The sequence below is a fragment of the Macrotis lagotis genome, chromosome 1, assembly GCF_037893015.1.
Source record: "Macrotis lagotis isolate mMagLag1 chromosome 1, bilby.v1.9.chrom.fasta, whole genome shotgun sequence".
NCBI classification, from domain to species: domain Eukaryota; kingdom Metazoa; phylum Chordata; class Mammalia; order Peramelemorphia; family Peramelidae; genus Macrotis; species Macrotis lagotis.
In genome coordinates this window covers 385703263-385775351 of record NC_133658.1, presented here as the reverse complement: position 1 = coordinate 385775351, position 72089 = coordinate 385703263, and the positions used below count along the sequence as shown (strand labels likewise).

At 35.5% G+C, this 72089-nt stretch overlaps 1 pseudogene; it reads left to right on the top strand.

Annotated features, from left to right (window-relative positions):
* Positions 1–37040: 37040 nt before the first annotated feature.
* Positions 37041–51085, top strand: LOC141501896 (COP9 signalosome complex subunit 1 pseudogene; annotated as a pseudogene).
* Positions 51086–72089: the final 21004 nt, after the last annotated feature.

Below are 72089 nucleotides of genomic sequence, written 5' to 3'. Positions count from 1 at the left end.
GTTAAGAAACTTATATTATCTTTAAAGTGTTAAAAGAGGAAAAGGGGGAGAGGGGGAATAAACAGAAGGAAGGAAATGAAGAAGGGGAAAAGGAAAAGGGGAAAAGGGGAGGGGTTTGGTCATAGGAGAGCAACCACAATGAAGGTGGTGGTACTCAGAAACAAAATACTGGCGAATATGGATAAAGGGAAAAAGGGGTGGAAATACAAACAGAAGGAAGATAACATGGAGGGTAATGAAGAGTTAGTAATTATAACTTTGAATGTGAAAGGGCTGAAATCTCCCTTAAAATATAAGAGAATATCAGAGTGGATCAAAAACAAGAATCCTTTTTTTTTAATAGGTTTTTTTTTTTGCAAGGCAATGGGGTTAAGTGGCTTGCCCAAGGCCACACAGCTATGTAATTATTAAGTGTCTGAGGCCGAATTTGAACCCAGGCACTCCTGACTCCAGGGCCAGTGCTTTATCCACTGTGCCACCTAGCCGCCCCCCCAAAACAAGAATCCTACAATATCCTACTTACAAGAAACTCATCTGAATCAGAGAGATATATATTTAGTATTGAAATTGCTTTATTACCTATGGTACCTTTTAGGAGGATATAGTTTACTTTCTTATCTCTTTTAATGTTTTCTATTATTGCAGCTGAAACAAAATATATTTTTCTCCAACCTTTTACCTTTACTATGCATGTATCCCTCTGCTTCATATGAATTCTTGCAAGCAGCATATTGTAGGATTCTGGTTTTTAATTCACTCTGATCTGCACTTACTTTTAAGGGAGAGTTCATGCCATTCACATTCAAAGTTATATTTATTAACTTTTTATTGTCCTCCAGGTTATCTTCCTTCTGTTTGTATTCCCCCCCTTTTTTCCATTATCAATATTCCCCAGAATTTTTTTCATTGTACTACCACCTGTAGTGTGTTTGCTGTCCTATATTGACCTCCTCCCCTTTGTATCCCCTTTCCCTTTTCCCCTTCTTCCCTCCCTACCTCTTGTGAGTTCCCATTTTTGTCTCCCTCCCTGAACCCTCCCTCCTATCTTCCCCTTTTAATACTTGAAATATAAGGTAAGTTTCTTAACCTAACTGAATGTTTGTGCAAGTTAAATTTAAGCCAAGTCTGATGAGAGGAAGATTCAGGTGTTTCTCAGTTCCTCTTTTTCTTCCCCTCTATTACAATAGGTCTTTTGTACTTTATACCTCTTTAATGTCATGAGATTTACCCCACTGCATATTTTTTATAGTTTTTGCAAGGCAATGGGGTTAGGTGGCTTGCCCAAGGTCACACAGCTAGGTAATTATTAAGTGTCTGAGGCCAGATTTGAACTCAGGTACTCCTGACTCCAGGGCTGGTGCTCTATCCACTGCGCCACCTAGCCACCCCTACTCCATTCAGTCTTCTCCATTTTTCCATCTCCTTACTCTCCCCTTTTAAAGGAGGTATTGATTTTAAATCATTTTGAGTCACAGAAAAATCATGAATGTCCAGCTCTACTAGCTAAGTATATTCTCTTTAATAGGGTTATAATTCTCAAGAGTTATGAGAATCTTTGTCCCAGGAGTAGATATGGTCAGTTTCATCTTATTGGATAGTGGTTTTTTTCTTTACCCCCTTTTTTTAAACCTTTGCCTGTGTCTCTTGAAGTTCTTAGTTGATGACCAAATTTTCTATTATACTCTGGTCTTTTCATCAGGAAATATTGGTAGTCTTCTATTTCATTAAATTTCTTTTGCCCTGGAAGAGAAGACTCAGGTTTGGCAGGTAGTGGATTCTTGGCTGTATTCCAAATTCTGTTGCTCTTCAGAATATCTCATTCTAGGCCCTTGATCCCTTAATGTTGTTGCAGCCAGGCCCTGTGGAATCCTTACTGTTGCTCCTTGATATCTAAATTGTTTCTTTCTGTATGATTGAAGGATTTTCTCTTTTAACTTATAGCTCTGTAATTAGGCTACAACATTCCTTGGTGTTTTCATTTGAGTATCTCTTTCTGGAGGGGATTGATGTATTCTTTCAATAACTATTTTTCCCTCTGGTTCCATGATATTAGGGCAGCTTTCCATTGCTAAATCCTATAATAGTAAGTCCAGGATTTTTTTTCTCTCTTCAATGTTTTGAAGAAGACCTGTAATTTTCAGGTTGTCCCTTTGGAAAAAAAATATTTATTCTTATTTTGTATAAATAATGTTTTTATACATTAATAAAATATCCTTGTTTAAGAGTAAACATAATGCTCCTCTCCCCCAAAATATAGACTCACATGAGGGATAAAGGAAAGGGGAGAAAAAATTAAAATTAATATTAAAAAAAATAACAGTATTAATTGTAGGTACGACTAGGTCGTGCAGTAGATGGAGCACTGGTCCAGGAGCCAAGCCCAAATCTGGCCCCATACACCCAACAATCACCCAGCTGTGTGAGCCAATGCAAGCCACCCCAACACCATTGCCCTGAAAAACCCCCCAAAACAAGAAGACCTAAAATAAAATGAAATGAAATGAAATGAAATGAAATGAAATGAAATGAAATGAAATGAAATGAAATGAAATAGTAAGTTAGAAGCAAGTCAAGTAGATTCAGGTGTGAAGTAAGAATTCCCAGTAGCACCACTATAATTCCAAATTATACCACAAAACTTAGCTTTAGCAATAAAATAGGAAAAAGAAACTAAATTAGAGGAATTGCAATAAACAAAGAGGAAACAAAACTACCATTTTTTCTAGATGATATATTGGTATGCTCAGAGAATCCTAGAAAATTTAAATAATAAAAAAATTAAATAATAAAAAGCTTATTGCCCTTCTAACAAATGTTAGAATAGTAACAAGATATAATTTCAGCTGACATAATTGAACAACATTTTAATATATAGTCAGTAAAGCCAAGTAGGAAAAAATAGAATGAAAAATTCCATTTAAAGTTACTGTACATAATAAAAATACTTGGCAATCTACCTAACAAGAAAAACCCAGGGACTGTGTGAATACAATTACACTTTTCATAAAAAATAAAATCAGACATAAGCAATTAGAAAAAAATGTAATTTCTTCATCTTTATCCAGAGTTGATATACTAAAAAATAACAACACTTTCTTAGTTTATTCAATACCTTCATATCAAGCAACCATAATGTTATTTCATAAAGTTAGATATTTTAATAGAAATATTTAATTTGAAGAACAAAAGTTCACGGATATCAAGGGAAATAAAGAAAAGAAATGCACAGTAATGTAACCTAGCTATACAAGATCTAAAATTTTATTATAAAGTTACAATGTTAAAAACTATTTGCTATTATCTAATAAAGAGGTATAATAGTGTCATAAACTAGATGCAAAAAAATGGTAGTAAAAAAGACACTACTAAAAATTTAGACTCTAGCTGCTAAGTCAAAAGCTCACTGTTTGACAATAACTTCTGGATAAACTGGAAAATGATAGAAACTATGAGTCCAAGATCTCATGTTGAATAGCAAGATGAAGTCAAAACTATTTAGAGATGAAGGATGATATCACTAACCTCTTAGGGAAGCAAGAAATAATTATCTGTCAGTTCTATGGACAAAGGAAGAATATATGGTCAAATAATGGATTGATAATATTATAAAGTGTAAAATAGAAAATTTAATTTAATTTTTGAAAACTTTTACATTAACAAAATCAATAAAACCAAAATTAGAGGGGAAGCTGAAACCTAGGAAATTGTCTTTAAAGTTATGTTTAACATTAAGTCATCAAGGGGAAGCTAGATGGCACAGTGGTCCTAGAGTCAGGAGGACCTGAGTTCAAATTCAGCCTCAGATACTCATTAATAATTACCTAACTGTGTGACCTTGAGCAGTTCATGTAACCCCATTGCCTTGCAAAAACCAAAAAAAAAAAATATCATCACTTGTAAATTGTATAGAGTTAAGACAAATTTATAAGAATGCAAGTATTACTTAATTGATAGATGGTCAAAGGTTATGGTCTGGAAATTTTCAGATGAAGAAGTCAAATATATTGGGAAAATCTTACTTCAATGAATGATGAATTAAGCAAGCAGAATCAGGAGAACATTGCATATATTAATAGTAATGATTTGTGATGATCAACTAAAATAGATTTTACTCTTTTCATAGATACAAGGACCAAAGAAAATGCCAAAAAACTTATGCTAAAATGCCATCCACATCCATACAAACAATTATGGAGTCTGAATACAGAACTACGTATATGCTTCACTTTTTAAAATTTCTTTTTTTTTTCTTTCCTTCTTGTCTCTTCTGATTCTGTTTTCACAACATGATTAAAATGGAAATATGTTTACCATGTTTAACATGATAGTACATGTGTAACCCTTATCCAATTATTTGTTGTCTTGGAAAGGAGGGGGAGAGAAAGGAGAGAAGAAACATTTTATAAAATGAATGTTGAAAACTATCTTTTACATTTATTTGGAAAAATGCCATTAACTAAAGATATAAAGAATGGGCAAAACTTGTGTGTTTATTACATGATATGCCACTATAATTGTATATTTATATACTATATGGTGAACATTTTTTTATAAAAAATTTATCTTTTCTCTTTTGTTTATGCTTTATTTTTAATTTTTGTTGTCATAGCTATTGAATAACCCATCAAAATAATCCCCTAAAATTTACCTATAAAACTTTCCTCATTATTTTTCAATTAAGTCAAACCAGGCCCGAATGACTCTCTGATAATTTGCAAATCTCTGTCTTTCCATTTTTAATTTCTAGAATGCTCTTTGTTCTCTCTTGCCCATGTTTCAAGGGGAGAGTTCGAAGTGCTGTTTTTGAAGCTTTCCATGACTAGTCCAAAGCTTTATTTCTGAACATGTAAATCTAAATCTTCATTTTATACCATTTAAAATTTGCATATTATGTGCATTTAATTGTATTCCTTTTATTCTCTGTTTGGATTTCAAACACACTAAGGAGAGTCTGATATATTTGTAAACAAGAATACTTTATATAGTATTCAAAGTAAAGGTTGGGTAAATAAATATTTATTGATTGGATTTCTTCTGTTGTATCAATTATATTAAGACAGAGAAAATATACAAAACATATGAAGTCTTTTATTCCTTATTTTTCCATAATGTGATATAAATGTCAAATCCTTATCTAACATCTGAGTGATGAGATTATATAATATCTTTATAGTAAAAATACTTAAAAATAAACTACTTATAATATACATTTGACCAAAGAATAAAATGTTGCTTAGTAAGTATTCTTCAACTTTTGTTGGGCATGTATGTTGCTGGTTAGTTGTTCTCCATGCCTCAATAAGATAGAAATGGCATCACTAGGTTAGGGTCAAGATACAGTGTCTAAGACAGTGATTGATCAGACCACTAGAGGTCTGGAAGTCTCAAACACAAGTAATGCACATATAGTTCATATAAATATTTGCAATGAGTATGTCTATAAATTGGCATATTTCACTCTTTTCAGTTAATGCAATTCTGCTTCACTCATAGAGTGCAGTCAATTATTTCACTACAATCTTCTCCTCCCCATATATCTGAGGTGTATACTATTTATTGTATTTCTAATTTGCCTATTGCATCGCCCTTCATGACTAAATCATGTACAAATTTTGAAATTATCTTGGTGTATGATTTCAGATACTAATTTACACATAGATTGTTCAATATTGTTTTTGCATTTTCCCAGCAGTTTTTGTTAGAATTCTTGCTAGTAATTTGGAAAGCAAATTTTCAAAGTACCACTTAATTAATAAAATACTAAACAAAATTCCCACAAAGAAAAACTGGTTACTACTAACAATGAAAAAGTGAGAAATTTGGTCTTATTAATTAACTGACTAGAGGAATTAAATAACTTGTTTAAATAATTTTAGACACAATATTGCCTAATTTTGTCTTTATAAAACTGTTTTTTCTTTTTTAATATTTTCAGTTGCATTTTGCTAAGGTGATACTCTTTACTATTCTTTCCACATTTAACTTAAATAGTTGAAATCTATCCAATAGCTGCTCTTTAAGTCAAAAAGTAGTAGAGTAATTTAATTAGATAAAGTATTGTGTAATTTAACTTTAAAAATATAATTTAAGATTGAAATTTTCTCACATGAATGCCTCTAACTTAAAGAATCACCATTAAAATTCTGCTAATATATGAACTTGTTTCATTTTAAAGGCTAATAAAGTAAGTCAGTAGAATATGAGGGTGAGAGAGAATTTTCTATTGTATATATTTTCATTTAACTTTAGAGGATAATATCTTTGTGCATCTACTACTCTTTTCTTACCGAATGCCTCCTTCTTCTTTTCCTCCTCTTGCTCCTATAACTGTCAGAACTAAATAAATGCAACTATAAAATGGAGAATAAATTTAAGGAGATTGATACTTTTTTAAAATTATCTATAATGTATTTTTATGGACAATTGAAAATGAATAGGAAGGCATACTCCATTTTCTTAACTGTACATATCAACAAAAATGGCCACATACTCAGATGTAAAAATCATAAAAACTCAAGCAAAATAGAAGAGATGCTAATAAACTTTTTTCCAATAATAATGAATTAAAAAGTATTTGAAAAGGACATTAAAATATGCTTTGAATTTTTTTAAATTGAGTAACCCAAATGTAATGCACTGAGTTCATAAAAGAATAACTATATAAAACACGATAACAATGATGGGATAACATTACAAATTTTTTAATGTATTCCATGGAAAATTTATATCGTTAAATATTTGCTATGAAATGGGCAAAAAAGAAAAAAAACAAAGAAAAATTTCCAATAGAACACTGAAATAGAGCTCTTGAAAAATCAAGTAATTTGTAAAATAGAAGATAAAACAACTGGAACAACCATTTTGAAATAATAAATAATATTATGAAATGTTTTCTAAAAGCAGTAATAACCATATAAATAAATACTACATATATATGAAATTTAATTTAGATTTAAAGGAAAATCTAACTATAAATATGAAAGAAATGAAAATCCAAAGCATCATCAAAGAAAATAAAATTAAATTTAGATATTAATCAAACTATCAATTTTAGTGAAATAATTAAAATACTAAATATATATGTATATAAATTGGTTCTGATAAAAGGTCTCATTTCTGAATTATATTGAGTTTTGCATCAGATTTATATGGTTACAAATCATTCCTAAATTTGTGAATGGTCGAAGGATATGAACAGGCAGTTTTCATATGAAGAAATTAAAGCTATTAAAAAAAAACTCTTCCAAATCATTAGTTATTAGAGAAATTCAAATCAAAACAAGTATGGGATTTTACCTTACACCTATCAGATTGAAAAAGATGACAAAAAGGAAAAATAATCAATGTTAGAGAGGCTGTGGGAAGATTGAGACATTAATGCATTCTTGGTAGAGTTGTGAACTAATTCAACCATTCTGGAGAAAAATATGAAACTAAGTCTAAAGGACAGTAAAACTGATCAAATCATTTGTTATGGAACTCTTACTACTAGACCTATAGCAAGAAGAAATCATTAAAAATGGCAAAAGACACACACATTCTAAAATATTCATAGTAATTCTTTCTGTTGAGGCAAAGAATTGGAAACTGAAGAGATGCCCATCATTTTGGAAATGACTGAACAAGTCATGGTATATGAATGTTATGGAATTCTGTTATTTTATAAGAAGCCATGAATGATGAGACTCTAGAAAAGCATGGAATGAAATATACTAACTGGTGCTGAGCAGAGGAAGCAGAACTTAGAAAACATTGTATGCATTAACAAGAAAATTATGAACTGATCAGCCTTGATGGGTACAGCTCCTCTCAGTAGTTCAGAGAGATAGGACAAGAGTAGATGAACTGCTATAGACAACACTATCCACATCCAGAGGATGAAAATCAAAACAAAGCAAAAACCCCCCAAAACCATATAAAATCTGAATAAAGAATATTTTCACTTTTTAAAAAAAATTCTCTTTTATTTTTCTTTCCTATCTCATGTTTTTCTTTCTTTTCCCTTTACAATGTTCCACACAAATGTGTATGTAAAATATTCACCAGACTGTTTGCCACTGAGGGGAATGGAGTGGGAAGGAAGGGTTGAAGGAAATTATTTAACTTAAAAATATGCATATACATGTGGATGACTAATGAAAAAATTTCAGAACATGTAATTGTAAAAATAAAATATCAATTAAAACATATTTTAAATTTTAATTTATATTTTTATTCATTTGCACATTATTAAAACAGTCTTGTAAGAATAAACATAATTCCCCTTCCCCATAAAAATAAAAAAAAAACTCATGAAAAATAAAGTTAAAAAAAGAGAAAAAAGTATGTTTCAGTCTGTGTTCTGATACCATCAGCTCTGTCTCTGGGATAGCTGTGCTTTATCATAAGTGCATTAGAGAAGTTACTTGCACATTTTTCCATGGTTTCTGTTGCTGATTGTAATTCCCTCAATCCATTCTTCCCTACCACCATATATAGTATTTTCCCTCTCCTATCACTCTATCCTTTTTTCAAAAATGTGCTATGGGACATTTTTGAGTGACACATCATTCAGAGCACTGGCCCTAGGACCAGGAAGCCCCAAGCCTACAACACACACCAGAGACCCAGAAACTACACAGTCATGGGGTCCCAGGCAGGTGACCCAATCACACCACCTTGAAAAATTAAAAACAAAAATGTGTTATATATGACTTAGCTCTCCTATGATATACCCTCTACTGTACCATCTACACCCCTTCCCTCCCCTTGTCCCCTTTCTCCCATCTCCTTTCTTTCCTTTTTCCCCTCTATATTTCTATACCCTATTAAGTCTGTATGTTTTTTTCCTCTCTGAACCATGTCCGATAAGAATGAAGGCTCCCTCATTCTTCCTCAACTTCCCCCCTTCCACACCATTGCAAAAGCTATATCTAGACTCTTTTACATGAAATATCTTAGCCTATTTTACCTCTCCTTTTCCTTTCTCTCAGTACATATTTCCCACTCATTAACTCCATTTTTACATGATATTATACCTTCAAATTAGATCTATCCTGAGCCTCATCTATGAAAGCGCCTTCTAACTGCTCTAATAAATAAGAAAGTTCATATGATTATTATAAATATCATCTTCCCATGAAAGAATACACTCATTTTATCATCATTAAAATCCTTCATAAGTTACCCTTCTCATCCACTGTCTCTATGCTTCACCTGAGGGCTATACATGGATATCAAACTTTCCGTTCAGTTGTCTGTTTCAACAGAAACATTTGAAAGTCCCCTATGTCATTGAAAATCCATCTTTTCCCCCGGAAGAGGATGTTCAGTTTTTCTGGCTAGTTTATTCTTGGTTGTAATCCAAGTATTTTTGCCTTCTGGAATATTATATAAAAAGCCCTATGAGCCCTTATTGTAGATGATGCTAAGTCCTATGCAATCCTGACTGTGGCTCCATGATATTTGAATTTTTACATTGTGGCTGCTTGCAATTTTTTCTCTTTGACTTGGAATTCTGGAATTTGGATGTAATATTCCTGGGGGTTATTTTTTGCAGATCTTTTTCAGGAGGAGATAGGTAGATTCTCTCAATTTCTCTTTTGTCCTCTGCTTCTAGGGCAATTTTCCTGTTAGAAATTCTTTAAAAATGAAATCAAGACTCTTTTCTTAAACTGACTTTCAGGTAACTGAATAATGCTTAAATTGTCTCTTCTGGATATGTTTCCAGGTCAATTGTTTTTTCAATGAGATATTTCACATTTTCTTCTACTTTTTCATTCTATTGGTATTATTTTATTATCTCTCTATCCCTTACAAAGTCATCGGTTTCCTCTAGTTCCATTTGACATTTGAAAGAGTTGTTTTCTTCAGAGAGTTTTCTTATCTCCTTTTCCATTTGACCAATTCTTCTTTTTAAGGTATTCTTTTGCTCATTAACTTTTTGACTAATTTTTATTTTCCAGTTTACCTAAACTGGATTTTTAACATGATGTTTTCTTTAGCATTTTGATTTTGGATCTCCTTGTCTAAACTGCTGACTTGGTTTTAATACTTTTCCTGGATATCTCTCATTTTTCTTCCCAATTTTTTTTCCTCTCTCTCTCCCTTACTTGATATTCAGAATCTTTATTTTGAGCTCTGTCACAGTTTGCACCCAATACCTATTATATTCTTGGAGGGTTTAGATTCACAAGCTTGGACTTTATCATATTCTGAGTATGTATTTTGATACCCCATGGGACCAAACTAATTGCCCATGGTCAGATTCCTTTTCTTTTCTATTTATTCATTTTCCCAGACTGTGCCCTGGTTTGGGGATACTCCTTGAGCTTTTGAGTATTATAGGGACACCCCTATAAGTACCTCAGTTCCTTCAATGTCTTATAAGAAGTTTTGCCTGCTCTCCTGCCCTGTGCTTTGGTCTGTGGATGACCATAATCAAACCCTTCTGTTAGGAGTGTCCTTGCTCCATTACGGCATTATGGGGGCCCAGACTGTGACCAGGGTCTGAATATCAACAAAGAACCAGTGTCTTGTCCAAGGGATGGAGGAGAGACCTTGTCAGTCTCCCCCACCCCTTACTTTTGGTTGACTGTATACTCTCAGAGCAATTGGTATGAGGCACTCTGCTGGGCAGTTCTGTGTGCCTGATTCTGTTTCCTGGGATCTGGGCTTCACTGAGGGCCATGGCTACATTGAGAGACAAGCTGGCCTTGTATCTACACTCACACTGGCAGAGGTCTCCCTGCTGATCTCCCAAGTTGTACTTGGAATTCCCTGGGTTGGCAGGTAAAGAAACTGGTTTTGCTGCCAGCAGCCTGTGCTCCTAGGGACCCAAGCACCATGCAAACTGGTCCCAGAAGGCTACTCCTTCAATCTGGCACAGTGATCCTATATGCACTGCAACCTCCTCCAACCTAGTGGAACAGGACTTTTCCATGACCTTCCAGGTTACCCTAGGCTGTAGAATTGCCTCAATGGATCTTTCTGCCACTTTTGGCTCTGGAAAATTTAGGTAGTCATAATTTTAAGGTTTTTGAAATATTTTGGAATTCTTAGGAAAGCTCATTTTCATGCCACCATCTTGGCTCCACCCCTCTAAAAATACATACATACAAACATGCACATATACATGTATATATATATATATATATATATATATATATATATATATATATACAATACATAATATGCCAATTTGTCTATCTTAGCCAAAGAAATTGTAAAATTATTAAATGATGTGCCAAATAAATTATTCCAAAGCTCAGATGGATTTACAAATAAATTCAACTGGACATTTAAAGGATTATTAATTATAATACTAACAGGAATTATTTTTAAAAATTATGAAAGGGTGTTATACCAAATTCCTTCAATGACATGAATAACATTTTAATGCATAAATCAGGAACATCAAATAAAAAAGAAACCTAAAGACTATCTTGCCTGAAGAATATTTATGGAAAATTTAATTTAAATATTTGCAAGTAGATTACAGAAATATTTAATTATGTTCACACAATATAATCAGCATTTATTTATACAAAGAATGCAAGTTCTGTTCAATTTTCAGAATGTTAGAAGCAAAATTGATCCTATAAATAACGAGGTTCATACCGTCACCTCAGTTGATGCAGAGGAAGCATTTAAAAGGTAAAACATTCTTATTTAAAAGCAAACAACCTAGAAATATTCTGAATAAATGAAACTTTTAAAAGATAACTAATATCTAGCTGAAATTAAGACTGATTAACTAGAAACTATCTCAATGGGATCAAATTTAAAACTAGTTAGTTCATTGTCACCATTTTATAAAATATAGTACTACATAGGAAACTTTTATCAATGAGAAAAAAATGAAAGTTTAATGATAGACAAATAAGAAACATTAATTATTTGAAAATGCATTCAAGTTGTACTTACAAAGCACTGAAAAAGAACCAACTAAAAACATTTAATTACAACCAAAATAGAAGTCCTGCTAATCAAAGGATTTGCTATTAATATTAAAAAAACAAAAATAAAACAAAAGCTCAAGAATATCAAATAAATCAATGAAAAGAAATAGATAGGAAGGTATCTAAGTGGTATCAAATTGTAAACTACTTTAAAATATGGTGATTATCAAAATTATCTCTTACTAGATAAAAAAATAGAATAGTTTTTTTTAGGAGAATAGAATAGGTATGAGATATACATTACAGACTGAGTGGAGTGATGTTAGGGACTCTTGTGTGTGAGAGCACTGTAGACTATTATCACTTGGTGCCCTTGAGCACCAGAACATTGTTTTGCTAAGTGCCACAGGAGTGGGAGTAGATTCTGCACTGGAGAGGATATTTAAACAGTTGTATTTTGGTAAATAAACAGAGACCTTGGAGTACTTGGAAATCTAGAAGACCTTGGTGCACAAAGGAAAACTTGTCTTCCTTGTCTCCCACCCCTTCAGTGCTCCCCTGGGGAAGATTGAGGGAGCCCAGAAATGGACTCAATATATGACCTCTGAAGAGGGACTCAACAGAGTGATGTAGTTCTCAATAAACATAAAGATATAAATATTTAAAACAAGAACTCACTATTTCACAAAAGCTAATGGGAAAATTGGAAAATTACAAACATCTAACAGCAACTATATATAAACTAACATTCACACCATATACCAAAAGAAGATCAAAATTGGTCTATAATTTAGACATAAAAGGCTATACCAATTAGGGGAAGATGGAAAAAATCCTCTTTGATGGATACATAAGAAAAAGAAAATATGACTAAGCAGGCAATAGAATCATGAATTTAAAATGTTTTTGCACAAAGTCTCCAATGCATCCATATTTTGAAAGGAGATAGAAAGCTGGGGAAATGCTTTAAGTTTTTCAAATAAAGGTATAATTTCTCAAATTTGAAAGACCCTGGGATAAATTTATAAAAATTAGAATCATTCCTAAATTGACAAATTAGGGATATTAATAGGCAGTTTTCAGATGAAGAAATCAGTCTACAATAATTATGGAAAATGTTCTAAATTACTCATACCTAGAGAGATTCCAATTAAAACAACTTTGAAGTATCTTTTTACAACTAACCTGAATAAATGAAAATGAAAACCATGTGATGGAATATGCAATAATGGGGATATTATGCATCTTTTTTGGAGTTATTCTCTAAGTCCAAACATTTTTCAAAATAGTTCAGAACTATTTTCCAAAGTCTATATATACCATATAAATACATCTTTACCCCAAGACAACACACTTTTTATGTATCTTAAAAGATCTCAAAAAAAAGAATAATAATTATAGAAAAAATATTTATACCAGTTTTTTCAGTGGTAGCAAATAATGGGAAACTGAGGGGATACCTATAAAAATGGAAAATATCTAAACAAGTTTTATACATAGTTGCAATGAAGGAATGGTTACAAATAATTGGAAAGACTTATCTAAACTGATGTAAAGGGAAATGTGCAAAACCAAGAGAACATTACACATACAATGGGAAATATTTTAAGAATGATGAATTGTAAACCGTTTAGTTATATTCAGCAATGTAATGATCAAAGATAATTTTAAAAGACTAGTGATGAAAAATACTATCTTTCTTCAAAGTGTTACCTGCTGAATTCCCAGGCCAGTTTGAAGTGTATTTTTATTTTTTTCCTGATTTTGAAACGTGGTAAATAAAGGTATATTATTTGCATGACTGTACATTTATAATAGGTTTTCAATAATAAAGATGTTTTCAGCATTTTTTACCAAGAATAGCAAAAAACAAAAACAAATCTAGTGAAAAGAATATTTCCTTCTTGAAGTTCTCAGGCAAAATGAATGAAAGGGGGGAAAACACTGAAGAAGCACAGGGAAAAATCAACAGCAAAGAATAATTATCAAAAATTTCTCTAAATGTGCATAAGGAAACAGGTTAAGGAAGTCGAGTTAAAATGAGAATAAAGAGATGAGATTTGAGTATTATAGAACAAATCTTGTAACATCCTGTTACAAGGGAATCACTGACTATTGGGGGATTTCATTACTAAATAAAAAAGATGACTATAAGGGTATTGGGAAGAGGAGGGTAGAAGGTAATGTGTTATTCCCAGGACAGATTGCGTTCATGCAATAAGGAGAAACATAGCTACCTTTTCCCAGGAAGAGTACAGCCTATAGGACAGAATGTAAAGAAGTGGGGGAAGTAAAGTAAATATGGAGAAAATGATAGACAGCTTTAATAGTGGAATTTGATAGTGGAAAGTGGTTCTACTGACAGATAAATATAGATATTTGCAAAGAGAGATAGGGATCATTAGCTATTTTCTAAGGAGATTTCGTATTTCTTTTTTCTTTTTTAATTGATAATTAATTTTATTTTTCCAGTTACAGGTTATGAAAAATTTTCAACATTCATTCATATGCATATTTATATTTTAACTTGCATAATTTCCTTTTTTCCCTCCTTTCCCAGTTCCCCACCCCCTAGTGGTAAACACTGAATTGAATATTCTATGTGCTCATGTGTGTGATTAACCATTTTTGGTATGAGAAATTAGATCAAGGAAAAAGAATGAAAAACTTGAAATAGTAAAGAAATTCATAAGAGAAACTTTTTCAATAAGTGAATGCACTGATCATTCAGATTCTGAAGGCATTTTTTTTTGTTTTGTTTGTTTTTGTTCCTCTGGATGGGGTTAGCATTGTACATAGTAGAACTCACAGGATTGTCCTGGGTCTCAGAACTGCTAAGAGAAACTGCATTCATCAAGGTTGATTAATTCACAATGTTCTTACCAAAGTGTGCAATCTTCTCTTGGTTCTGCTCCTTTCACTTAGCACCAGATCCTGTAATTCAATCATTTAGATTTCTTATAGAATTATAGTATTGTATTACATTCATTTACCAAAACATGTTGAGTAATTTCCCATTTGATGGGCATACACTCAGTTGCCAATTCTTTTGCACTACAAAAAACAATTGCTATGAATATTTTAGAACATTTGGGACTTTTCCCAATATTTTGATTTCTTCTGGATATAAGCCTAGTATTGGAATTTCTGAGTCTAATGATATGATCAGTTTTATTGCTCTTTGGGCACCATATTGCTCACCAAAATCATTGTATCAATTCACAGCAGCACTATCAGTGAATGAATGTCCTAATACACCCCAAACCTGACAAAATATTGATAGTTTGCCTTTTTTCTCATCTTAGTCTATCTGATAAGTTTTACATGATATCTCATAGTTGTTTTAATTTGCATTTCTCTAATAAGTAATGATTTGAAACAATTTTTCATATAATTACACATTGCTTTAATTTCTTACTTTGAAAACTGTTCATATCCTTTGACCATTTATCAATTTGGGGATGATTTCTCACCATATAAATTTGATGCAATTACATATATATTTGAGAAATAAGATCTTTATCTGAAGACCAAACTGTGAAAATTGTTTCCCAAGATTCTCCTTTTGTTTTAATTTTGGCAGGCTTGGTTTTTGTAGTGCAAAATAAATTTAATTTGATATACTCAAAATTTTCCATTTTGCAATTTACAATGTACACTATTTCTTGCTTGGTCATACCCTCCCCCCTTTCCATAGATCTGATAGAGTACTTCCATTTTTTTAGGTTTTTTTCAAGGCAAATGGGGGTAAGTGGCTTGCCCAAGACCACACAGCTAGGCAATTATTAAGTGTCTGAGGCCGAATTTGAACTCAGGTACTCCAGGGCCGGTGCTGTATCCACTGTGCCACCTGACTACCTCTAGAGTACTTCTTGATCTATTAGTTGTTCTATAGTGCTGCACGTTATATCTAAATCTGGCTCTCATTTTGACCTTATTTTGGAAAAGGTCTGAAATGTGGGTTGAAGCCAAGTTTTTTACATATAAGTTTCTGGTTTTCCCAATACTTTTGTCAAATAGAGAGCTTTAATTCCAGAAGCTAATGTCAAATAATGTCAAATAAATAACCTTTGTCAAATAATTACTGGAGTCATTTAATACTGTTTATTTTTAACTTATCCTAATCTATTGATCCATTACTCTATTTGTTATCCAGTACCAACAGTTTTGATGACTATCACTTTATAATATAGTTTTAGATCTGCTACAGCTAGGTCACCTTCCTTTACATTTTTTTTTTTTTCATCAGGTTCCTTGATATTCTCAAACATTATTTTGTTCCATATTAATTTTGTTCCTATTTTTTTCTAGCTCAGTAAAATAAATATTTGGCAGTTTAATTGGTATGACATTGCATAAGTAAGTTTATTTGGGTAAAATTACCATTTTTATTATTTTAGCTCAACCTAATCATGAACAATTGACATTTTTCTTAGTTTTTAGATGTGATTTTTCTTGTGCAAGAAATGCTTTGTGAGTTCATATGGTTTCTGGGTTTGACAGGGAAGGTCAATTACCAAGTACTAAATGATGTCTACAGTTACTTTAAATGGAATCTCTCTCTTTTTATCGCTTGGATTTTGTTATTTATACAAAGAAATGCTGATGATTTATTTGGGGTTGTATTATATCCTGCTATTTTGCTAAATCTGTTTAATGTTTAAAGTATATTTTTGATGATTTTTCTTGAGTTCTTTAAGTATAACATCATATCATCTCTAAAGAGTGAAAGCTTTGCTTCTTCATTGCCAATTCTGATTCCTTCAATTTATTTTTCTTCTCTTATTCATAAGCTGGAATTTCTTATATTATACAGAATAGTAATGGTGATAATGGCATCCTTGTTTCACCCTTGATTTTATTGGGAATGATTCCAGCTTATCCCCATTATATATGATGCATGTTGATCATTTCAGATAGATACTGCTTAATATTTTAAGGATCAATCCATTTATTTCTATGGTCTCTAATGTTTGTAGTAGGAATGGTTGCTTTGTTTTGTCAAAAAGTTTTTCCACATGTATGTAAACTATGATTTCTGTTAGGTTTGTTTTTGATATAGTCAAATATGCTAATAGTTTTCTTAATATTCCTAATTATATTCCAAGTTTAAAACCTGTTTTATCATAATGTGATCATATCATAGTGATAACTTGTATTCTCATTGAAAATATTTTATTTAAAATTTTTGCATCCAAACTCATTAGGAAAATTGGTTTATAAATTTCTTTCTTTGTTTTGACTCTTCTACTTTACATATCAGCACCAAATTGCTGTCATAGAAGGAATATGGCAGAGTTCCTTTTATACCTTTTTAAAAAATAGTTAATATAGAATAGGAACCAAATGTTCATTGAATGTCTGACAGAATTCGTTTGTGAATCCACCTGACAATGGAGATTTTATTTAGGGAATTTATTGATGTTAATTTCCTCTTCTTTTAACCTGAGCAATTTTTATTTTTGTAAATATTCAACCATATCACTTAGATTATCAAGTTTATCAGCTTAAAGTTTGTCAAAGGATTTCTGAATTATTACTATCATTTCCTTCTCTTTGATGGTAAATTCACTTTTTTCATTTTTAATATTAGTAATTTGGTTTTCTTCTTTCTTTTTAAATCAAATTAAGCAAAGATTTATCATTTCATTAAGTTTATTCATAAAAATATCCTTTGGTTTTATTTGTTAATTCCATAGTTTTCAATTTTATTAGTCTGAGCTTTACTTTTCAGAATTGCTAGATTGATATTTAATTGGGGAATTTTAATTTGTTCTTCTATAACTTTTTTAGTTTCATGTTAAGTTTATTGATTTCTTCTTTCTCTATTTTCTTCATGTAGATACTTAGAGATATACTTTATCCCCTTTTCTGCCCTAATATAAGGTCAATTTATGCCTTAATACATGGTGTCACAGATTAAAAAAAAAGTATAATCCTTTTTATCCACTTCAATTTTCTCCAGAAGTCTATAATAGCTAAGTTTTCTACCATTCTATTCACATCTTCAACTTCATTATTGTTTATTTTATGATTAGATTTATCTAATTCTGAGAGAGAGAGAGAGAGAGAGAGAGAGAGAGAGAGAGAGAGAGAGAGAGAGAGAGAGAGATTGAGGACCCCAGTAGTGGAGATTTGATGTCTATGTCTTCCTGTAACTCATTTAGTTTCTTCTCTAAGAATATGGATAATCTACTATTTGTTACATACCCATTTAGTATTGAAATTAATTCATTGTTTATGATGCCTTTTAGGAGGATATAGTTTCCTTCCTTATGTATTTTAATGAGATCTATTTTTGCAACTGCTTTGTTAGAGATAAAGTTTGCTAACCTTGGTTCTTTCACCTCTGGTGAAGCATAATATTTTCTGCCCCAGACTTTTATCTTTAATCTACATGTATCTCTGTATGTATTTCTTGTAAGCATCATATTGTGGAATTCTGTTTTTTTTTAATCCACACTACTATCCTCTTCCATCTTATGTGAATGTTCATCTATTCACATTCAAAATTATATTTACTAACTCTTCATTACCCTCCATGCTATCTCTCCTCCATTTGTATTTCCCCTTCTTTCACCTTATTCCACCTCCCCAGTACTGTTGTTTTGAATTCCACCTCCCTCAATGTGTATATCTTCTTCTATTCAGCCCTCCTTTTTCTTCCTCCCTTCTCTTTTCCCTTTATTCCTTCCCTCCCTTCTCTCAATCCCTCCTTCCATACCCCTCCTTTTCCTCCTAATACTTAAAAGATAAGATACATTTCTAAACTAAACTAAGTGTGTATATTAATCCCTTTTTAGTCAATTTGGATCATATACATATATATGTGTATATGTGTATCTACATAGATTTATCTTTTCATGGATCTCTTGAGTCTACTTTTTGAAGATCGAATTTTCTATTTAACTCTGTTCTCTTCATCAGGATAATTGGAAAGTCAACTATTTTCCTTAAATGTCCATCTTTTTCCCCTGAAAGAGAAGGCTCAATTTTTCTGGATAGTGGATTTTTGTTTGTAATCCAAGCTCCCATACTCTCTGGAATATAATATTCTAGATCTTCATTCCCTTAATGCTGATGCAGTCAGGTTCTGCTTAATACTGACTGTGCCTCCTTGATACTTGGATTGTTTCTTTCTGGCCACTTACAGGAGTTTCACCTTGATGTGAAAATTCTGGAGTTTGGTCGCAATATTTCTTTGTGTTTTCATTTTGGGATGCTTTTCAGGAGGGGATCAATGGATTTTTGCAATGACTATTTTGCTCTCTGGTTCCAAAATATTAGGGCAGTTCTTAACTATATTCGGAAATATGTAGCCCAGGCATCTTCTTATTTTTTTTTTTGTTCAAAGTTTTCAGGTAATCCTAAGATCTTAAAATTGTCTCTTGTGGATTTATGTGCCATGTCAGTTGTTTTACCAATGTAATTCTTTGATTTTTTTTTTTTAGTTTTTTAAAATTTTGTTTAACACATTCCTTGGTTTCATAAAGTCAATAGTTTCCACAGATTCAAGGCATGTATTAGAGGAGAAATTTCTTCATTTATGTTTTGCATCTTTTTTCCAATTGGAAGAAGTTTTTTCCAATTGAAGAAGTTGCTATGCTTTTCCATTTGCCCAATTGTGTTTTTAAGGGAATCAATTTCTTTTTGCAATTGTCCAACTGTATTTTTTAAAAGATGTTTACTTCTATGTTTTTGGGACACTGTATAATATACTCATGCATACAAATATACATACATACAAAAATACACTCAAATGTGATCATACACACACACACACACACAACCACACAACACACACACAATATGTAACTTTCAAATTGCTTTACTTATGACTCTTCTCCTTCCTTCTCTCTGAATACTTTTAGAAATACTACATTGATGATCTTTTAAAGAGGCATATCACAACTCACTAGCCAATTGTCCTTCTCCCCCACTTTCAGAGTAGAAAAATTCAGGTAAGAGATATGTGCATAAACAAAACAAAACAAATCAACATATTACGCTTAATTTAAAATCTGTGTCAGGTTTTGTATCCCAATGCTTCAAGTGAGTCAGTAAATATGCATTATGGATATATTATTTGCCAGGCAATATCATATGTACTAGGGATACAAAAACAGGCACGTGTAATTTTATGCCAACAAAAAAAGTAGAAGGGGGCTGTTTTTGGTTAATCATTTTGCTTATTTGCTTTTCCAACAATATCTAAGAATAGTTTTCACCAGTCACTTTTTTTAAAGTTTTGAATTCTACATTTTTCTCCTTTCCTCCCTTCCTTCCCCTGTCCCATGAAAGAGAGAAAGAAACCTAATATGGCCCAAAATGTGTAATTATGGTAAACATAGTTTCATATTAATCTTATTCCTAAAGAAGAATGAAATCCAAATGAAAGGGAAAACATCATTAGAGAGAAAATATGGCAGAATAGATAACACAATTTTAATTCTTTATTTTTTCTTATTTTTTCACATTACTACAATAGTCATGATGTAAATGTAAACATAACACCCTCCCCCCCAACAAAACAAGAGAAACCTGAAGAAAAATAAAGGGAAAGAAAAAGAAATATGCTTCAGTCTGTATTCAACTACCATAAGCTATGTCTTTAGAATGGATAGTACTCTCTATGATCAGTCCATCAGAGAAATTGTATCAATAATTTTCTCCCACAGTTGCTATTGATAGTTGTATTTCCCCCCATCCTATTCATTCCCATTCCAATTTATTCTATTTTTCTCTTTCCTTTCACCCTGTCTGTCCTCAAAAGTATGTTGCATCTCATTACCCCCTCCCAGAATCTTCCATCTCTTCTAACTCCTAAGGTTCCCCCTCCCATCTTCCCCCCTCCCCCTTTCTCCCATTCCTTTCCTCTCTTATTTTCATCTAGGGTAAGTTAGATTTCTATACCCAATTAAGAGTGCATGTTACTTCCTCTCCGAGTCACTTCCAATGACAGTGAAAACTCACTCATTCTCCCTTCCTTTCACTCCCCACTTCCACTCCATTTTAAAGTCATTTTCTTGCCCTTTTATGTGAAATAACTTATTTCATTATATCTCTCCTTTCTCTTTCTCCCAGTCCACTTTTTCTTGTCCATCAATTCCATCTTTAAAATATATTAAATATATGCTCCTTCTAACTGTCCTAATAACTTGGAAAGTTCATGTGAGTTATGAGTGTCATCTTGCCATGTAGGAATACAAGCAGCTCAACATTATTAAATCCCTGTCCTTATCCTTCCCATCTACACTGTCTATGCTTCACCTCAATCCTGTAGTTGAAGACCAAACTTCCTGTACAGCTCTGGTTGTTTCAACAGGAAAGTTTGAAAATTCCCTATTTCAATGAATGTTCATCTTTTCCCCTGAAAGCGTGTGTTCAGTTTTGCTAGGTAGTTGAACAAAGCACTTTGCTTGGCATTTGATATTCCATTGTAATCCAAGCTCTTTTACCTTCCAGAATACCATGTTCTAAGCCTTAGGAACTCTTAATGTAGATGCTTCTAAACCCTGTGTTATCCTGTGTTATCCTGACTGTAACTCCATCATATTAGAATTGTTTCTTTTTTTGACTGCTTGTAATATTTTCTCCTTGACTTGGGACTTCTGGCAGTTTTTAATTTGGAATCACTTTCAGGAGGTGATTGAGTGGATTTGCTCAATTTCTATTTTACTCTCCGTTTCTAGGATATCAGAGTAATTTTCCTAGAATATTTCTGGAAAAGTGAAGTCTAGGTTCTCTTCCTGATCATGACTTTCAGGTAGTCAGATAATGTTTAGGTTTTCTCTCCTGTATCTGTTTTCCAGGTCAGTTCTTTGTCAATGATATAGTTAACATTTTCTTCTAGCTTTTCATTCCTTTAATTTTGATTTGTTGCTTCTTGAATTCTCATAAAGTTATCATTTTCCCTTAGCTTCACTCTACATTAGAAAGAAGTATTTTTTCATAGAGTTTTGTATCTTTTTCCATCTGACCAATTCTGTTTTTTAAGCCATTCTCCTCATGGGCCTTTTGGGTTGTTTTTCCGTTTGATCTGAAATGGTTTTTAAGATGTCATTTTCTTCGGTATTTTTTATATCTCCTTCACCAAGCTGTTAACTTGGTTTTAATGATTTTTCTCATTGCTCATACATCTTGTCACAATGTTTCCTCTATTTTCCTTATGTGATTTTCAAAATTTTTTTAAGTTTTTCCATAGGCTGGTATCAATTCTCATTTTTCTTGGAAGCTTTGGATACAGAAGCCCTTAATTTTTTATCTTCTGAGTGTGTATATTTTGATTCTCCATGGGACCAAAGAATTTTTTAATGATTGGATTTATTTTTCTTCTGTTATTTGTTCACTTCTTCACCCTATGACTTGATTTTAACACTTTTTTATTTAATATTTATTCTCATTTTGTACAATTAATTTTTTTACATTAATAAAATATTCTTGTTTAAGAGTAAACTAAATACCCCTCCCCCATAAACATAGACTTGCTTGAACGATAAAGTACAGGGGAGAGATAAAAAATTAAAATTTAAAAAATAATAGTAATAACTGTAGGTATGTCCAGGTGACGCAATGGACAGAGCACCAGCCCTGGAGCCATGAGCACCCCAGCCCACATCTGTCCCTGTACACCCAACAATCACACAGCCATGTGACATGCAAGCCACCCAAACCCCACTGCCCTGCAACCCCCCCCAAAAAAAAGACCCAAAATAAAATAAAATAGTAATAATAGTAGGAGTGGCTGGGTGGCGGGCAGAGCATTGGCCCTTGATCCAGGAGCACCTGGGTCCAAACCTGGCCTCAGACACCCTGCTATGTGGCCCCAGGCAGGCCACCCAGCCCAATTTGCCCTGCCCCCCCAAATAATAATAATAATAATAATAATAATAATAATAATAATAATAATAATAAAATGTGCTTGAGTCTTTGTTCCAACGCCAAAATCTCTGTCAGGAGTGGATCACATTCTTTATGATAAGTCCATGGCAAAAGTTAATTCCATATTTTTCCGCCACTGCCATTGCTGATCGCAACTCCCTCCTTTCATATTTCTCCACTACCATGTACTATATTTTCTTGCTCATTTCACTCTTACTCTGCTGTAGGGTAGCTGAGTGGCACAGAAGACAGATCCCCGGCTCTGGGGGCAAGAGGCACCGAGCCCCCATACTGCCCATTACACCCAGCATCCACCTGGCCTATGGTCCTGGACAGGCCATCCAATCCCAGCCCCTTGCAAGAATTAAAAAAAGAAAATGTTATATCTGATCACTCTTCCCCTATGGTCCATCCTCTCCTCCATCACTCACATCCCCCCTTCCCCATCCCCCCTTCTTCTTACTCCAGAAGCCTATACCCCTTTAAGTATATATGCTGTTCTTCTCCTAACCACTTCTGATGAGAGTGAAGATTCCCTCATTCGCCCTTGCCTTCCTCCCTTCCATATCATTGCAATAACTCATTGTAATAAAGAAAAATTTTATTATATGAAATATTTTTGCCTACTTGCCCTCTCCTTTTATTTTTAGCATATGATGCTTTATTGGGTATGTGACAAACATTATTTCATTCCCAGAAAATGCATGAGATGTTAAGGTCTCACAAGAGTTCATTAACAAATACAGTAGAATAAAATATTCAGATACTCCATCAGTTCTCCCCACCCCCAAAGGGAATTTCAGTGGGATTTCTTTTTGGGCATTGTCATTCTGGTAAATTCATCTTTGCACAGAGTCCAACCTGTGTCCCTAAAACTCAAACTGTCATAATATGGTTTAGCCCTATCTCAAAAGCAAATATGCTCTGGAGCTTGCTGCCAAAGCCCCCTCCTCTTTATACTGATAATATTTTTTAAATTAATTTTTATTAAAGATATTATTTGAGTTTTACAATATTCCCCCCAATCTTACTTCCATCCCCCACCCCTCCATGGAAAGCAATCTGTCAGACTTTACTTTGATTCCATGTTGTACCTTGATCCCAACTGGGTGTGATGAGAGAGAAATCATATCCTTAGTGAAGAGACAAGAAGTCTAAGAGGGAACAATACCAGACAATAAAATATCTGTGTTTTTCTAAATTTAAGGGAATAGTCCTTGAACTTTCTTGAAACTCCACAGATTCTTATCTGGATACAGATGGCACTCTCCTTTGCAGACAGCCCAAAATTGCTCCCGATTGTTGCACTGATGGGATGAGGGAGTCCTCCAAGGTTAATCATCACTCCCATGTTGCTGTTAGGATATACAGTGTTTTTCTTGTTCTGCTCATTTCACTCAGCATCAGTTCATGCTAATCCCTCCAGGCTTCCCTGAAATTCCATCCCTCCTGCTTTCTAATAGAAGAATAGTGTTCCGTGACATGCATATACCACAGTTTGTTAAGCAATTCCCCAATTGAAGGATATTTCCTTGATTTCCAATTCTTTACCACAAACAGGGATGCAATAAATGTTTTTGTACAAGTAATGTTTTTACCCTTTTTCATCATCTCTTCATGATATAAACCCAGTAGTGGTATTGCTGTGTCAAAGGGTATGCACATTTTTGTTGTCCTTTGGCCATAGCTCCAAATGGCTCTCCAGAAGAATTGGATGAGTTCACAGCTCCACCAACAGGGAAATAGTGTGCCAGATTTCCCACAACCCTTCCAATAATGATCATTATCCTTTCTGGTCATATTGACCCATCTGAGAGGTTTGAGGTGGTACCTCAGAAAAGCTTTAATTTGCATTTCTGTAATAATTAATGATTTAGAGCATTTTTTCATATGGCTATGGATTGCTTTGATCTTGTCATCTATGAATTGCCTTTGCATATCCTTTGACCATTTGTCAATTGGGGAAATGGCTTTTTGTTTTAAAAATATGATTCAGTTCATTGTATATTTTGGAAATGCGTCCTTTGTCAGAATCATTAGTTGTAAAGATTGTTTCCCAATTTACTGCATTTCTTTTGATCTTGGTTACAGTGGTTTTATCTGTGCAAAAGCTTTTTATTTTAATATAATCGAAATCATCTAATTGGTTTTTAGCGATATTCTCCAACTCTTCCTTAGTCATAAACTGCTCCCCTTTCCATAGATCTGACAGGTAAATTAGTCCTTGATCTTCCAATTTGATTATAGTATTGTTTTTAATGTCTATGTCCAGTAACCATTTGGATCTTATCTTGGTAAAGGGTGTTAGGTGTTGGTCTAATCTCAGTTGCTTCCATACTAACTTCCAGTTATCCCAGCAGTTTTTATCAAAGAGGGAGTTTTTAAGTCAATAGCTGGGGTTGCCAAACAGCAGATTACTATAATTGTCTCCTGCTTTTACACCTAGTCTATTGCACTGGTCCAACACTCTATTTCTTAGCCAATACCAAACAGTTTTGATGACTGATTCTTTATAATATAATTTTGGATCAAGTAGGGCTAAGTCAACTTATTTTCCACTTTTTTCATTAAGTTCCTGGAAATTCTTGAGTTTTTATTTCTCCATATGAATTTACTACCAATTTTTTCTAGCTCATTAAAGTAAATTTTTGGAATTTTTATGGGTGGGCACTAAATGGATAGTTTAGTTTTGATAGAATTATCATTTTTATTATATTGGCTCTATCTATCCATGAGCAGTTGATATTTGCCCAGATATTTAAATCTGATTTAATTTGTGTGAGAAGTGTTTTATAATTATTTTCAAAAAATTCTGAGTTTGTCCTGGCAAATAAACTCCCAAGTATTTTATATTGTCTTAGGTTACTTTGAATGGGATTTATCTTTCTAGCTCTTCCTGCTGTACTGTGCTAGACATATATAGAAAAGTTGAGGATTCATGAGGGTTTATTTTATAACCAGCAACTTTGCTAAAATTGCTAATTGATTCCAGTAGTTTTTTAGATGATTTCTTGTTATTTTCTAGGTAGACCATCATGTCATCTGCAAAGAGTGAGAGTTTAGTCTCTTCCTTCCCAATTCTAAATCCTTCAATTTCTTTTTCTTCTCTAATTGCTGACAACATTTCTAATACATTATTAAATAGTCATAGTAATAATGTGCACCCTTGTTTCATCCCTGATCTTATTGGGATTGTCTCTAGCCTCTCCATTTTGAGTATAATGCTTGTTGATGGTTTAAGATAGATACTGCTAATTATTTTAAGGAACAGTCCATTTATTCCTACACTCTACTGTTTTTAATAGGAATGGATGCTGGATTTTGTCAAAAGCTTTTTCAGCATCTATTGATATGATCATATGATTTCTGATAGGTTTGTTTTTGATATAATTGAGTATACTAACAGTTTTCCTAATATTGAACCAACCCTGCATTCCTGGAATAAATACTACTTGATCATAATGTATTATGCTAGTTTTAACTTGTTGTAATTGTTTTGCTAAGATTTTATTTAAGGTTTTTGCATCTTTATTCTTCAGGGAAATAGGTCTATAATTTTCTTTCACTGTTTTAACTCTTCTTGCTTTAGGTAACAGCATCATATTGGTTTCATAGAAAGAGTTAGGTTGAGTTCTGTCTTTCCCTATTTTACCAAGGAGTTTATATAGAATTGCAAACAATTGTTCCTTAAATGTTTGGTTGAATTCACTTGTGAATCCATCAGGAATTGGAGAATTTTTTAGGGAGTGCAATGATTGCTTTTCTTATTTGTTTTTCTAAGATAGAGTTGTTTAGGTATTTAATCTGTTCTTCATTTCACCTGGGCGACTTATATTTTTGTAAATATTCAACCATTTCACTTAGATTATTAAATTTTTGGGATAGAGTTGGACAAAATAATTTTGAATTATTACTTTAATTTCCTCCTCATTGGTGGTGAGTTCACCTTTTTTCAATTATGATACTAGCAATTTGGTTTTCTTCTTTCTTTTTCTTTAATCAAATTGACCAGAGGGTTATCAATTTTACTGGGATTTTCAAAATACAAACTTTTGGTTTTATTTATTAATTCAATAGTTTTTTTGCTTTCAATTTTATTGATTTCTCCTTTAATTTTTAGAATTTCTAATTTCGTATTCAATTGGGGATTTTTGATTTGTACTTTCTCTAATCTTTTTTGGTTACATATTTAGTTCATTGATTTCCACATTCTCCAATTTATTCATGTAAGCATTTAATTATAGGACTTCCTTAAACCATTGAAGAGAAAAAAAGCCTATACTTAATATTACAGGATCTAGTGATGGAAAACTGCCCTGAAATCATGGAATCAGAGGGCAAAGTTGTTATTGAAAGAGTACATCGATCCCCACCAGAAAGAGATCCTAAAATGAAAACACCAAGGAATATTGTGGCCAAATTCCAGAACTATCAAATAAAAGAGAAAATCCTGTAAGCAGGCAGAAAGAAAAATTTAAATATCAAGGTGCCACAGTTTGGATCATGCAGGACCTGGCTGCATCAACATTAAGGGATCGAAGGGCCTGGAATGAGATATTTCGAAGAACAAGGGAGCTTGGAATGCAGCCGAGAATCTACTTTCCTGCCAAGCTGAGCATTCTCTTCCAGGGAAAAAGATGTAAATTTAACACAATGGAAGCATTCCAAAAATTCTTGATGAAAAGACCAGAGTTAACAGAAAATTTGGACATGAAACAAGAGGTTCAAGAGATGCATGAAAAGGTAAAAAAAGGGGGGGGGGGGGCAGCAAAAGGAAAAAAAACGCGATCCAGTAAGTTGAAACTGTCTCTATCCCATCATGGGGAAAAATATTCCCATAAATCTTGAGAAATGTAACTCTAACAGAGATAATATACCTAGCCAGAAATGAAGGACATTCATGACCTATCCATGAGACTGCTATCTAAAGAGATTTAACTGGCTTTAACACCACTTTGGAGAAAGACTCTAATAGCTCTCAGAAATTTTGATTCTATTCTATAGAAAATACTGAACTAGAAGGGATAGACACTCAGAATATTCTATGACTTAGATAGAATGATTAAAAAATCACTACCTCCTTAAAAAATCAGGACAGGAAAGAGACGGGAGGAGGGAGGGGATTGAATTCAGGTAAATCTCATTACACTAAGAGGTACAAAAAACCTATGGTAATAGAGGAGAAGAAGGGAGCAGATGAGAAATACCTGAATCTTCTTCTCATCAGACTTAGCTTAAAGTCAACCTACACATACTCAGTTAACTTATAAAACATCTTACCTTTCAATCATTAAAAGAGGAAAAGGGGAGGGGGGATGGAGAAAGGGAAGGGGAGTGGGGGAAAGAAGGGAAAATAACAAAAGGAAGGGAAGGGAAAGGAGAAAAAGAGAAAGGGGAAAGAAAGTGAAGGGTGTGATATATGAGAGCAAACACATGGGCGTATGGATAAAGGGGGGGAAAGGGGGAAAAATGCAAACAGAGGGAAGATAGCACGGAGGGCAATAAAGAATTAGTAATCATAACATTGAATGTGAATGGGATGTACTCTCCTTTAAAATGTAAGCAAATAGCAGAGTTGATTAAAAACCAGAATCCTACAATATGCTGCTTACAAGAAACCCATTTGAAGCAGAGAGATACATATAGAGTAAAGGTAAAAGGTTGGAGCAAAATATATTTTGCTTCAGCTGAAGTAAAAAAAACAGGGTTAGCAATCCATTATCTCAGACAAAGCAGCAGGAAAAATAGATAGCATTAAAAGAGATAAGGAAGGAAACTTTATCCTCCTAAAAGGTACCATAGACAATAAAGTCATTTCAATATTGAATATATATGCACCCAGTGGGACAGCACCCAAATTCTTAGAGGGGAAGCTGAAAGAACTACAGGAAGACATAGACACAAAACTCTACTAGTGGGAGACCTCAACCTCCCACTATCAGATCTAAATAAATCAAATCATAAAACAAACAAGAAATTAGGGAGGTAAATAGATTGTCAGAAAAATTACATGTGGTACAGGAAACTGAATGGGTATAGAAAGGAATATACTTTTTCTCTGCAATACATGTAATTTATACAATAATTGACCATGTACTATGACATAAAAACATAAGGATCAACTACAGAAAGGCAGAAATAGTGAATACATCTTTCTCAGATCACAATACAATAAATGTCATATGCAATACTAGGCCAAGGAGATATAGACCCAGAACAAACTGGAAACTGAATAACCTCATTTTAAAAAATGAGTGGACCAAAAAACAAATTATAGGAAGTATTAACCATTTTATCCTAGATAATGATTATAATGAAACAATATACCAAAACCTATGGGATTCATTGAAAGCAACTCTCAGGGGATATGTTATAGCTCTATATGCTTATATGAATAAATTCAAGAAAGAGAAAATCAAGGAACTAAACATGCAACTAATAAAAATTAGAGAAAGAACAAATCAAAAATCCCTAATTAAACACCAAATTAGAAATTCTAAAAATTACAAGAGGAAATTAATAAAATTGAAAGCAAAAAAAGCTATTGAATTAATAAATAAAACCAAAAGTTGGTATTTTGAAAAAAAATAAAATTCATAAAACTCTGGTTCATTTGATAAAAAAAAAGAAAAAAAGAAACCCAAATTGCTAGTATCATAATTGAAAAAGGTGAACTCACCACCAATGAGGAGGAAATTAAAGTAATAAATCAAAATTATTTTGCCCAACTCTATAATAAATAAATTTGATAATCTAAGGGAAATGGATGAATATTTACAAAAATATAAGTTGCCCAGATTAAATGAAGAAGAGATTAAGTACCTAAACAACCCTATCTCACAAAAGGAAATTCAACAAAACATTATTGAACTCCCTTAAAAAAAATCTCCAGGGCCTGATGGATTCACAAGTGAATTCTACCAAACATTTAAGGAACAATTGGTTCCAATCCTATATAAACTCTTTGGAAAAATAGGGAAAGATGGAACTCTGCCTAACTCTTTCTATGAAACAAATATGGTACTGTTACCTAAACCAGGAAGATATAAAACAGAGAAAGAAAATTATAGACCTATTTCCCTGATCAATATAACTGCAAAAATCCTAAATAAAATCTTAGCAAAACTATTGCAACAAGTCATCACTAGGATAATACATTATGATCTACTAGGATTTATTCCAGGAATGTAAGGTTGTTTCAATATGAGGAAAACTGTTAGTATGCTCAATTATATCAACAACAAACCTATCAGAAATCATATGATCATATCAATAGATGGTGAAAAAGCTTTTGACAAAATCCAGCATCCATTCCTATTAAAAACAGTAGAGTGTAGGAATAAATGGACTGTTCCTTAAAATAATTAGCAGTATCTATCTTAAACCATCAACAAGCATTATATTCAATGGGGAGAGGCTAGAGGAATTCCCAATAAGATCAGGGGTAAAACAAGGGTGCCCATTATCACCACTACTATTCAATATTGTATTAGAAATGTTAGCATCAGCAATTAGAGAAGGAAAATAAATTAAAGGAATTAGAATTGGGAAGGAAGATACAAAACTCTCACTCTTTGCAGATGACATGATGGTCTACCTAGAGAATCCCAAGAAATCATCTAAAAAACTACTGGAAACAATAAGCAATTTTAGCAGAGTTGCCGGTTATACAGTAAACCCTCATAAATCCTCAAATTTCTATATATGTCTAGCAAGAAACAGCAGGAAGAACTAGAAAGAGAAATCCCATTCAAAGTAACCTCAGACAATATAAAATATTTGGGAGTTTATTTTACAATACAGACTCAGAATCTTTTTGAAAACAATTATAAAACACTTCTCACACAAATTAAATCAGATTTAAATAACTGGGCAAATATCAACTGCTCATGGATAGGCAGAGCTAATATAGTAAAAATGACATTTCTCCCCAAACTAGAATATCTGTTTAGTGCCCTACCAATCACAATTCCAAAAAATTACTTTAATGGGTTAGAAAAATTATAAGTAAATTCATATGGAAAAATAAAAAGTCAATAATTGCCAGGAGCTTAATGAAAAAAAAGTGCAAAAGAAGGTGGCTTAGCCCTACCAGATCTAAAATTATATTATAAAGCATCAGTCATCAAAACTGTTTGGTATTGGCTATGAAACAGAGTGGTGGACCAGTGGAATAGACTAGGTGTAAAAGCAGGAGATGATTATAGTAATCTGCTGTTTGATAAACCCAAAGAGTCCATCCATTGGGATAAAAACTCCCTCTTTGATAAAACTTGCTGGGATAATTGGAAGTTAGAAAAAAAAGCATTTAATGCTATAATATTTCCCGGGATAGTCGCTTTGAATGAATCCGGCAAGGTTGGGTATGTAGTTTCATTACTATCATTATCTAGGATGAAATGGTTAATTCTTTCTATAATTTGTTTTTTGGTCCACTCATTCTTTAAAATGAGGTTATTCGGTTTCCAATTTGTTCTGGGTCTATTTCTCCTTGGCCAAATATTGCATATGACTTATTGCATTGTGATCTGAGAAAGATGTATTCACTATTTCTGCCTTTCTGCAGTTAATCATTAGGTTATTATGTCCTAGTACATGATCGATTTTTGTATAAGTTCCATGTGCTGCAGAGAAAAAGGTATATTCCTTTCCATCCCTGTTCAGTTTCCTTCATAAGTCTACCATATCTGATTTTTCTAACAATTTATTTACCTCCTTAACTTCTTTCTTGCTTATTTTATGATTCAGTTTATCTAGATCTGAGAGTGTGATGTTGAGGTGTCCCACTAGCAGAGTTTTGCTGTCTATGTCTTCCTGTAGTTCTTTCAGCTTCTCCTCTAAGAATTTGGGTGCTGTCCCACTGGGTGCATATATATTCAATATTGAAATGAATTTGTTGTCTATAATACCTTACAGGAGGATAAAGTTTCCTTCCTTATCTCTTTTAATGGTATCTAGTTTTGCTGCTGCTTTGTCTGAGATAAGGATTTCTACTCCTGCTTTTTTTCCCCTTCAGCTGAAGCAAAATATATTTGATCAAATGTTTTACCTTACTCTATATTTATCTCTCTACTTCAAATGAGTTTCTTTTAAGCAGCATATTGTAGGATTCTGGTTTTTAATCTACTTTGCTATTTGCTTACATCATAATGGAGAGTTCATCCCATTTACATTCAAAGTTATGATTACTTATTCTTTAATGCCCTCTGTGCTATCATCCCTCGGTTTGTGATTTCCCCCTTTTACCCCCTTTATCCATATTCTGAGTATTTTCTTTCTGAATACCCCCCCTTCAGTGTGTTTGCCCTCCTATATCACACCCTTCCTTTTCTTTCCCCTTTCCCTTTTTCCCCTTTCCCTTCCCTTCCTTTTGTTATTTCCCCTTATTTCCCCCACTCCCCTTCCCTGTCTCCATCCCCGCTCCCCTTTTCCCCTTTTAATACTTGAAAGGTTACATGTTTCATAAGTTAACTGAGTATGTGTAGGTTGACTTTAAGCCAAGTCTGATGAGAAGAAGATTCAGGTATTTCTCATCTGCTCCCTTCTTCTCCTCTATTACCATAGGTTTTTTGTACCTCTTAGTGTAATGAGATTTACCTGAATTCAATCCCCTCCCTCCTCCTGTCCCGCTTTTTTAAGGAGGTAGTGATGTTTTGATCATTCTATCTAAGTCTTAGAAAATTCTGAGTGTCTGTCCCTTCTAGTTCAGTATATTTTATTGAATAGAGTCAAAATTTCTGAGAGTTATTAGAGTCTTTCTCTGAAGCGGTGTTAAAGCCAGCAGTCTCATGGATAGGTCGTGAATGTCCTTCATTTCTGGCTAGGTATATTCTCTCTGTTAGAGTTACATTTCTCAAGATTTATGGGAATCTTTTTCTTCATGCTGCGATACAGACAGTTTCAACTTACTGGATCGCATTTTTTTTTCCTTTTGCTGCCCCCCTCTTTATTTTTACCTCTTCATGCATCTCTTGAACCTCCTGTTTAATGTCCAAATTCTATGTTAACTCTGGTCTTTTCATCAGGCATTTTTGCAATGCTTCCATTGTGTTAAATTCACATCTTTTCCCCTGGAAGCAAAGGCTCAGCTTTGCAAGAAAGTAGATTCTTGGCTACATTCCAAGCTCCCTTGCTCTTTGAAATATTTCATTCCAGGCCCTTCAATCCCTTAATGTTGATGCAGCCAGGTCCTGCATGATCCATACTGTGGCACCTTTACATTTAAATTTTTCTTTCTGCCTGCTTGCAGGATTTTCTCTTTTATTTGATAGTTCTGGAATTTGGCCACAATATTCCTTGGTGTTTTCATTTTACGATCTCTTTCTGGTGGGGATCGATGTACTCTTTCAATACCTAATTTGCCTTCTGATTCCATGATATCAGAGCAGTTATCCATCAATAGATCCTGTAATATTAAGTCCAGGATATTTTTTCTCTTCAATGTTTTCAGGAAGTCCTATAATTTTGGGGTTGCCCCTCCTGATCTATTCTTGAGGTCAATGAATTTTTTGGTGAGCTATTTTACATTTTATTCTATGTTTTCAATGTTTTGCTTTTGTTTAAGAGGCTCTTAGTTTCTCATGGAGTCATTAGTTTCTGTAGGCTCCATTCTTTTTTGGGGGGGAGGTGTTTTCTTCATTAACCTTTTGCAACTCCTTTTCCAGTTGGCCAATTCTACTTTTGAAAGATCTTTCCTTTTGACAATTTGAGGTTTTAAGAGAATTATTGAGGATCTGAGAGAATTATTCTTATTTTCTAATTGTCCCATTGATGATCTGAGAGATTTATTCTCCTTTTGTATTTGTCCAATTGTACATTCTAAGGTTTTGTTTTCTTGTTGCAAGGTATGAATTGTCTCTCCCACATTTTTAAGCTCCTTCCTTATTTCTTCAAGGAAGTCTTTCTGTGATGAAGATCACAGCTTATTCTCCTCAGAGGTTCCAGGTGTTTTTGAGTTAGGGTCTTTCCGTTCCAAGAATTTTTCTATGGATCCACATTTCCACTGCCCCTTCTTCATTTTGCTAAGACTTTGAATTGGGGAGGGGCTTGTTCACAGGGGATTGGGATCACCAAAGCCTTTACTCACTGAGTGCAATTTCTCTGGCTGGCCAGTAGGAGGTGTTGGTTGCTTTCTCTGGAGTGTCTGTGACCTTGTTCTTCTGCACACACACCTGGGCCTGAGGCAGCAGTAGTTTGCATTTGTTTGCTCTGGGAAGAGTTCTGAGCTGTAATGGGACTCTGAATTCCTCAGACCAGAGGAGCCCAGGGATAGTATCCCCAGCTCTCCTGCTCTGGAACTCTCCCCCCAGCCCGGTCTGCAAGATCCCTGTGGGCAGCACCAACACCAGTGCCTCTGCTCCCTAGTTGACTCAAGCCCTTGTCTTCTAGCCTCACCACTTATCCAGCAGGTCCAACTCTCAGGCCATCAGACTCCTGACTCCAATTCAGCTATTAATCTGGTTGATCTGGGGCTGATCCTCCCTCTGAGCCCAGATTCATCAGTCTGAATTCAGACAATGCTGCTGTTGGAGACAAAGCCTGAGGTAGATGTTCTTTCTCCTGGCTTTTCTTTCTGGGTTTTGTGGGTCATATTTCTTTTAAGAGGTTTGTTTCATGTGATAGATGGGGAAAGATCAGGAGATGTTAGAACTGTGCCTGTCTTCTCTCTGCCATCTTGGCAGGAAGTTGTTTTTCTTTCTCCCATTACATTTCCCTTTTTTCTATTGACATCATTTTTACACCATATTTTATCTTTGAATTCAGCTTTCTCCTGTGCTTCAACTATAAAAGCTCCCTCTACCTGCTCCATTAACTGAGAAGGTTCATATGCGTATTATCAGTGTCATTTTTCTATGCAGCAAAACATACTTGCAGTTCATCATCAAGTCCTTCATATTGCCCCCTTTTACTCCAATTTCTCTGCTTCACCTGAGTCCTGTATCTGAAGATCAAACCTTCTGTGCAACTCTGGCCATTCCAACAGGAACATTTGAAATTCCACTGGTTCATTGAAAGTGCTAACTTTTTCCATGGAAGAGGACATTCATCCTTGCCGGGTATTTCATTCTTGGCTGCATTCTAAGCTGTTTTGCGTTCTAGTATATCACATTCCAAGCCCTGTGAGCTTCCAATGTAGTTGCTGCTAAGTCCTGTGTGATCCTGACTGTAGCTCCATGATATTTGAACTGTGTCCTTTTGGCTGCTTGTAATATTTTCTGTTCGACTTGGGAGTTCTGGAATTTGGCTAAAATGTTCCTACGAGTTGTTTTTTTGGGATCTCTTTCTCGGGGCAATCGGTGGATTCTCTCCATTTCTATTTTGCCCTCTGCTTCTAGAATATGAGGGCAATATTCCTGTAGTAATTCTTTGAAAATGATGTCAAGGCTCTTTTCCTGATCATGACTTTCAGGTCCAATAATTTTTCAATTATCTTTCCTAAGTCTGTTTTCCATATCAGTTGTTTTTTCAATGAGATATTTCACCTTTTCTTCTAATTTTTCACATTTTTGATTTTGAAGTATTGATTCCTGATTTCTGGTAAATTCATCAATCTCCCTGAATTCTATTCTTTGTATGAAGGATTTGTTCTCTTCAGAGAGATTTATTATCTCTTTTTCCATCTGGTGAATTTTGCTTTTTAAAGCATTCTTCTCCTCAATAACTTTTTGAACTGTTTTATCCATTTGACCTAAGCTGGTTCTTAGCATGCTATTTTCTTCAGCATTTTTTTGGATTTCCATGACTCGGCTGCTGACTTCATTTTCATGTTTTTCTTGCATCTCTCTCATTTCTTTCCCCAGTTTTTCTTCTAACTCCCTCATTTGACTTTCAAAGTCTTTTTTGAGCCCTGTCATAGCCTCAGCCCAATTTCTGTTTTTCTTGGAGTCTTTAGATGCAGGAGCTTTTACTTACTCATCTTCAGACTGAGTAGTTTGATCCTTGTTGGGCTGGTATGCAAAATATTTCTCAATGATGTTCCTCTTTTTCCTCTGCTCGCTCAGTTTCCCTGCCTGAGCCTGTTTTGGAGGTGCTTCCTGAGCTTTTGGGACACTCCCACAAGGGTCTCAGTGTGTGAGGCTCTCTCCTCTCTCCTGGTTTGTGAATGACCATATACAACCCGCCCCCCCACCACGGGGCTGAGGTAGGGGCCCCTGCTGTTCTGTGTGTGTGGGGGGGAGGCTAGACTGCTATCAGGATCTGAATGTGGTTGAAACCCCAGAGTCCTGTTCCAGGGACAGAACTCAGCAGTCTCTCTCTACACTCCCCTCCCTAGGTTCAATGGGCTCATGCCCTGGGGGCTCCTGCTTACCAGCTTTGCCTGCTCCTGTTTCCTGGAACTTGGCTGGCCATGCTGCTCACTGTGTGCCCTGAGGGCTGGGCTTCATGTGCTTACTTTGGCAGAGGTCCCCCGCTGTTCACCTAATTTGTGCCCTGTGCTCCCCAGGGAGTAACTCAGGAAACTCCCCCGCTGCTGTGAGCTGAGGCTCCCAGTGCCATGGGGCTGCGCCAGAGGCTGAAGTTCTTTCACTCTGGCAGGCCACCCCTCTGGTGGGCCACCCCTCTGACCCTGGGGAGCAGAGCCTTTCAGCTCTTTTCCAGGTTACCTTGAGTAGGAGAGCTGCCTCACTGGGTCCCTCTGTGGGTTCTGTCTCTCAAAAATTTAGTTAGATTCCTTAGCTTCTGAGTTTTATGAGAGAGCATCTAAGACAAGATCCATTCTTTTCGTCATCTTGGCTCTCCTCCCCATATTTTAATTCTTTCTTAAGGTGGAGATTTCCTTTCAAGTTGGATATATACTTTTCCAAGGTTTTGAGGCTTTTTGGAGTTTTCATCTATATTCCTTCAGTGTCTTAGAAGAGACACTGACTTCTTTCCTGGCCTATGTTCTGGTCTGTCGATGACCATAAGCATTCTGCTCTGCACTGGACCTGTGAAGTGAATCTGTGCTCTACTATGGCAGTAAAAGTTTCTTTTCTGAGGCTGGAGAGTGCTACCCAGATCTGAGTATGGGCAGTGCAACAGAGTCCTGCCACAGAGAAAGTAAAATGACTTCGGCAGTCTCCCCCAGCCCCCTTGCTGTCCATGGGCTGAGTTCTTTGGAAGCAGCTCTCAAGTGCATCCCTGCAGGGTAGTTCCTCAGGCCTTCTGGTACCTGGGGCTTGGTCTGTACTGAGGCCTGAGTTGATCTGGACTCTGTTTTCTGGTGCAGCAGAGTTTTTCCACTGATATTCCATGATTTCTTTGGCAATCCCTGAGTTAAGAGAAAATTACCTTGTTTCCATGAACCCAGATGTGGTTCGGGACGCAAGTCCCCTGCGGGCTATACTTGGATGTTTGAAGACTATTTGCTCCGTCTCAACACAGGCCATATTGTGGCCCTTTTTAACTCCAGAGTAATGGAAATTTCCCTTGGATCTTCCAAGCTGTCTTGTTTAACACTATCTTTATAAAGTCATTATTTACAGGATTTTGGAGTGGTCTGGGGTAGAGCTTGTGGGAATTCCTGCCTTTACTCCAATATCTTGGATCCACCCAATAACACAACTTTAAAAAAAATTGAAGATTGTAAGTCTTAGTCTGCATTAAAAATCCACACTTCTCTCTGGATATGGATGCTATTTTCTATCATAAATCTTTCAGAATTTTCTTTGATTACTCTGTAGTTAAAATGAACAAGTCCATCTTAGCTTACCAGCACTCAGTGTTATTGTTAGCTTATATTACATTCTTCTGGTTCTTCTCATTTCACTTAGCATCATTTCATGCAATCCTTCCAGATTTTTCTGAAGTCCTGTCTCTATTGATTTCTTTTTAGAGCAATAGTGTTCCACCATTGTCATATAACACAATTTATTCATCTGTTCTAAAATTGATAGGCAATCCCTCTATTCTCAGCTCTTTTGCCACAACAGAAAGAGGTACTAGGAATATTTTTGTATATGTGATTTTTTGGCCCTTTTTGTGATCTCTTTGTGAGACAGATCTGGTATACAATAAAACTTAGAAAAAAAACTAAAGAAAGTACTGTTATTTCCCTTTGAACATAATTTAAAATCGTTCCAAGAAGAATGGATCCATTCACAACACCACCAACAATGCATTATTGTCCCAGTTTAATCACATTACCTCCAACACTGAACATTTTGCTTTTTGGTCATATTGACACATCTGTTTACCTGTCAAGTGGTACCTTATAATTGTAAATAGCTTTGTTACAGGATTTTTTCCATAGAAAGCTTTTGTCCATTTGTTTTTTTCCACTGTCCTTGACCTATTTGGCACAGATAATTCAGAGTAGGATGGTCAAAGACAATGTATAATGTTGAGACTTCCATATTTCCTTATATCTCTAAGAAGAACAAACTTTCCATGAACCATATTTGGAGTTTCTAAGAATTTTCCTACACAAAGTTTAACCTGGAGGGTGTATATATACATTGAAAACAAAGGTTTTATTATTAACATAAAAATAACAAGTGATTTTCTTTTAATAATAGTTCTAATAATTAAGTAAATGATACATTAAGTAAATTTTCTATGTTCATAATGCATTTATAAAGTGACTCTTGCTTCCCAAGACAAAGGGGAGGGAGGCATTAAAGTAGAAAACTCTTCATATTGACTATTCAAATATTACTCAGTTACTCAATAATTACTCAATGCTCTATCCTTCAGGGGCAGACCAGTACAGAGGAGAATAGAATACTGGTTGTTATTCAATAAATTTAAAAGTTTCTTTTGATGCCTAATTAAACACTTCTCAGTAGTTGTCATCTGTTATTATTGTCCCTAAGTGGCAAAGAAGTCAAAAATCCATAATGATTTAGTGTTTTAGGTTTTCATTAAAAGCCCACAAACTGGTCCCTTAGTATAGCAATCTTCAGGAATAATGTATTTCTTAGCAAAACTTTTTATCTCTTTTTTTCTATTGATTTTGTTTTGGTAATTTTATTTTTTTTGTTATTTTATTTTTTCCAGATACTTAATGTGAAAGTTTTTCAATATTCATCCTTATGCATATGCATATTTTTAAGTTAGATAATTTCCTACTACCTTCCCTTCCCACTCCTCTCTCCTCAGTGGTGAACACTCAGGTGAATATTGTACATACATATTTGTGCTAAGTATGTTTACAAATCGGTAATTTTTGGTATGAGAAAATAGGATTAAGAGAAATGAGTTCATAAGAGAAATTTTCTGAAAAGTGCATGTTTTATTCATCAGATTCTGAAGGACTTTTTTGTTCATTTGTTTTTCTTTTTCTTCCTCTGGATGGGGATAGCATTGTCCATAACTGGTCTAATAGTGCTGTCCTAATTGTTTAAACTGCTAAGAGAAGCTGCATTCATCTAGGTTGATCAACTCACAATGTTAATTGTTAATGTGAAAAGTGTTCACTTGGTTCTGCTCCCTTCACTCAGCATCCTATAATTCATTCCATGCTTCTTTAGGGACTGGCCGTTTATGCTTTATTACAGAACAATAGTAGTCCATAACATTCATATATGAGAACTTGTTCAGCCATTCCTTATATATGGGCATCCCTTCAATCTCCAAATCTTTGCCATTACAGAAAGAACTGCTATGAATATTTTGGAAAATGGGAAGATTTTCCCATTTTTTATCATTTCTTCTGGATATTGGCTTAATTACAGTAGAGTGGAAATTGACAAGAGAGAAAACTATTCCCCTAGAAAACAACTGGAGAAAATTCAGACAATGCAGAAAATATTATAAGATCTCTTTTCTTTAGGATATTACCTTATTTCAGTGCAAGATATTCAAAAACAATACTATTTGCTTGAAAATTTTTAGTGAGGGTGTACTTATATGGAACTGGGATATTCATTTATGGAATTATGATTGTTAAGAAGTTTTTGTTTGTTATGTTTGTACCCTATTCCTAAGCCAAAATTTGCATCTTTCCAATATTAAAAAGTGTTCCTCTTCTGATTTCTGGCAGTTAAGCAGAGTCTAATATTCTTCCACATCAGAGTTCTTAAAATATTTGGAAGACAAGAAGTTATGCTCCCATTTAAAATTCTCATTTCATTGAAAAAGGCTGTTACAAGAGCTTAAGATTTTTAACTTATAATGTTCTCTTTTTCTTTCTCAACATGTTGCTTTCCTGTGCCACAGATACCATGTAGTATATGTATTCATATATTTGAATCTTTGGATAATGTTTGGACACTATAACGGTCTGCCTAAATAAAATACTCAAGGGTCTGTATTTTCATCAAATCAAACTTTCTTGATTATTTCGAATCTGACAACTTTTTGAATATGGAACAATGAACTTTCAATTTGTTCTGTCTCTTGTACACTTTTGCTTTGGAGCTACTGTCAGGAAATGATACCTGTTGACCTAATTACTCCTATTGGCAGAAAGCTGGTGCTAATGCTAATAATGAGCTCATGATGAGGAATCATGTATAAAGCAGCTGTTTTCTCTATTCCTTATGTTCTTTTCAAGCTTGAAAGAAAGTTTCCTAAACACTACTAGAATTAAGAAGAGAATGCTAACATAAATTGTCAGAGGTCTTGTCATTGTGAGAAAAGAAGCATCCCTAACTCAAATCTGATTCATGTGCTTGTCATGGCATCATCTCCCTGGTGTCATGGTCTTCTTTAAGAATAAAGGACAAACATAATCATCAAATTGATGAAAATACTGCTCTTTCCATATTAAATGTAATTATTGAGGAGCACCCAATAACCATAAAAATTGGGAAAACATCCCAAAGATGCCTAATTTTCTAGTAGGATGCAGCTTGCAAATGGAACAGCTTTAATTTGTTCCTTAAATTCAGTAATGTATGGATATATTCAAAGAGAGTTATAAATATTCAAAATTGTCACGTTGTATTGCTTGCCTTGCATTTATTCAAGTTCAAATGCTTGCATCAAAGTTCAACTCTGCATTTCAGTGATATCAGAAAGATATTTAACAATCCTTTGCTCACCACTATCAGAGAATACTATGGAATGCTCATATACCTCTGCCATTGTTTTTCCTGAGCCACCTGTATTACCCCTGCAATTTTTCATTGCTTGTCAAATGAGGGGAGCAGATTAAGCTGTGTTATGCTGAACTGTGAACCACTTAAGAAAGCCATGTTGCATGGAAAGATGATTCTGACATTTTTTAAGTATCCATGAAGAAGCAACCACCTAACTCCAAGGACAGATAGTATAATAAAGCGCAGAAGATTTAAAAATAGCCCAGAGGACTTAACTAATCAGAATTAGATCTCCATAATAAAGTTCACAACTAAAAATTGCAATCAAAATGTCCATTTGTTTTGAAAATATACAAATATATTTGAATATATACAAAATATATACAAAAGAAATATTTTTCTCATAAAAGTTTTATTTTTTATCATTTAAGATGGGAACCTGTCTATACAAAATTGAAAAGGGAGAAAACTTTGATAGTAGGGGACATTTCTTTATTGTTTAAGCATGCTTTGTCACCAGAGAGGAGTGAAAAATAAACACTTCCCTTTATGTGTTCTATAAGTTTTGGGTAATGACTTAGGTCTTTCTAAATTTACACATGCAAATAATTTCATTGCTGAAAGAATAAAAGAGGAGAGGAGAGAAAAATAAAAACAAATTTCAAAACTGGATCTGGAACAATATGCCTCCAGTTACAGTAGACTGATCTGAATTGACAGACTGCAGATTATTGCAGATTCGGCCTACAGCTCCGGGTCAAGACACTGAAGATGGCCTTGTCCTTTGTGCAGAAGACCTTCATTGAGGATGTCTATGAGGAGATCCACAGGAAGCACTCCAAAGCCACCAGAGTTTTGGAGGATGCTATGGAATGCTCATGATGCTGTCCCTGAGGGAGGGGTGGAGTCCCTACCCTTGGACACAGGCTAGGTAGAAGCCACAAGAGTGCTGCTAAAACTGAAGAAACTGGATATAGACATGAAGAACTTCAAAGGGAATTCTCTCAAGGAGAGCATCAGACTGGGGCATGATGACCTTGGTTATCATTATCTTGATTGTGAGTAATCTTAGCAATTCCCTCAAAGTGTTACCCCAGGGTGTCATTACTGCAGCAGTATCATGCTTGTCATCAATATGTGCTTCAATATAATCAAGGTCAAGGTCTACCTACAGAATTTGTCTCCTGTCTTGAGATATGTCAGCAAAGCTGAGTCTACCTCTGAGACTGCAGAGCAGCAAGGGATAAAGGATAGCCATAACTAGGCCATTCTTACCAAGCTCAAGTGCGCAGCAGCCCTGGCTGTATTGGCTGCTTGAAAATATAAACAAGCAGCCAAGTGCTTCCTGCTAGCTTCATTTAATCACTGTGATTTCCCTGAGCTACTGTCCCCCAGTAATGTGGCTGTATATAGTGGTCTCTGTGCTCTGGCCATGTTTGATAGAGAAAAGCAATGTGATCTTTTTTTTGTGGGGGGGGGGGGAAGAGAATTTATTTATTTATTTATTTAATGATTATTCTCATTTTGTACAAATGTTGTATTACATTAATAAAATTAATAAAATACCCCCTCCCCCATAAATATAGACTTGCTTGAGTGATAAAGTAAAGAGGAGAGAAAAAAATTAAAATTACAAAAAATAATAGTAATAATGGTAGGTATTGCCAGGTGACGCAATGGATGGAGCACCAGCCCTGGAGCCATGAGGACCCAAGCTCACATCTGGCCCCATAGACCCAACAGTCACCCAGCTGTGTGACATGCAAGCCACCCGAACCCCACTGCCCTGCAAAAACCAAAAAAAAAAAAGAAAAAAGACCCCCCCAAAATAAAATAGTAATAATAGTATGGGTGGCTGGGTGGTGGACAGAGCATTGGCCCTTGAGTCAGGAGCACCTGGGTCCAAATCCAGCCTTGGACAACCAACAATCACCCTGCTATGCTGCCTCAGGCAGGCCACCCAGCCCCATTTGCCGGCACCCTCCCAAATAATAATAAAAAAATGTGCTTCATTCTTTGTTCCAACACCAACAACTCTGTCATGGGTGGATCTCATTCTTTATGATAAGTCCATCACAAAAGTTACTTCTATATTTTTCCACCACTGCCATTGCTGATCACAACTCCCTCCCTTCTTATTTCTCCATTACCATGTACTCTATTTTCTCTCTCCTTTCACTCTGACTCTGTTGACTGGCTCAGCAGACAGATCCCTGGTCCTGGGGCCAGGAAGCCCTGAGCCCCCATACCACCCCTTAGGCCCAGAATCCACCTGGCCCCGTGGTCCTGGGCAGGCCTTCCAATCCCAGTCCCTTGCAAGAACTAAGAAAGAAAACGTGTTATATCCGACCACTCTCCTCCCATGGTCCATCCTCTCCTCATTTATTCACATACCCACCCCTTCCCCCTGATCCCCCTCCTTCTTACTCCAGATATCTATACCCCATTGAGTATATATGCTGTTTCCTATCCTAGCCATCTCTGATGAGAGCAAAGGTTCCCTCATTCCCCCTTGCCTCCCCGCTTCCATATCACTGCAATAGCTGATTGTAATAAAAAAAATCTTATGTGAAATATCTTGGAATATTTCCCCTCTCCTTGTTCTTTCTCCCATCCCATTTCCCTTTTTTTCTATTGACTCTATTTTTACACCATATTTTATCATCGAATTCAGCTTTCTCCTGTGCTTCAATTATAAAAGCTCTCTCTACCTTCTTTATTAACTGAGAAGGTTCATATGACTATTATCAGTGTCATTTTTCCACACAGCAATACATGCAGTTCATCCTCATTAAGTCCCTCATATTTCCCCCCTCTCCTCCAATCTCCATGCTTCACCTCAGTCCTGTATCTGAAGATCAAACCTTCTGTTCAGCTCTGGCCATTCCAAAAGGAACATTTGAAATTCCCCTGGTTCATTGAAAGTCCATCTTTTTCCCTGGAAGAGGACATTCAGCCTTGCTGGGTAGTTCATTCTTGGCTGCATTCTAAGCTCTTTTGCCTTCTGGTATATGGTATTCCAAGCCCTATGAGCTTCCAATGTAGTTGCTGCTAAGTCCTGTGTGATCCTGACTGCAGCTCCACAATTATTTTAACTGTGTCCTTCTGGCTGCTTGTAATATCTTCTCTTTGACTTGGGAGTTCTGGAACTTGGCTATAATATTCCTAGGGGTTGGTTTTTTGGGATCTCTTTCTCTGGGGGATCGGTGGATTCTCTCCATTTCTATTTTGACCTCTGCTTCTAGAATATCAGGGCAATTTTCCTGTAGTAATTCTTTGAAAAGGATGTCAAGGCTCTTTTCTTCATCATGTCCTTCAGGTATTCCAATAATTTTTCAATTATCTTTCCTAAGTCTGTTTTCCATATCAGTTGTTTTTTCAATGAGTTATTTCACATTTTCTTCTAATTTTTCATTTTTTTTTGTTTTGAAGTATTGATTCCTGATTTCTGGTAAATTCATCAATCTCCCTGAATTCTATTCTTTGTCTGAAGGATTTACTCTCCTCAGAGAGTTTTCTTATCTCTTTTTCCATCTGTCCAATTTTGTTTTTTAAAGCATTCTTCTCCTCAACAACCCTTTGAATTGTTTTATCCATTTGACCTAAGCTAGTTTTTAGCATGCTATTTTCTTCATCATTTTTTTGGATTTCCTTGACTAAGCTGCTGACTTCATCTTCATGTTTTCCTTGCATCTCTCTCCTTTCTTTTCCCAGTTTTTCTTCCAACTCCCTCATTTGATTTTCAAAGTCTGTTTTGAGCTCTGTCATAGCCTGAGCCCAATTTCTGTTTTTCTTGGAGTCTTTAGATGCAGGAGTTTGTGCTTCCTCTTCTCCAGACTGTGTATTTTGATCCTTCTTGGGCTCATTTGCAAAATATTTATCAATAGTCTTCCTTTTGTTTCTCTGCTTGCTAATTTTCCCATCCTGGGCCTGGTTTGGGGGTGCTTCCTGAGCTTTTGGGACACTCCCACAAGGGTCTCAGTGTGTGAGGCTCTGTCCTCCCTCCTGGTCTGTGAATGACCATAAGCACCTCCCTCTGCCACAGGGCTGAGCTGGGGGGGGGGTGCTGTTCTATGGCGGGGGGGGCTAGCCTGCGGTCATGATCTGAATAAGGTCAGATACCCAGAGTCCTGTTCCAGGGGCAGAGGACCGAGCTTGCAGTTTCTCTTCACTCCCCTCCCTCAGCTCAATGGGCTCATGCCCTGGAGGCTCCTGCTTACCGGCTTCACCTGCTTCTGTTTCCTGGTCTGGGCTGCAGAAAGACCAAGCTGCTCCCTATGTGCCCCGAGGACTGGGCTCCATGTGCTCCCTCTGGCAGAGGTCCCCTGCTGATCCCCACTTTGTGCTCGGTGCTCCTTGGGGTGCAGCTCAGGAGACTCCCCTGCTGCTGTGAGCTGAGACTCCCAGCTCCCTGGGGCTGCCTCCGGGAGGCTGAAGTTCTTTTTCTCTGGCGGGCCACCCTTCCGGCAGCCCGCCCCTCTGACCCCAGGGAGCAGAGCCTTTCTGCTCTTTTCCAGGTTACCTTGAGTAGGAGAACTGCCTCACTGGGTCCCTTTGTGGGTTCTCTCTCTTGAAAGTTTAGTTAGAGTCCTTAGCTGATGAGTTTCATCAGAGCTCCTAAGACTCGATCCCTTCTTGTCGCCATCTTGGCTCTGCCCCCCTAGGAATTCTTTAAAAATGATGTCAACGTTCTTTTCTGATCATGAATTTCAGGTATTCCAATAATTTTTAAATTTTCTCTCTGGAATCTTTTTTCCAGGTCACTTGCTTTTTCAATGAGATGTTTCACATTTTCTTCTAATTTTTCATTCTTTTGGTTTTGAAGTATTGCTTCTTGATTTCTCGTAAAATTAGCAGCTTCCTTCAGTTCCATTCTACACCTGAAGGATGTTTTCCACAGAGTGCTTTCTTATCTCTTTTTCCATCTGACTAATTCTGCTTTTTAAAGCATTTTTCTCCTCAATAACTTTTTTGAACTGTTTTATCCATTTGACTTTTTCTTCAGTATTTTATTTTGGATCTCCTTGACTAAGCTGCTGAGTTTTTTCATGTTTTTCCTGCATCTCTCTTATTTCTTTTCCTAATTTTTCTTCTGTCTTCTTCATTTGATTTTCAACGTCTTTTTGGAGCTCTGTCAATAACGTGAGCCCAGTTTTTGTTTTTCTTGTATTCTTTAGATGCAGGAGTTTGTACTTCCTCATGTTCAGATTGAGTATTTTGATCATTCTTGGGGTCAAAGACAAATTATTTCGCAATGGTGTTGCTCTTTTTTCTCTGCTTACTCATTTTTGCTTGGTTTTGGGTGCTTCCTGAGCTTTTGAGTATTATTAGGACACCCCCACACACAAGGATCTCCCTATGTGAGGCTCTGTCTTTCTTCCTGGTCTGTGAATGACCACTAGCGCATCCCTGTGCCATGGGGCTCAGGTGGGCAGGCTGCTGTTCTATGGGGGTCCTAGACTGTGATCAAGATCTGAATGTGGTCAGAGCCCCAGAGTCCTGTTACAGGGTCAGAAGACAGACCTGGCAGTCTCTCTCCACTTCCTTCCTTAGGCTGAGCATTCATGCCTGGGGGATCCTGCTTACCATCCCTGCCTGCTTCTGGTTCTGAGATATGGGCTGCCCACTGCAATGCTACTCATTGAGTGCCCTGAGGGCTGGGCTTCATGTGCTTGTTCTGGCAGAGCGTCCCCCCCACTGATCCCCCCAGTTGAGCTCAGTGCTCCCCGGGGTGTAGATCAGTAAACTGCCCCTGCTGCTGTGAGCCATGGTCCCGAGTGCCCTGGGGCTGCCTGCAGGAGGCTGAAGTTACTTTGCTCTGGAGGGCAGCCCCTCCAACCCCATGGAGTGGAGTCTTTCCACTATTTCCAGGTTACCCTGGGCTGGCAAACTGCCTCACTGGATCCCTCTTTGGATTCTGTCTCTCGAAAATTTAGTTAGAGTCTTTATTTTATAAATTTGGAAGTATCAGAGAGAGAGAGAGTACCTAAGAGGCAATCCTCTCCATTTGCCATCTTGGTTCCTCCCCCAAGTAACAACCCAACAACATTGTTTTTAGAAAGATTTCTGACTTACCCTTTGCAAGTTACAACGTGGAGAAAGGCAGTTGCCTTCTTCATTCGTTAATGGAAGAAGGGAGCCAATTTCCAGATACCTGAGTTTCTTGACAGTTGTATGCCTATGTTGTCATAGAGTTTTACTTCCAGTCAGTGTCTTCCCTAGGTCAACTGCAGATTCAACTTAAATGACTCCCTCTCTCTCCCCCTTTAACTTCATCTTTATAATATAGTCTAAAATCATATTCAACGACTTATAACGGTCCTAATATCTTAAAAGAGTCATAGGACTTATCAGTTTTAACATACCATGCAGGAATACAAGCAATTGAACAAAAATAAATTGCTCAAAATTTGCCTTTCCAATCCAGACACTCTATGGTTCACTGGAGACTTTCCTTGAACATCAGACTTTCTGTTCAGTTCTGGTTATTTCCTCTGGAAAGTTTGAAAGTCTCCTATTTCTTTGAGCATCCACCATTTTTCTCTGAAAGAATATGCTCTGTTCTGCTGGGTAGCTGATTCTTGGTTCCAATACAAGCTCTAATGCTTTATGGAATATCATTTTCCAAGCCCTACAAATCCTTAAATTAGTGCTAAATGCTGTGTAATACTGACTGTGGCTAAATTATTTATATTTTTTTATTTTTGACTGCTGGCAAAATTTTGTTCTTAACTTGGTGGTTCTGGAATTTGACTATAATATTTTTGGGAACTTTTATTTTGAGATCAGTTTCAGGAAGTGATCAGTGGATTCCTCAATTTCTATTTTACCCTCTCCTTCTAGTATTTCAGAGTATTTTACAGTTATAACTACTATAATTCTTCAGTTATCTCTTGTGGATCTGTTTTCCAGGTCAATTGCTTGACCTATGAGGTATTTCCCATTTTCTTCTACTTTTCATTCTTCTGGTTTTGTTTGATTGTTTCTTGATTTCTCACAAAGTCATCAGCATCATTTATCTCCATTCCATATATGAAAGATTTATTTTCTTATGAGTATCTCCTTTTTCATTTTGCCAATTCTGCTTCTTAAGGCTTTCTTCTCCTCATTGACCTTTGGGACTGATTTTTAAATTTGAACTAAAATGGGATTTCATTTTTAATTAATTTTTCGATTGATTTTCACATTACTACAATTGTCTTGTTGTAAAAATGAAGAAAATTTCCCCTCCCCCCCAAAAAGATAGAGAAACCTCAAGAAAAATGAAGTCAGGTAAAAAAAATGTACTAATGTCTCTATTCAGATACCATCAGCTCTGTTTCTGTAACTCATCACATTCTTTATCATAAGCCTATCAGAGAATTTGCTTCAACATATTTTACCATAGTTTCTATTGCTAACTGTATTTTCCTCAATTCTTTTTCTCCCTGCCACCATTTATTCTATTCTCCCTATACTTTCATCCTGTTATTTCTGAAAAGTGTGTTATATCTGAATACCCCCTCCCATGAGTAACCCTGCCTTCTATAACTTACATTCATCCACTCCCCTCTCTTGCTCCCTTTGTCCCATCCCTTTCCTCTTCTTTATTTCTCTAGGGCAAGATAAATAGCTATACCCTATTGAGTGTGTGTGTGTGTGTGTGTGTGTGTGTGTGTATGTGTGTGTGTGTTATTTGCTCTCTAAGGTACGTGTGATTCTCTTTCACCTTCCCCTCTTTCCACTCCATTGTAAATACATATATGCATACATATATATACATATATACATATATATATATATATATATATAATATGTGTGTGTAATTACTTCTTTTTCTCTTTTATTGTTTATTGTTTTGTTTTGTTTTGTTTTTGGCAAGGCAAAGGGATTAAGTGAGTTGCCCAAGTTAACACAGCTAGGTAATTATTATGTGTCTGAGGCAGAATTTGAACTCAGGTGCTCCTGACTCCAGGGTCAGTGTCCTATCCACTATACCACCGAGCTGCCACTATTGACTCTTTTTCATGAAATATCTCAGGCCATTATATCTCTCATTTCCCTTTCCCCCAGTACTTTATTTTCTCACCCATGAACTCCATCTTTTTAATATAGTATACCTTCATATTCAGCTCCCTCCTGTTCTTTATCTATATATGCTCTAAGGTCCATATGAATTATGAGTGCTGGAATAATAGCAGTTCATCATTATTATATCCCTCATAATCTGCCCTTCATATCATCCTCTCTTTGCTTCACCTGAATCCTGTATTTGAAGATCAAACTTTTTATTCAACTCTGATCATTTTAACAGGAAAGTATGGAAGTCCCCTAATTTATTAAATGTTCACGTTATTCTCAGAAAGCATAAGTTTAGTTTTGCTGAGTAGTTGATTCTAGGTTGTAATTCAAGCTCTTTTTTCCTTCCAGAATATGGTATTCCAATCCCTTTGGAGGTAGACACTGCTATTGAGGTAGACACTGCTAGTGCGGTAGACACTGCTAAATACTGCATAATCCTGACTGTAGTTCCAGGGTATTTAAATAGTTTCTTTCTGATTGCTTGTAATATTTTCTTCTGACATAGGAGTTCTGGAATTTGGCTTTAATATTTCTGGGAGTTTTTATTTTGAAATCTCTTTCAGGAATTGATTGGTAGATTCTCCCAGTTTCTATTTTTCCCTCTGCTTCTAGGATATCAGCATAATTTTCCTGGAAAATTTCTTGAAAAATGAAATCTAGACTTTCTCCATTAATGAATTTCAGCTAGTCCAATAATTTTTTTTAGTTTTTTGCAAGGCAAATGTGGTTAAGTGGTTTGCCCAAGGCCACACAGCTATGTGATTCTTTAGTGTCTAAGGCTGGATTTGAACTCAAGTACTCCTGACTCTAGGGCCGGTGCTCTATCCACTGTGCAACCTTGCCACCCCAGTCCAATAAATTTTAAATTATCTCTTCTGGATCTCTTTTTCATGTCAATTGTTTTTCCACTAAGGTATTTAATATTTTCTTCTAGATTTTTATTCTTTTGGTTTTATCTGATTGTTTCTTGATTTCTCACAAAGTCATCAGTGTCATTTTCCTCCCTTCCACATTTGAAGGGACTAATTTCTTCAGAGAGCTTTTTTAATCTCCTTTTCTATCTGTCCAATTTTGATTTGACCTTTGGGACTACTTTTTATATTTGACCTAAAGTGGTTTACAAGATGCTATTTACTTTAGGATTTTTTTGTATCTCCCCATGATGCTGACTAATTTTTCATGATTTTCCTGAATCACTCTCACTTATCTTCCCTATTATTACTCTCCCTCCCTTATGCGATTTTCTAAATCTTTTTTGATCTTTTTCATAACCAATTCATGTTCTTCTTGAAGGTCTTGGGTTAATTAGTTTTGACTTTGTCTTCTTTTATTTTTTAGACTTTTCAAGGCAATGGGGTTAAGTGGCTTGCCCAAGGCCACATGGCTAGGTAATTATTAAGTGTCTGAGGTCAGATTTGAATCCAGGTACTCCTGACTCCAAGGCCGGTGCTCTATCCACTGCACCACCTAGCCACCCCCACTAGGTTTACTTCTGCCTGTGTCTTTTGTCTCAGTTCTTACCTGGACTTTAGTCATTGAATGGGCATTGCCTTGGACAAACTGAGACCTAGGAAAGACCTTAATTTAGAAAGGATTAGGTGAAGTGCACCACCTAGCCGCCCCATTGACTTTGTCTTCTTCTGAGTGACTATTTTGCTCCTCCATGGGGCCAAAGTAATTGTCTACAGTCAGATTTTTCTTTGATTGTTTGTTCATTTACATAGTCTATGATATGATTTTAATTTAAAAATGATCTTTGTTAAGGTGAGTCTCTGCTCACATGCACTACACAATACAAGTTCCCAAGCTTTTGAGCATTTTGGGGATGCCCTCCCTACCCAGGGGGCTTCATTCTTTAAGTTCTTTTGAGAGACTCAGAATGTTGTCCTGGTCTCTAATCTGAGGTTGAGCATAAGCATTCCCCTCTTCCCTGGAACTGTGAGGAGGGTCCCTTGACTCCTATGTCATTATGGATTTTCAGATTGTAACCCAGATCTGAGTATTGTCAAAATAATAGAGTCTCGTTCCAGGGAGAGTGGAGTGACCTCTTCAGTCTCCCTTGAACCTCTTACCATCCTTGAACTGAGAGCTCTGGAAGCAGCTCCTGAATTGCTCCACAGTTTTCCAGCACCAGGGCTGCACTGCAGCATGCACTACTGTGGGCTCTGCTCTCACTCAGTTGTGGCAGAATTTTTCCTGCTGACTTTCCATATTGTCCTTGGCAATTCCCATCCAGAGATGCATGGAAATCTCCCCTGCTGTCATGGATTCAAGCACCTCCATGGACCCAGGTACCTCTAAGATTGTTCTCTTGTATGTATGGAGTTGTTTTGTTCAGACAATAGTGCTCCAGAATATACACATACAACAACTTGTTCAGCCTTAACCTAATTGATGGACACCTGGATTTCCAATTCCTTGCCAAAACAAGCAGAACTGCTATGAATATTTTTGTACAAGTTATGTTTTACCCTTTTTCATGATCTCTTTAGTGTATAGTCCCAGGAGACATTACTGGATCAAAGGGAATGCACAATTTTATTGCCTTTTGGGCATATTTCCAAATTGCTCCCCAGAAACGTTCAATAATTCACAGTTCCACCAACAATTTATTAGTGTCCCAGAATTCTCACATCCCTTCCAACATTGCTCATTATCCTTTCTGGTCATATTGGCCAATCTGTGCGGTGTGAGGTGGTACATGAGAAATATTTTAATTTGCATTTCTTTAATTAGTAATGATTTTTTAAAATTGTTTTCTTATTTCTTTCCTTAGGTTTTTTTTTTTTTTTTTTGGCAAGGCAGTGGGGTTAAGTGGCTTGCCCAGGACCACACAGCTAGGTAATTATTAAGTGTCTGAGGCTGGATTTGAACTCAGGTACTCCTGACTCCAAGGCCAGTGCTCTATCCACTGCGCCAACTAGCTTCCCCTCTAATAAGTAATGATTTAGAGAAATTTTTCATATGACTATGGATCCTTTTCATTTCTTCATCTTCAAATTGTCTTTGCATGTCCTTTGACCATTTGATCTTTGGGGAATTTTTGTTTAAATTACATTGACTCAGTTCTCTATATATTGTAGATATTAGGCCTTTGCCAGAAACCTTTTCAAAAATTGCTTCCCAATTTATTACTTTTTTATCTTAATTACAGTGATTTTGTTTGTATAAAAGTTGTTTTAATTTAATGTAATCATAATTATCCAGTTGATTTTTAATGATATTCTCCATCTCTTCCTTAGTCATATCCAAACATCTACCAGGTAAACTATTCCTTGTTCTTGGAGTTGGTTTACTATAATATTTTTTATGTCTAAATCAAGTACCTTTTCTGATCTTATCTTGCTATACTGTGTGAGATGTTGGTCTAATCCAAGTTTCTTCCATACTAACTTCCAATTTTCTCAACAGTTTTTATAAAAAAGAAAGTTCTTATCCCAGAAGTTGAACTCTTTGGCTTTAGCAAACAGCAAGATATTATAATCATTTCCTGTTCTCTCTTTTGCGCTTAGTTTGTTCCACTGATCCACCACTCTATTTCTTAGCCAGTACCAGACAGTTCTGATGACTGATGTTTTATAATATAATTTTAGATCTGGTAAGACCAAGTCACCTGCATTTGCACTTTTTTTTCATTAAAACCCCTGATGTGGGGCAGCTAGGTGGTGTAGTGGATAAAGCACCAGCCCTGGAGTCAGGAGTACTTGGGTTCGAATGTGGTCTCAGACACTTAATAATTACCTAGCTGTGTGGCCTTGGGCAAGTCACTTAACCCCGTTTGCATTGCAAAAATCAAAAACAAAAATCCTAATATTTGTGACCTTTTTTTTATCCAAATGAATTTAGTGACAATAATTTTCTAGCTCATTAATGTAACTTTTTGGAAGTTTCATTGGTAAGGCACTAAATAAGTAGTTTAATTTAGGTAGAATTATCATTTTTATTATATTTACTTGGTCTATCCATGAGTTGTTGATATTTTCCCAGTTATTTAAATCTGATTTTATTTTATGAACAGTGTTTCATAGTTGTTTTCACAATTTCTGAGTCTATTTTGTCAGCAAGAATCCCAAATATTTTATATTCTCTGAAGGCAATTTAAATGAGATTTCTCTTTATAGCTCTTGTTGCTGAATCTTGGAAGTAATAAAAGAAATATCAGAAATCATATGATTTTATCAATAAATTCAGAAAATGCTTTTGACAACATACAGCACCCATTTCTACCAAAAACACTAGAGAGTGTAGGAATAAATGGATTATTCCTTAGAAGAATAAGGAGTATCTATCTGAAAACATCAACAAGCAGTATATGTAATAGGGATAGGCTAGAGGCATTCCCAAATAAGATGAGGCATGAAACAAGGATGGACATTATCGCCACTGCTATTCAATATTGTATTAGATATGTTACCTTCAAGAATAAGAGAAGAAAAAGAAATAGAAGGAAATAGAATTGGGAAGGAAGAGATAAAACTTTCACACTGTGCAGACAACATGATGGTATGCCTAGAGAATCCAAAAAATCACCTAAAATATTACTAGAAATAATTAGCAACTTAAGTCATAGGATATAAAATGAGCCCTCATAAATCCTCAACATTTCGTATACATGTCTAGTAACCTAGAGCAGAAAGAGCTAGAAAGAGAAATTCCATTCAAAGTAACCACAGACAAAATAAATTACTTGGGAGTCTATCTGCCAAGTGAAACTAAAAAATTTATTAAAATAATTACAAAACACTTCACAAACAAATAAAACCAGATTTAAATAACTGGGCAAACATCACCTGCTCATGGTTAGGTCAAATTAATATAATAAAAATTACAATTCCACCAAAACAAAATTACTTGTTTAGTGCCCTCCCAATCAAAATTCCAAAAGATTTCTTCAATGAGTTAGAAATAGTTTTAATTAAATTCATATAGAGAAATTAAAAGTCAAGAACATCGAGGGATTCAGTGAAAAAAATGCAAAAGAGGGTGGCTAAGACTTACTAGATCTAAAATTGTATTATACAGCATCAGTCTTCACAATTATCTGGTATTGGCCAAGAAATAGAGTGGTGGAACAATGGAATAGACTAGGTGCACCAGCAGGAAATGATTATAGTAATCTGCTATTTGATAAATCCAAAGAGTCCAGCTATAGGGATAAAAAAATCTCTGATAAAAACTGATAGGAAAGTTGTAAGTTAGTATGGAAGACAATTAGATTAGAGCAAGACCTCTCACTCTATACCAAGATAAGTTCAAGATGGATACAGGATTTAGACATAAAAAACAATATTTTAAGCAAACAAGAAGGTCAAGGAGTAGTTTACTTGTCAGATCAATGGAAAGGGAAGCATTTTATGACCAAGGAAAACATGGAGAACATCATTAAAAATAAACTGGATAATTTTGCTTACATTAAATTAAAAAAACCTTTGCACAGACAAAACCACTGTAATTAAGATCAAAAGAAATGGAGTAAATTGGGAAACCATTTTTACAACTAGTATTTCTGACAAAGGACTCATTTGTAAAATAAATAGAGAGTGGAGTCAAATTTTCAAAAAAACAAAACCATTCCCCAATTGACAAATCATCAAAGAATGTGCAAAGGCAATTTACAAATAAGGAAATCAAGGGGATCTACAGTCACATAAAAAATTGCTCTAAATCACTACTCATTAGAGAAGTGCAAATTAAAGCATCTCTGAAGTACCACCTCTCATATCTCAGACTGGCCAATATGACCAGAAAGAAACTGATCAATGTTGGAAGGGATATGGGAAATCTGGGACACTAATACATTGTTGGTGGAGATGTAAATTCATCCAATCTTTCAGGAGAGCATTTTGGAATTGAGCCCAAAGGGCAACAAAAATGTGCATGCGCTTTCTTCTAGTAATAACATGACTGGGTGTATACCCTGAAGACATTACAAAAAAGGATAAAAACATCACTTGTACAAGAATATTCATGGCAGCCCTCTTCATGGTGGCAAAGAATTGGAAATTAAGTGAATGTCCTTCAATTGGGGAATGGTTTAGTAAACTGTGTTATATGTTTGTCCTGAAACATTATTGTTCTATTGGAAACCAGGAGGGATGGGCCTTCAGGGAAACCTGGAAAGATTTGGATGAATTGATGCTGAATGAGATGAGCAGAACCAGAAAAAACATTGTATACCCTAACAAAGACATGGGGATGATTATCTACCTTGATGGAGTTGCTCATTCCATCAGTGCAACAATCAAGGACAATTTGGGGCTTATCTGTGATTGAGATCGCCATCTGGATCCAGAGAATTATTTGTGCAGTTTAAATAAATACTGAAGACTATTACCTTCAATTTAGAAAAAAGAAATTGTTATCTTTTGTAATTTTGCTATCTCATATACTTTATTCTTCTTCCTTAAGGATATGATTTCTCTCTCATCACAGTAAACTTAGATAAATGTATATCATGGAAACAATGTAAAGACTAAGAGACTGACTTCTGTGGGGAGTGGGGGAAGGGAAGCAAGATTAGTGGAGAAAATTTTAAAACACAAAATAAATAAAATGTTTCCAAAAATCAAGAAGTGCTGAGGATTTAATTTATAATCTGTACCTTTTCTAATGTTGCTGAATGTTTCTAGTCATTTTTAGATGATTTTTTAGGATTCTCTAGGTGTACCATCATGTCATCTTCAAAAAGTAAGATTTTTGTTTTTCCTTCCCAATTCTAATTCCTTCAGTTTCTTTTTCTCTTCTTATTGCTGAAGCTATCATCTCTAATACAATATTGAATAGTAATGGTGATAATGGGCATCTTTATTTCAACACTGATTTTATTGGGAATGCCTCCAGTTTAACTCCAATATAAAACTTGTTGATAGTTTCAGACAGATATTGCTTATCATTCTCAGTAACAATTTATTCCTTCACTGTTTATTGCTTTTATTAGCAATAGGTGCTGTATTTTTCATAGGCTTTTCCCACATCTTTGGAGATAATCATATAATTTCTTTTGGGTTTTCTTACTGATATAGTCAATTAAACAGTTATTTCTTCCTAATATTGAGCCCACACTACAATCATTGGATAAATCCTGCTTGGTCATGGTGCATAATCCTAGTGATATCTTGCTGTAATAGCTTTGCTACAATTTTATTTAGATTTACTTCTATATTCATTAGGGAAATTGTTTTATAATATTCTTTCTATGCTTTGACTCTTCCTGGTTTAGGTATCAGTACTGTATTAGTGTCATAGAAGGAGTTAGGCAAAGTTCCATTTTCACCTATTTTTTCAGATTTTTATATAATTAGAACCAGTGGTTCCTTTGTCGTTTGATAGAATTCATTTGTGAATCCATCTTTTCCTGGAGATTTTTTTCTTAGGGAGTTCATTGATGGCTTGTTGAATTTCTTTTTTTCTGATATATAGGCTTATTCAGGTATTTAATTTTCTTAATTTTACCTGGAAAATTTATAATTTTGTAAATATTCATCCATTTCATTTAGATTATCAAATTTGTTGGCATACAGTTGGGCAAAATAGTTCTGAAATATTAATTTCCTCCTCGGTGGGGGTGAGATTGCCTTTTTCATTTATGATGCTAGTAATTTTGTTTTATTCTTTCTTTTTTAAATCAAATTAATGAAAGACATATATTTTATTGGTTTATTCATAAAACCAATTCCTGCTTTTATTTATTAGTTGAATAGTTTTATTCTTTTTAATTTTATTAATTTCTCCTTTAATTTTTATAGTTTCGTACTTGATTTTTAATTGAGGGTTTTTAATTTGTTCTTTCACTAAATTTTTTTGATTGTCTTAGTTCATTGAGTTCCTCTTTTTTATTTACAAAGCAATGGGTTTAACTGACTCACACAAGATCATACAGCTTGTTAATTATTAAGTTACTGAGGTCACATTTGAACTCAGGTCCTCCTGACACCAGAGCAAGTGCTCTATTCATTATACCACCTAGCTGCCCCCTCTTTCTCAATTTTATTCATGTAAGCATTTAAAGATATATTATATCCTCTAATAACAGCCTTGGCTGTATCTGATTTGTTTTAGTATATTGTCTTGTTACTAGAACTGTCTAGGATGTAATCATTAATGCTATGATTTGTTGTTTGATGCACTCATTCTTTTAAAAAGAGATTTTCAGTTTCCAAGTAGTTTTAGGTCATTCTCTCCATGGCCTGTTATTGTACCTGAATTTTATCACATTTTGGTTTGAGAAGTTGGTATTCAATCTTTCTGCCTTTCGACATTTGATTATGAGATTTTTATGCCCTATGGTCAGTTTTTGTACAGATGCTTCAGATAAAAAAGGATATTCCTTTCTGAAACCCATTCAATTTTCTCCAAAGGTCTATCATGTCTGGGTTTTCTAACATTCTATTTACCTCCATAACTTCCTTCTTGTTTATTTTATAGTTATATTTATCTAATTCTGAGAGAGGGAGGTTGAGAACTCCCACCAGTAGAGTTTTACTATCTATGTCTTCTTTTAATTCATTCAGGTTTGCCTCTAAGAATCTGGATGATGTACCACTTGGTGAATAAATCTTTAGTGTTTAAATTGCTTCACTGTGTTGGTACCTTTTAGGTGTAAATACTTTCCTTATCTTTTTTTGGGGGTGGGGTTTCCAAGCAATAGGATTAAGTGCCTTGCCCAAGGTCACATTAATTATGAAGTGTATGAGGCTGGATTTGAACTCAGGTCCCCCTGATTCCAGGGCCAGTGTGCTATCCACTGCACCATCCTAGCTGCTCTTTTTATCTCTTTCAATGAGATTGATTTTTGCACTTGCATTGTCTGAGATAATGTTTACCACCCCTGCTATTTTCATTTCCACTGAAGCATAATATATACTTTCTCTTTTTGACTCTTCTTGGTTTAGGTATCAGTACCATATTAGTGTCATAGAAGGAGTTAGGCAAAGTTACCTGTTTACCTAAATTTCCAAAGTTTATATAGATTAGAACCAATTGTTCCTTAATTGTTTGATACCTTGGTCCTTATACCCTTTACTCTATACGAATCTCTTTGCTTCAAATGTGTTTCTTGTAAACAGCATACTATAGTTTTCTTATATTTAATCCACTCTGCTATTCTCTTATGTTTAAGGGAGAGTTCATACCATTCACATTCAAATGTAGAATTAGTAACTGTTTCTTGACTTCAATGCTATCTTCCATCTGTTTATATTTTGCTCCTTTCACTTTGTCCATATTTCTCAGTATTTTACTTTCTTTACTTTACTTCTTCAGTGTTTGGCCTCTCCTCCCCTTTCTTTTCCCTTTCTTTTTGCCCCTTCTTGCTTCCCTTACTTCTTTCAGTTCCTCTTTTCTTCCTCCCTCCCCCTTTATCCCCCCTAATATTTGAAAAGAAAGGTAAATTTCTTAACTTAACTGAGTGTTTATGCATTTAAATTGTCTCTAAGCCAAACCCTAGGAAAGTAAGATTCAGGCAGTTCTCACCTCCTCTCTTCTTCCTCACTATTGTAATAGGTCCTTTGTACCTCTTCACGTAATGTAATTTTTCATTCCTCTGTTTTTTTTTGGGGGGGGAGGTTGCAAGGCAGTGGGGTTAACTGACTTGCCCAAGGTCATACAACTTGGCAATTATTAAGTGTCTGAAGCCAAATTTGTACTCAGGTTCTCCTGACTCCAGGGCTGTTGCTCTATCCACTGTGCCACCTAGCCATAATTGTTTTTTAAATCATGACTTTCCATTACAACTGGCTATGTATATTCTCTCTAATAGAGTTACAATTCTCAAGATTTATGAGAATCTTTCTCTTAGATGGGGATATAGCCAGTTTATTGGATATCCATTCTATTTTTCCCCCTTTTTATATTTTCATGTATCTCTTGAGTATCATGTAAAAAGTCAATATTTTCTATTTAGCTCTGGTCTTTTCATCTGGAAAAATTGGAAGTCTCCTCTTTCATTAAATTTCCATCTATTCCCCTGCAGGTGAAGTTTCAGTTTTGTCAGATAGTGGATTCTTGGCTGCATTCTCAGCTCTCTTGCACTTTGGAATATCATATTCCATACCCTTTGACTCCTTACTGTTGATGCAGCCAGATCCTGTGCAATCCTTACTGTGGCTTTTTGATATCTAAATTGTTTCTTTCTGGCTGCTTGCAGGATTTTCTCTTTTATCTGATCTGGAATTCAATATTCCTTGGTGTTTTCATTTTGGAATCCCTGTCATGAGGGGTCGTATGTATTCTTTTAAAAGCTATTTTGGGGAAGCGGAGCCAAGATGGTGACAAAAAGGGATTGAGTCTTAGGCGCTCTCTGTTAAAACTTGAAACTAAGGACTCTAGCTAAACTTTAGAGAGACAGAACCCATAAAGGGAGCCAGTGAGGCAGTTCTCTTACTCAAGGTAACCTGGAAAAGAGCAGAAAGGCTCTGCTACCCAGGGATGGAGTGGTGGCCTGCCAGAGGGGTGGCCCACCAGAACAAAAGAACTTCAGCCTCCTGGAGACAGCCCCAGGTCACTGGGAGCCATGGCTCATAGCAGCGGGGGAGTCTCCTGAGCTACACACCAGGGAGCACTGGGCACAAAGTAGGGGAACAGCAGGGGACCTCTGCCAGAGGGAGCACATGGAGCCCAGCCCTCAGGGCACACAGCCAGCAACTTGGTCTTTCTACAGCCCAGACCTGGAAAAAGAAGCAGGCAGAGCCTGTAAGCAGGAGGCCCCAGGGCATGAGCCCATTGAGCTGAGGGCAGGGAGTGAAGAGAGGCTGCGAGTTCTGTCCTCTGCCTCTGGAACAGGATTCTGGTGCTCTGACCACATTCAGATCCTCATAGCAGTCTAGGCCCCCCCATAGAACAGCAGGCGCCCCCCCATAGAACAGCAGGCGCCCCCCCCCCACCTCAGCCCCATGGCATCTGGAATAAGAAGCAGGGGGGAGCAGGGGGAAGGGTTGGGGATGTGAATAAAGGAGGAGAGGATGGACCATGGGGGAAGAGTGGTCAGATATAACACATTTTCTTTTTTACTTCTTGCAAGAGGCTGGGATTGGAGGGCCTGTCCAGGACCATAGGGCCAGGTGGATTATGGGCTTAAGGGGTGGTATGGGGGCTCAGGGCTTCTTGGCCCCAGGACAAGGGATCTGTCTGCTGCGCTACTCAGCGACCCTACAGCGGAGTCAGAGTGAAAGGAGAGAGAAAATATAGTACATGGTAGTGGAGAAATACAAAAGGAGGGAATTGTGATCAGCAATGGCAACATTGGAAATGACAGAGTTGTCGGTTTCGGAAAAAAGACTGAAGCACATTTTTTATTATTATTATTTGGGGGAGGGTGCAGGGCAAATGGGGTTGGGTGGCCTGCCTGGGACCACATAGCAGGGTGATCTTTGGGTGTCTGAGGCCGGATTTAGACCCAGGTGCTTCTGGCTCAAGGGCCAATGCTCTGTCTGCCACCCAGCCAACCCCCAAGGTGAAGCAAGCTGCAACATTAATGCATTGCTGGTGGAGTTATGAACTGATACAACCCTTCTGGAGAGAAATATGGAACTTTACCCAAAGAGTAATAAAATTATTCATACCCTTTGACTGAATAGTTCCAATTCTAGGCCTATTTACAGAAAAAATCATAAATAATATGAAAAGTCCCACATGCTCCAAAAAAAAATATTCATGGCATTATTTTTGTTGTTGAGACAAAGAATTGAAAATTGAGAGGATGACAATAAATTGGGGAATGGGTAAACAACTTATGATACATGAAAAGTATGAAATATTATTTTCTATAAGAAATCAATCTAGAGAATTTTAGAATGAATTATAGGATCTGATGCTGAGCAAGGGGAGTAGAACCAAGAAAACAATGTACATATTAACAACATTGTGAGATGTTCAACCCTGATGCTAGAGTTTGGTATAGAAAGACTTTTACAGTAGCCCATATATTTGTGCTTGTATAAATAAAGATATTGCTTGCTTTGTATACAAACATATGAACATAACTTAAGTACATTGTATGTGGATTCTATAAATATCTGTTCCATAAATAGTATAAAATATAAATATTCTATAAATATCTGTTCAGAGCGGGTAATTATGGCTTGCCTCTATTTCATCTTTATTTTTAATTCAGAATTGAATTAACAAGAAAATTCACTCAACAATTTCTACAGCACTATGATTGACTTCTTTGTACCTCTTCATAGTATGTAGAATTATCTGCCATTAGTTGTACATTGCTTGCTAATTTTAGGAAAAATTGTTTCTCAAATATCAATAATTTACAAATTCCTTATGTGTAACAGTTTAAGTAGAGATTACCAGCAGCATCATATTCCATGTTAAATTGTTGGTCAGTAATGTAGTTCTATCCAATTCTTCATGACTTCATTATGGATTTTCTTGGGAGAGAATGAAGTGGTTTGTCATTTCCTTCTCCAATGGCTTAAGGTGAGTGGAGGTAAAATGACTTAGCCAGGTTCCCACAGTTCGTGAGAAAGTAAAGATGGATTAACTATCATGCTGACTTTGAATACCCCAATACCAAAAAGAGTCAATAAAATAGATTTTATTGAAAATAAAATTTTAAATTTCAATAATATTTAGCATTTTATACTTTTATATAGCAAATAATACAATTTTCCAGTACATGGAACTTCACATATATTGTCATCTTTTTATAGAGGAACTGAAACAGACTTGTAAATATATAAAGAACAAATAAAACTTTTCCTCTTCCAAATAATCAAAACAATTTCACCTCCAATAGATTTAATCAATGGATCATATCTCCTTTGCAAAATTTTGAAAATCTTACATTATATATTTTAAAATAAATATTATACTTTTAAAGTTCATTTTGTTTATTTTTAATCTTTTATTTATTTATTTTTATGAACTACATGTAGAGATAGTTTTGCACATTCATTTTTTTAGGTTTTTGCAAGGCAAGGGGATTAAGTGGCTTGCCCAAGGTCACACAGCTAGGTAATTATTAAGTGCCTGAGGCCGGATTGAATTTAGGTACTCCTGACTCCAGGGCCAGTGCTCTATCCACTGCACCACTTAGTTGCCCATTGCACATTCATTGTTTAAGAAAGTTTTGGGTTCCACAGTTTTCTACCACTCTCCTTTCCTTCCCCTCTCCCCTTGACAGAAAATTGAATTAAGTCATAAATGTAAAAAGAAATTTAGCATATTTCCATAATTTGTTAAAGAAGGATTAGGTCTGGGAGGGGTCAGCTATGAGAGGAAAAAAACATAAAAGAAGTATTAAAATGTGAAAATAGGGGACAGCTAGATGATGTAGTGTATATAGCACTGGCCCTGGAATCAGGAGTACCTGAGTTCAAATCCGGCCTCAGACACTTAATAATTACCTAGTTGTATGGCATTGGGCAATCCACTTAGCCCAATTTGCCTTGCAAAAACCTAAATAAAAGTGAAAATAGTATGCTTTGCTCTGTTTTCAGAATACATAATTTTTTTGTTTGTTTTATTTTTTTTTGTCCCTAAATTTGGATGGTAGTTTCCCTAACATACCGCTCAGAATTGTCCTTGCTCACTGAACTACTGATAGGAGTTGTGTCCAACATAGTTGATCATCTAACAATGTTGCTGTTAAAATTTATGTTTTCCTGGTTCTGCTCAATTCAATTAGCATCAGTTCATATAAGTCTTTCCATTCTTTTCTGAAGTTTGGTCGCATATGATTTACAAGTTTTTGTCACTAAAAACAGAGCTGTTATAAATATTTTTCTTTATGTGAATCTTTTCCCTTTTTCAGGATATGTTTGGAATAGAGTGGCATTGCTGGATCACAGGGCATACACAATTTTTAATGCACTTTGTGCTTAATTACTAATGACTCTTCCAGAATTAATGGATCAGTTCACAATTATACCAATAGTACTTTAGGGTATCAGATTTCCTGTATCTTCTTCAATATTGATCATTTTCCTTTTTTTTTCATTTTAGCCAATATGACAGATGTGAGGTGATACTTCAGAATTCTTTTAATTTTCATTTCTCTATTCAATTATTTGGAGCATTTTTTTCCATATGACAAAAGGTAGTTTTAATTTCTTCCTGTTTTCCCAGCCGTTTTTGCCAAAAATAGAATTCTTATTCCAGATGCTTGAGTCTTTGGATTTGTTGGGATAGTCACAATTATTTCTTTTGTATTTAATCTATTCCACTAATAAACTTCTCTTTATTAACTAGTCCTAGACCTTTTTTTTTTTTGCTGACTAACATACAATAATAAAGTTTTAGATCTGGTATGGCTGGGCCAACTTTGTATTTTTTTCATTAATTTACTTGATATTCTTTAAAATTCATTTTAAATGGAATCTACATAATTATTTAAGGTTTGAAATGTTTTTTAAACCTATTATAGAGTTGTGGACTTCCAGCTAAGATGGCGGAGAGAAGAAAGGCACAGTTCTAAAGTCTCCTGATCTCTTCCCAATCTATCACATGAAACAAACCTCTTAAAAGAAATCCAAATCATGAAACCCAGAAAGAAAAGCCAGGAGAAGGAACATCTACCTCAGGATTTGTCTCCCACAGCAGCTTTGGCTGAATTCGGGCAGGTGAGTCTGGGCTCAGAGGGAAGATCAGTCCGGGATCAGCCAGATTAACAGCTGAATTGGAACCGGGAGTCTGAGGGGCCGAGAACCGGAACTGCTGGATCAGTGGTGGGGCTGGACAACGGGGGCTTGGGTCCACAGGGAAGCAGAGGCACTGGTGTTGGTGCTGTCCCTCTGGAGTTTGGGCAAAGGGCTGTGGGGAGAGGTCTAGTGCAGGAGAGCTGCAGACGCCATCCCTGGGCTCCTCAGGTCTGAGAAACTCTGAGTCCATGGCTCCATTGCACTGACGCCTCCTCCAAAACAAACAATTGCAAACTACTTCTGCCTCAGGCCCAGGTGTGTGAGCAAAAGAACAAGTCCAACTGAGGAATGACCTCAGGCCAGGGTAAAGCACACCATTGATTGAAAGCAAAAGAATTCGATAGCTCCAATTCCTTCCCTCAAGCAAAGGGAGAAGGCCTCTCAACTAAGGTCACAGATACTCCAGAGAAGGCAACCAGCACATTCTACTGGCCAGCCAGATAAACTGCACTCAGTAAAGCCTTTGGTGATGCCAAGCCCAGGTGAACCAGCCCGCATTCCCAACTCAAGGTCTTAGCATAATGAAGAAGGGTCAGAAGAAAGGTAGATCCATAGAAAAATTCCTGGAAGGGAAAGACCCCAACTCAGAGAGACCTGGGACCTCTGAGGAGAATGCAATCTGGTCTCCAGCACAGAAGACTTCCTTGAAGAAATAAGGAAGGAGCTTAAAAATTTGGGAGAGACAATTAATAACTTGCAACAAGAAAACAAAACCTTAGAAAGTACAATTGGACAAACACAAAAGGAGAATAAATCTCTTAGATCCTCAAATGAGCAAATGCAAAAAAGAAATTAATTCTCTCAAAACCTCAATTGGTCAAATGGAAAGTTCTTTCAAAAGTAGAATTAACCAATTGGAAAAGGAGTTGCAAAAGGTTAAAGAAGAAAACTCCTCCCCCCAAAAAAGAATGGAGTCTACAGAAACTAATGACTCCATGAGACTGCAAGACTCAGTTAAACAAAATCAAAAAATAGAAAAAATAGAAGCAAATGTAAAATACCTCATCAACAAAACCACTGACTTCGAGAATAGATCGAGGAGGGAAAACTGAAAATTATAGGACTTCCTGAAAACATTGAAGGGAAAAAAAGCCTGGACTTAATATTACAGGACCTAGTGATGGAAAACTGCCCCAATATCATGGAATCAGAGGGCAAAGTAATTATTGAAAGAGTACATCAATCCCCACCAGAAAGAGATCCTAAAATGAAAACACCAAGGAATGTTGTGGCCAAACTCCAGAACTATCAGATAAAAGAGAAAATCCTGCAAGCAGCGAGAAAGAAGCAATTTAAATATCAAGGAGCCACAGTAAGGATAACACAGGACCTGGCTGCATCAACTTTAAGGGATTGAAGGTGCCTGGAATGAGACATTTCGAAGAGCAAAGGAGCTTGGAATGCAGGCAAGAATCTACTTTCCTGAAAAGCTGACCTTCTCTTCCAGGGAAAAACATGGACATTTAACAAAAGGGAAGAATTCCTAAAATTTCTGATGAAAAGACCAGAGCTAAACAGAAAATTTGGACATCAAACAGGAGGTTCAAGAGACACTTGAAAGGGTAAAAAAGGGGGGGTGGTAAAAGGAAAAAAAACTACAATCCAGTAAGTTGAAACTGGCTATATCCCAGCATGGGGGGGGGGGCAAAAAGAGACTCTCATAAATCCTGAGAAATGTAACTCTAACAGAGAGAATACACCTAGCCAGAAATGATGGGCATTCATGACCTGTCCATGAGACTGCTATCTAATGGGGTGTTTGGCTTTAACCCCACTTAACTATCAGGAATTTTGACTGTATTCAATAGAATATACTGAACTAAAAGGGACAGACACACAGAATTTTCTATGACTTAGATAGAATGATCTAAAAAATATACTACCCCCCCCCCCCCAAAAAGTGGGGCAGGAAAGAGACGGGAGGATGGAGGGGATTGAATGGGACAAATCTCATTACACTAAGAGGTACAAAAACCCTATGGTAATAGAGGGGAAGAAGGGAGCAGAGGAGAAACACCTGAATCTTCTTCTCATCAGACTTGGCTTAAAGTCAACCTACACATAATCAGTTAACTTATGAAACATCTAACCTTTCAAATATTAAAAGGGGAAAGGGGGAGGGGGGAAGAAGAAAGGGAAGGGGAGGGAGGAAAGGGGGAAAGAACAAAAGGAAGGGAAGGGAAAAGGGAAAAAGGGAAAGGGGAAAGGGGAAAGAAAGGGGAGGGTGTGGTATAGAAGAGCAAACACACTGAAGGGGGTGGTATTCAAAATCAAAATACTGGGGAATATGGATAAAAGGAGGGGAAAGAGGGAAAAATACAAACAGAGGGAAGATAGCACAGAGGGCAATAACTAATTAGTCATCGTAACCTTTAATGTGAATGGGATGAACTCTCCCTTAAAACGTAAGCAAATAGCAGAATGGATTAAAAACCAGAATCCTACAATATGCTGCTTACAGGAAACTCATTTGAAGCAGAGATATACATATAGAGTAAAGGTAAAAGTTTGGAGCAAAATATATTTTGCTTCAGCTGAAGTAACAAAAACAGGGGTAGCAATCCATTATCTCAGACAAAGCAGCAGCAAAAAGAGATAAAGAAGGAAACTTTATCCTCCTAAAAGGTACCATAGACAATAAAGTCATTTCAATATTGAATATATATGCACCCAGTGGGACAGCACTGAAATTCTTAGAGGAGAAGCTGAAAGAACAACAGGAAGACATAGACAGCAAAACTCTACTATTGGGAGACCTCAACCTCCCTCTATCAGATCTAGATAAATCGAATCATAAAAAAAAAGAAAGAAATTAGGGAGGTAAATAGATTGTTAGAAAAATTAGATATGGTAGACTTATGGAGGAAACTGAATGGGGATAGAAAGGAATAAACCTTTTTCTCTGCAGTACATGGAACTTATACAAAAATTGACCATGTACTAGGACACAAAAACCTAATGATCAACTGCATAAAGGTAGAAATAGTGAATACATCTTTCTCAGATCACAATGCAATAAAAGTTATAAGCAATACAGGGCCAAGGAGATGTAGACTGAGAACAAATTGGAAACTGAATAACCACATTTTAAAAAATGAGTGGACCAAAAAACAAATTATAGAAAGAATTAACCATTTTTATCCTAGATAATGATAATAATGAAACAACATACCAAAACCTATGGGATTCATTCAAAGCAACTCTCAGGGGATATATTATACCTCTAAATGCTTACATGGATAAATTGGAGAAAGAGGAAATCAATTAACTAAACATGCAACTAAAATAATTAGAGAAAGAACAAATAAAAAAATCCCCCATCAAATACTTAATTAGAAATTCTATAAATTAAAGGAGAAATTAATAAAATCAAAAGCAAAAAAAACCAATTGAATTAATAAATAACACCAAAAGTTGGTATTATGAAAAAAACAATTAAATTGATAAACCTCTGGTCAATTTGATTTTAAAAAGAAAGAAGAAAACCAAATTTCTAGTATTATAAATGAAAAAGGTGAACTCACCACCAATGAAGAGGAAATTAAAGTGATAATTTGAAATTATTTTGCCCAACTATATGCCAATAAATTTGATAATCTAAGTGAAATGGATGAATATTTACAAAAAATATAAGTTGCACAGGTTAAATGAAGAAGAGATTAAATACCTAAACAACAGTATCTCAGAAAAACAAATTCAACAAGCCATTATTGAACTCCCTAATAAAAAATCTCCAGGGCCTGAAGGATTCAGAAGTAAATTCTACCAAACATTTAAGGAACAATTGGTTCCAATCCTATATAAACTCTTTGGAAAAATAGGGAAAGATGGAACTCTGCCTAACTCTTTCTATGAAACCAATATGGTGCTGTTACCTAAACCAGGAAGAGTTAAAACAGAGAAAGAAAATTATAGACCTATTTCCCTGATGAATATAGATGCAAAAATCCTAAATAAAATCTTTGCAAAATGACTACAAGTCATCACTAGGATAATACATTATGATCAAGTAGGATTTATTCCAGGAATGGAGGGTTGGTTCAATATTAGGAAAATGGTTAGTATACTCAATTATATTAACAACAAACCTATCAGAAATCATATGATCGTATCAATAGATGGTGAAAAGCTTCTGAAAAAATTACTGCATCCATTCCTATTAAAAACACTAGAGAGTGTAAGAATAAATGGACTGTTCCTTAAAATAGTTAGCAGTATCTATCTGAAACCATCAAAAAGCATTATATTCAATGGGGAGAGGCTAGCGGCCTTTCCAATAACATCAGGGGTGAAACAAGGGTGCCCATTATCACCACTACTATTCAATATTTCATTAGAAATATTAGCATCAGCAATTACAGAAGTAAAAGAAATTGAAGGAATTAGAATTGGGAGGGAAGAGACAAAACTCTCATTCTTCGCAGATGACATGATGGTCTACCTAGAGAATCCCAAGCAATCATCTAAAAATCTACTGGAAACAATTAACAATTTTAGCAAAGTTGCAGGTTATAAAATAACCCCTCATAAATTCTCAACTTTTCTATAGAAACAGCAGGAAGAGCTAGAAAGAGAAATCCCCATTCAAAGTAACCTCAGACAGTTTAAAATATTAGGGAGTATATTTGCCAAGATAGACTCAGAATCTTTTTGAAAACAATTATAAAACACTTCTCATGCAAATTAAATCAGATTTAAATAACTGGGCAAATATCAACTGCTCATGGATAGGTAGAGCTAATATAATAAAAATGACAATTCTACCAAAACTGAACTATCTGTTTAGTGCCCTACCAACCAAATTCCAAAAAACTACTTTAATGAGTTAGAAAAAATTGTAAGTAAATACATATGGAGAAATAAAAACTCAAGAATTGCCAGGAACTTAATGAAAAAAAGTGCAAAAGAAAGTGGCTTAGCCTTACCCATTCTAAAAATATATTATAAAGCTTCAGTCATGAGAACGGTTTGGTATTGGCTAAGAAATAGAGTGGTGGACCAGTGGAATAGACTAGGTGTAAAAGCAGGAGATGACTATAGTAATCTGCTGTTTGATAAACCCAAAGAGTCCGGCCTTTGGGATAAAAACTCCCTCTTTGATAAAAATTGCTGGAATAATTGGAAGTTAGTATGGAAGAAACTTAGATTAGTCCACCTCACACCCTTTACCAAGATAAGATCCACATGGTTACAGGGCATAGACATAAAAAACCATACTAGGAGCAAATTAGAAGATCAAGGACTAGTCTACTTGTCAGATCTATGGAAAGGGGAACAGTTTATGACTAAGGAACAGTTGGAGAACATCAACAAAAACCAATTAGATGATTTCGATTACATTAAATGAAAAAGCTTTTGCACAGATAAATCCAATGTAATCAAGATCCAAAGAAATGTAGTAAATTGGGAAACAATATTTACAACTAATGATTCTGACAAGGGACTTATTTCTAAAATATACAGAGAACCGAGTCATATTTTTAAAATAAAAATCCATTCCCCAATTGATAAATGGTCAAAGTATATGCAAAGGCAATTTACATATGAGGAGATCAAAGCATTCCATAGCCACATGGAAAAATGCTCTAAATCATTAATTATTAGAGAAATACAAATTAAAGCTTCTCTGAGGTACCACCTCACACCTCTCAGATTGGCAAATATGACCAGGAAGGATAATGATCATTGTTGGAAGAGATGTGGGAAATCTAGGACACTATTACACTATTACACTGTTGGTGGAGCTGTCAACTCATCCAACCCTTCTGGAGAGCTTTTTGGAACTATGCCCAAAGGGAAGCAAAAACGTGCATACCCTTTGACACAGCAATACCACTACTGGGTCTATACCCTGAAGAGATGAGGAAAAAGGGTAAAAACATTACCTGTACAAAAAAATTTATAGCAGCCCTGTTTGTGGTGGCAAAGAATTAGAAATTCAGTAAATGTCCTTCAATTGGGGAATGGCTTAGCAAACTATGGTATATGTATGTCTTGGAACACTATTGTTCTATTAGAAACCAGGAGGGACAGGATTTCAGGGAAACCTGGAGGGATCTGCGTGAACTGATGCTGAGCGAGATGAGCAGAACCAGAAAAACACTGTACACCCTAACAGCAACATGGGAGTGCTGTTCAACCTCGAAGAACTTGCTCATTCCATCAGTGCAACAATTGGGAACAATTTTGGGCTGTCTGCAAAGGAGAGTACCATCTGTATCCAGATAAGGAGCTGTGGAGTTTGAACAAAGTACAAGGAGCATTCCCTTTAATTTCGGAAAAAAACAGATATATTATAGTCTGATGTTGTTACCTCTGAGAATTCTGTTCTCTTTAAGGATATGATTTCTCTCTCATCACACCCAATTTGGATCAAGGTACAACATGGAAACAAAGTAAAGACTGACAGAGTGCTATCTGTGGGGTGGGGGTGGGGGGAGGGAAGCAAGATTGGGGAAAAATTGTAAAACTCAAATAATATCTTTAATAAAAATAAGTTAAAAAATATATAAATTTCCTCAGAGACTACAACTATCTTCATTAATTCATTTAGGAAATTGATGCAGATAAAGATTCATATAACTAATAATAATCTAAGGCTGAATCTTTAAGTAAGGACTGACTCCCAATTCAATATTGTATCCACTTTGCCACCTTGCTTCCATTTTTCCAGTGATATATTTTCAGATATATCTTTTATCCAGGGTAAAAATTCCCAGGTATTTAAAGCATTTGTTTGATAAAAATGCAGATTTGAATGATAACTCACAAAATACATTCTTCTTTTGAACTCTTTCAGAGAAAGGATTATATTGAAGTGTTCTGATTGAAACTTCTTCCTCATAACTCATTATTTCTCCTTGAGTTTATATGAAGATAATGAAAATTGTTAACAAGATTTATATATCCTCCTCTTTTTAGTGTTAGAAGAGTCTAAAAATAGTATCATTATGAATATAGCATATTGAATCTTCAAATGTTCAAATTTATATACATAATCATAATTAATATATTAATAGTATAAATTATTATTTTTATACATGGCCAGATAAAGAAGAAAAACATAATTTTGGAAATTGACAAAAACCAGGCAAAAATTTGACATCAGGGAAAGTTAAAAAAAACCCCGTTATAATAAATGCAATTGTGCAAAAATAGAAAAAAAAAACGATTTTGATAGGTAATGAGTTTTCCCTCACTATAGATGTTTTTATTATGGGAAAAGATATGCATTTGCATTATTATCATTAAAATTTAGGGATTTAGCCTCTGGTCTCAGAAGAATGCAATCTTAACTGAGTAATATAAAAGACAGACTTTTCACTGTGAAACAATCAAATACTCTCTCCAAGTTGTAATTTGTCAACATTTATTTGGAACTTAAGTCATTAAGGAATTACTAAGTGTGAGAATAGTCAGAATCATAAAATAATCTTTCAAAAGGAGTAACTTAAGTACTAAAATCAGTGCATAACACTTTAAGGTTTATGAAGTCCTTTACTAATAATCAATTTTGCAACTCACAATAATTTATGAGATTGAGTAATTAATAGTATACCCATTTCCTTTTTTTAGGATTTTATTTCTTTTGAGATTTACAATTTTCCCCCCGATCTTACGTCCCTCCCCCCCACTCCTCACAGAAGGAAATTTGTCAGTCTTTACCTTGTTTAAATGGTATACATTGATCCAAATTGAATGTGATGAGAGAGAAATCATATCCTTAAGGATGAAACATAAAGATAAAGAGATAGCAAGATCAGACAATAAGATATCATTTTTTTTTCTAAATTGAAGGAACTAGTCCATGGTCTTTGTTGAAACTCCACAGTTGTTTCCCTGGATACAGATGGTATTGCCCATTGCAACGAGCCCCAGATTGTCCCTGATTGTTGCACTGATAGAATGAGCAAATCCATCAAGGTTGATCATAGCCCCAATTGCTGTTAGGGTGCATAGTATTTTTCTGGTTCTGCTCATCTCACTCAGGAACCAGTTCATGCAAATCCTGCCAGGCTTCCCTGACTTCCCATCCCTCCTGGTTTCTAATAGAACAGTTCCATGGCATACATATACTACAGTTTGCTAAGCCATTCCCCATTTGAAGGACATTTACTTGATTTCCAATTTTTTGCCACCACAAACAGGGCTGCTATGAATATTTTTGTACAATTGATATTTTTACCCTTTTTTGTCATCTCTTTAGGGTACAGACAGAGCAGTGTTATTGCTGGATCAAAGGGTATGCACATTTTTGTTGTCCTTTAGGTGTAGCTCCAAATTTCTCTCCAGAAAGGTTGGATGAGTTCACATCTCCAACAACAATATAATAGTGTCCAAGATTTCCCACAACCCTTCCAACAATGATCATTAAACTTTCTGATCATATTGGCCCATCTGAGAGGAGTGAGGTGTTACCTAAGAGAAGCTTTAATTTGCATTTCTCTAATAAGTAATGATTTAGAGCAATTTTTAATATGACTATGGATTGTGTTGATCTACTCATGTGTAAATTGCCTTTGCACATCCTTTGACCATTTGTCAATTGAGAAATGGCTTTTTTAAAAATTTTGTTCAGTTCTCTGTATATTTTAGAAATGAATCCTTTGTCAGAAACATTGGTTGTAAAGATTGGTTCCCAGTTTACTGCATTTCTT